At 38.6% G+C, this 72,089-nt stretch overlaps 2 protein-coding genes across 2 annotated transcripts; one reads left to right on the forward strand and one right to left on the reverse strand.

Moving 5' to 3' along the window:
• Positions 1-32,321: 32,321 nt before the first annotated feature.
• LOC146683372 (uncharacterized) lies at positions 32,322-36,954 on the forward strand. Its single transcript, XM_085446349.1, has 13 exons — positions 32,322-32,477; positions 32,833-32,870; positions 33,117-33,201; positions 33,301-33,391; positions 33,531-33,619; positions 33,700-33,827; positions 33,922-33,973; positions 34,813-34,910; positions 35,012-35,148; positions 35,232-35,297; positions 35,485-35,531; positions 35,697-35,845; positions 36,564-36,954. The coding sequence occupies exons 2-13, from the start codon at positions 32,846-32,848 to the stop codon at positions 36,884-36,886; spliced, it is 1,290 nt and encodes a 429-aa protein (XP_085302475.1). The 5' UTR covers positions 32,322-32,477; positions 32,833-32,845; the 3' UTR covers positions 36,887-36,954.
• On the reverse strand, positions 36,585-38,670 carry LOC146683373 (uncharacterized). The gene is made up of 4 exons (XM_085445547.1): positions 38,642-38,670; positions 38,477-38,540; positions 38,114-38,221; positions 36,585-37,548 (listed from the first exon to the last, which is right to left on the reverse strand). The coding sequence occupies exons 1-4, from the start codon at positions 38,668-38,670 to the stop codon at positions 37,111-37,113; spliced, it is 639 nt and encodes a 212-aa protein (XP_085301673.1). The 3' UTR covers positions 36,585-37,110.
• Positions 38,671-72,089: the final 33,419 nt, after the last annotated feature.

Raw genomic sequence — 72,089 nt, forward strand, 5'->3', positions numbered from 1 at the left:
ACTCTGCTCATTGCCTTTTTTTATCCCCTGTAACATCTTCTGTCCTTGTCTGGATGATTTCATCTTGTGTTTGACTGAAGCACTAAATCTATTCTAGACTCGTCTCATTTTATACCATTGATGATATTCATACTGAGAGGGGAAAACTGTCTTCTGGTGTTTGTTAGTGTGGTATTTACAAGAATCAATAACTGCCGCCTCACATACAAATATAACATCAACAAATACCTGCAAACTTCAAATTTTAAACTTTACATTTTTTACTGGTACAGCACTGGACCGAGAACTGTGGGAGATTGAAAGGGACACACACAAAGACACAAAGATTTATATTTATGATCCGACCCCATATCTTATTTAAAACATCTCAGTATAATTTCCAAAGTTAATAGGCTGCCCAATCCACACAGTGAATAATTCGCTGTGTGGACTGGGCAGCTAACTGGGCATTATTACATCCCTCTCCTTTGAGTGGCGCTGTCACTTGATGTTCGCTCTCTCTGCAGTAGAGTATCACTTCCTGTTCCATTAGGTTTTTTTCTTCCAAGTCCCTGGTAGTACATTAATATTTAATCAACAAATCAGTTTACTCTACCTTACAGAAACCTGGTCACAGTAGGATGATTATGTTAGTTTAAGTGAATCAAAACCCCCGAGTCATACTCACTATCAGAAGGTCAAGAGGTTGGTGTGGCAGCAATCTTCCAGACCAGCTTATTAATCAACCAAAGATCCAGAAAAAGTTATACTTAATTTTAAAGCCTGAAACTTAGTCTTGTCCAAGCTAGCTGGAAAAAAAAACTGTCTTAATTGTTATCATCTATCGGCCACCTGGATCTTACAAACAATTTCTGTCTGATTTCTCAGACTTTTTATCTGACTTAGTGCTCAGCTTTACATTTACATTTACAATACTAGATTACACAGTTACAGCACTTTCAGAAACACATCTACTGTGATGAAATCTATTCCCCACTGCTAAGTTTATGAATAGAATTCACCCACTGTTATCTTCTTCGATGCCTTGGAATAGCTTATTTGAAGAGTTTCAGTCAGGTTTCAGAGCTCATCAGAGTGCAGAAACAGCTTTAATGAAGGTTACTAACGATCTTCTTATGGCCTCTGACAGTGGACTCATTTCTGTGGTTGTCCTGCTAGACCTCAGTGCAATGTTCAATACTGTTGACCATAATTGTGTGGATGCGTTAAGCATCCACACTATTGAGTTCCTTCTTGATGTTTCCGTACACTTTTCGCCGTGGATCTATTTCCACAATTTTTGTGCTATTTTCACCGTTCAAATTTTAAACTATTCTGCTATTTCTGCTAATGACGACTATGTCTTTTGGTATTTTTCACCATTATACATTTTAAAATATTAAGCTTTTTTCCTTTAATTTCAAATGAATGGGAAACTTCTGCAATTCTGCTAAAATTTGCTTGTTTTTGAAACTTAACTACTTCCTCATATTTTCACCTAGAACAACCATTCAAACTTTAAAATGTTCTCAAATTATTGGGCTATTCAGGTATAAATCAGCTTTTTCAAATCTTTTACCGTTTTACTTTTATGCCTCTTAAAGTTTTGAGTTGCAAAATTGTGATTTTTCACAAAATACATGCGTTGTTATGGTTGCTATGCTCTTGGCTTCCAGTGTGCCACTGAAGGTTTTGCAGTCTTCTCTTCATGTCCAAACAACTGTTTGCTACTTGCTCAATTTTCACTCAACTTCCACAAATTATACATCAAAACGCAGGTATTTTTGCTGGCTTTCAGGAAATGTCACTATCATTGTTGTGGAATTTATAGAATTTTGGCAAATCTCCTCAGACCAACACAAAGTCGCAAAACTCTCCATAGAAAGTCAATGGAGTCAATCTCATTGTAAGATTCAAATTCAATATATTTAGACTGGTTGACTGAATTGGATCTTGTGTGTGTGTCTCTCTGTGCATGTGTGATTCCTTATGTGTACATATTTGTGATTGTGTGGCTGTTATATATTTTTTTGCTGATTTTTTTCATTTAACAAGTATATTTGAGGGACTCTCAGCATGTTCAGCATTTTTTCAGCAGTCCATTTTGCTTTTCCAATTTTTCTGTGTAAGTTATTACTATTGTGCTAAATCATACTATTTGTGCTATTCTATAAGATTTGTGCCAAATATAGTATTTCTGATTAATTATAATTTTTCTACCAAATCATAGTACAGTATTTTTGCTTTTTATGGGATTTGTGCTTAATATAGTATTTCTGCTAAATTATAGTATTTCTTCTTTTTATAGTATTTGTGCTAAAACATAGTATTTCTACTAAATGTAGGAATTATTCTTAATCATACTATTTCTATATATTTCTGCCAGGTCCCCAGGCAGCCAATCCTCTGTGAGGACTGAGACATTCAAATTTTCAAATCAGGGCCTGCACGTCTTCCCAGCCAATCATATATGTGGGCTGAGGCATTCAAATTTGCATATTGGGGCCTTCATGACTTCTAAGCCAGCCAATCAGATCTGAGGGCTGAGGAATTCAAATCAGGGCCTGCACGGCTTCCCAGCCAGCCAATCATATATGTGGGCTGAGGCATTCAAATTTGCATATTGGGGAATTCATGGCTTCTAAGTCAACAAGTCATCCATGTCATATATCTCTAAAAATTCATATTTTAATGATAAATTGTCAACACTTGAAGATTCCCCAATCTCTTCTGAACAAAACGGTGTAAGAATGACCGTTCTAGCCCCTACGGTTAGGAAATTATGGTCATTTGTTTGAGGGGAGTCGTCATTATGAGAAATAGACTGCAAAAATCCTGTGTCTCTCTGTGCTGCGTGTGTAAACAGAAGCACCTGTTTTGGCGGGAAAAAGTGCGCAGGCTCACTGATTGGTGGATTCAAATTCAACAGCTCCCAGGCTGCTTGACTGAGCTAGAAACTTACTTCTCTCACCCAGCGTGTGTGTGTGACAGAGAGAGAGAGAGAGAGAGAGAGACTTTTAATGGGATGATCTCATTGTAAGATTCAAATTCAATATATTTAGACTGGTTGACTGAATTGGATCCTGTGTGTGTGTGTGTCTCTCTGTGCATGTGTGTTTCCTTATATGTACATATTTGTGATTGTGTGGCTGTTATATATTTTTTTGCTGATTTTTTTCATTTAACAAGTATATTTGAGGGACCCTCAGCATGTTCAGCATTTCCAATTTTTCTGTTTAAGTTATTACTATTGTGCTAAATCATACTATTTCTGCTATTTTATAAATTTGTGCTAAATATAGTATTTCTGCCAAATATAGTATTTCTGATTAATTATAGTTTTTCTACCAAATCATATTACAGTATTTTTGCTTTTTATAGGATTTGTGCTTAATATAGTATTTCTGCTTTTTATAGGATTTGTGCTTACAGTTTTTTTCAATCGCTAACAAGCGCCTACCCATACTTCAGATACTTTTTCTAAACTCTTAACACAGACTCACACCTACAAAACACAATTGGCCAAATGGATAATTTTCTTCTCAAAAATACATTTTGTTAAATATATACTAACTCTTCATTTCAAAATAGAACACATCTTTCTCTGCACACACTAACTGTACAAAAACACTATAAATCTGACTCAAAATGAAATTAGTCTGTCAAAGAATAACACTTGTTTTCACTTCACAAGGTACATGCAGTCAATCAAAGTACACCAGGTTTCAAAATACTGGCTATTATTGACATTACAAAAACTGCATAGACTTTTATGTTTCAGTTTCACAGGTATTTGCATGCGAAACATGCAATCCACCATATTGACACCAGAAATGTCTTGGTTGGTAACTGTATGTCCACATGTACAGTAATGTTCACATTCAAAAGCATTCCAGTAAAAAGCAAACAAGTTTTTGTTTCTTTACTGTTTACTACAGGAGGTACAGTAGAAACACAGTATGATAGGACAGAGAAAGTTTTACAGTATTGCTTACAGTGAACAAAATATCCATGAAACACACAAGAGCATTCTGAACAAAAAAACAACAGCAAAAAGCCAAGATCAAAAGGGGGGGAGGGGGAGGGGGGCTAAAAAAAAGGCAAAAACTTTGCATCTAATCTCTGCGATCTTCAGGGTTAGGCCACATTTTTTCATCAACATCACATCTGATGTTATCCAAGTCGATGCACCTGGGATAGAACCGCCTGGTATGTCGGATCCACCCTTGGCAATCGTCAACTGTGATGTCCCTGGAGCCAGCATCCATGGCTTCGAGGAGGGACATCTGGTCATGTGGCTGATGGTCATAAACCTTCCACCTCCATGCAGAAAAGAACTCCTCTATGGGGTTGAGGAAAGGTGAATAGGGTGGAAGGAAGAGACTTACCAGTCTTGGGTGGACTTCAAACCATGTTGTTATTGCTTGCGAGTGATGGAAAGCCACATTGTCCCAGGTAATTACAAAGGTCCTCATGTTTTCACCCTCCTGACCTTGCTCTGGAACCAGGCGCTGGTGGAGATCATTGAGAAAGGCAAGCAAGCGCTCTGTATTATAGGGTCCAACCTGACATTTGTGAAGGAGTAATCCTGCATTTGCAATTGCTGCACACATGGTAATGTTTGCCCCTCTCTGTCCTGGCACATCAACTGTGGCCCTTTTTCCAATTACATTCCGTCCACGTCGACGCCTTTTGGCCAGATTGAATCCTGCCTCATCGATGTATATGAATTCATGAGGGGCCTGGTTGGCCTCCAATTCCATAACTCTCTGAAACAAAGTTTATGTAAGTCATGTTAGTACTGTATACCATACTGTACTGTAACCTAGTATTGTGTAGGTTACCTACTTGCAAAGTGCAAAGCTTATAGAACTGGACATTGGATTGAATATACACTGTACCTGGACATATTGTCGTCGTAGCTCCTTGACCCTCTCACTGTTCCTCTCAAAGGGAACAGTGTAGAGCTGCTTCATCCGCACTCTATGTTTGGACAATGTCCGCGAAATGGTTGTGAGGCTGATTCTATCGATATTGTCGAATATCTCATGGTCCGCCACAATTCTGGTTTGTATTTCACGCAGTTTTATTGCATTATTTGCAGTAACCATTTCCACAATGGCAAGCTCCTGATCATTACTGAGGAGCTTTCCTCTTCCCCCAGAGGGTGGAAGACGTTGCATTCTTTAGAAAGACAAAAAATTCAACATATGCATTACTGTATGACCATATTGACATGTCAAGTGAGAATAGAAACAATCCATGTAAAATGCAATACTTACCTGTTGGTTTGTTGAAAGATGCGTATAATGGAGGCAACCGTTGACCGCCTCAAATTGGGCTGCACTCTTTCACCAGCCTCTCTTAGTGAAAGACCATGGTTGATTACATGGTCAATGATAGTGGCACGAATTTCATCACTGACTACTGTTCTTGCAGCCCTTGGAATGCCACCACCACGCATTCTTACACCTCTACCTTGCCCTCTCCTTGGGCCTGCTCTTCTCCCTGGGCCCCTTGCTCTTACTCTTCCTCGACCAGACATTACAGTGTTTGTCTTTTTTTTGTTTCCAAAAACATCACTCCTCAAGGTCTTGCCTTATAAACCCCACTGAGTCTAAGCCAGAATGGAAGAAGCTGTCGTTGGCCCAATTTACCCAACATAAATCAGCTGTGTGTCAATTATTCAATTGTTTGTTTATTATCAGCTGATATATATTTTTGATATTGATATTGTTTTTGTACTGATATCATTGCAGAAGCAGAGGTTTTTATACTGTATCTACGGTTTGGAATATTGTTTTTGCTATTGTGGGATGTTGTGTGTTAACATTCGTAAATACTACAAAAACAGTCCATAATTTTGTTGGGAGGTATAGCTTGTCTGTTAAGAAAATGTAAGCATTGTGGAAATGTGTTCACTGACTGCATATTGGGTGAACACGACATGAAATGTAAGAATGGTATGGCCACAACAGACCGATGCTGTGCTAATTGTGTTTAGAGTTTTGCAAATGTGACAACTGTTTGGACAAACGCTTGTTAGCGACTGGAAAAAACTGTAATATAGTATTTCTGCTAAATGTAGTATTTATGCTTAATCATACTATTTCTATATATTTCTGAAAGGTGAGGACTCAGACATTCAAATGCACATATCAGGGCCTGCACGGCTTCCCAGCCAGCCAATCATATCTGAGGTCTGCCGTTTCTTCTCTCGTCATATCTCGGATGTACAGAGAGCAATGAAAATCGCAGTCAAAGTACACCAAAGTCCGCTGATTCACCCAGTACAAGAATTATGCTTCTAGTCCACCTAGTTTTTGAGTTACACGACGTTTTGTAACTCCAAAAAACGGCGTTTTTCACCTCTCACCGCGATCTAATTCTGACTGCTCATCACCCTGTTTTTCAAGGCACCGCTCTCTTTCCCAGTGGCGCAGTTGGTAATGACACAGGTCTGCAAACCAAAGGTCGTGGGTTCGATTCTACCTTGGTCAACATGTTTTTTTCACTACAAATTATCACAGACCAGTAATTCATATTCATTATTTATTACAATTCAAACTTTTATGATTTTACCAGCTTTTCTAATATGGACCTCACATTCTTGTTAACACTCCATGGCACAAATACTGTTCCCTTTAGGCTCTGTGTATGTTTGTGTGTATCAATATTTCTCCCATTTTAAAGTATTACTCCTCCATAATTGTATTTCTGTTAAATCAAAGTACTTTTACTACATCTTAGTACTTCTGCTCAATCATAGTATTTCTGCTAAAGTATTTCTGACAAATCATGATTTTTGTGCCAAATCATAACATTTGTGTTATGTTAAAGTATTACTACTAAGTGGAGGAATTTCTGTCATGTTACAGTATATGTACTGATTACAGTATTTCTGCTAAATCATACTATTTCTACTATATTATATTTTTCTTTCTAAATACAGCACTTCTGCTATATAATTGTATTTCTGCTATGTTATAATATTTGTGCTGAAACATAGTATTTCTGCCAAATGATAGTATTTGTGCTAAAACATAGTATTAATTTAAAATGACAATATTCATAGTTCATCACAGTGTCTCTGGTAAATCACAGTATTTCTGCTATGTTGTACTATTTTTCTAAATCATAGTGTTTCTGTAATGCTTAAGTATTTTTGGCTAAATATATTCTTTCTGTTATCTTATACTATTTCTCCTAAATTCTTGTATTTTTGAGAAGTTATCATGTTTCTGGTAAGTTACAATATTTCTGCTAAGTTCTGCTATGCTATTGTATTTCTGCCAAGTATTATGTTTCCTCTAAGATATTGCAGTTCTGCTAAGTTATTCCATTTTAGCAAAGTTCCTTTGCTTCTGCAAAGTTTTTACAATTTCTGCAACTTTTCAGCTTTTTCAGCTAGTTTTTGCATACAGCTTCAGCTTTAATGCATCCACACTGCATTTTCGCAGGAAATGCAAATTTTTCTAGTATTCTAGTTGCTACAGTGGTTTGAATCTATGAAATAGACTCAAATTTTCAGAATATGTCCTTCAAAGCACATAATAAATAAATATGTAGGAGTGCTTTCTTCCGTCTGAGCAATATCTCTAAAGTTAGAAAGATTCTGTCTCACAGTGATGCTGAAAAACTAGTTTATGGATTTGTTACTTCTCGGCTGGACTCCTAGCCTGAAACTCCCTGAAAACCCCTCAGCTAATACAAAATGCTGCAGCAAGAGAGCTGACAGGGACTAGAAAGAGAGAGCATACTTCTCCTATATTGTCTTCCCTTCATTGCCTCCCAGAATTGAACTTAAAATCCAGCTCCTCACATAGAAGGTCTTGAATAATCAGGCCCCATTTCATCTTAATGACCTTATAGTACCATATAACCCCATTAGGGCACTTTGATCTTGGACTCTGGGCTTACTTGTGGTTCCTAGAGTATTTAAAGCAGAATAGGGGGCAGAGCCTTCAGCTCTTCTGTGAAACTAGCCTTCATTTGGATTTGGGATACATACACCATCTTCTACTTTAAAGATTGGGCATAAAACTTTCCTTTTTTGCTAAAGCATTTAGTTAGGGCTGGATCAAGTGACCCTGCATCCTACCTTAGTTATGCTGCAATAGCTTTAGTCTGCTGGGGAATTCCCATGATGCATTGAGTATTTCTTCTTCAGTCACCTTATTGACTCACTTTGTGTTAATACACCTCTCTGCATTGAATCATACTTGTTTTTAATCTCTGGCTCTCTTCTACAGCATGTCTTTTTGGCCTGTCTTCCTCCCCTCAATCCAACCGGTAGTGGCAGATGGCCGCTCCTCCTTGAGCCAGGTTCTAGTGGAGGTTTCTTCCTGTTAAAAAGGAGTTTTTCTTTCCCACTGTCGCCAAAATGCTCGCTCATAGGGGGTCATGTGATTATTGGGTTTTTCTCTGTATGTATTATTATAGGGTCTACCTTACAATATAAAGTGCCTTGAGCTAACTGTTGTATTAATTTGGTGCTGTATAAATAAAATTGAACTAAATAAACTACTTGAATACAATGCTAACATAGGGGGGAAAAGGTAAAGATCAGAATAAGCTAAAGGTACAGCATCTGATATGCATCTTTTAGAAACATGGTCCCTGTGTGGCTGAGGCCACTTTGAAGACTTTGTTGGTTTATATTTAATTTAGATAATTAACCATGTTGATGGGGCTCCATTACAAAATTTAATTGTATTTGTATCATTATTCTCAGGTAGCTCATTATTCCTGTTAGATGTTCCACAACAGTATCTGGGTGAGAGTGATGCTACATTTTAGAAGGCCAGTGAGATATATATATATATATATATATATATATATATATATATATATATATAGATATATATATATATATATATAGATATATATAGATAGATATATAGATATATATAGATAGATAGATAGATCTTTTTTCCGTGTGTGTGAAATGAGTCCCTGCCATTTGTCTTAATCCCTCTGCCCTCACCATCTTTCTTTTGACCTGTTTCAACCTTCACATTACTGCCTCCTTCACCCTTTCTTTAACTCGCTCCCTATTTCGTCAAATAGAGGACAGAGGCCGCCTCCTCCAGAGGAATGCCATTTCCTCTGTGGATGTTGCCACTGCTCTAGGCCTTTCTTTTTTCACACCATTTCACTCACAAGTAATTTTTGTCTTTTTCTCTTTCTCTTATCTCCTGAGAGGAAGACAAGGGGAGGAGACCGCCAAACAGGCATGCAGCGGGTTGGAAAGATGGTACATGAGCTTCTCTTCTGAGCACTCATTTACTTGGTACGGCGTTGTTTCATCCTCACGTCCTTGGCTGTCTGACCTGACAGCCCCTCTGTCTTTTGGTTATACTATCCTCCACTCCACGTAAATTGTCAACGGTATGAGCAAAATCAACCAATCTTTTCTTCCCTCACCGTTGTCTCTACATAAACACATCCTGAAAATTCATTGTAGATATTATGGCTGTTGTCAGAGGTGGGAAGTAACGGACAAAAGTATCAGTTCTTTGTTATTGTACTTAAGTAGAATTTTCAGATATCTGTACTTTACTCTAGTAGTTTTATTTTCTGAGTACTTTTTACTTTTACTCCCTACATTGTTAAACAAACATCTATACTTTCTACTTCTCACATTTTCAAAATGGGCTTGTCACTTTTGATTTAACGGATTTGGGGGAGTTATCATTTCTTGTCACTGCAAGCCTCCAAACATCAAACCGATTTGATCCTAAACAGTAACGCATGAATGTCAGTCCTATTCGTCCTAATCATTTATAAAGAGATCATGTGTTCCAAAGTCAGGAGTTAAAAGTGGGACTTTTTTTTTTCCACAACACTGGATAGCATATACTAGTTACTGAAGACGAGTAAACATAAAGGGAGTAACGTGTTGCGGCAGGTAACGTCAAATGCAACATTTCTATCAGCCCAACAAACATCCCCAAGCACAAACGGTGTGTTGCTAGCTAAAGGTCAAGCTGCTGTATTTCACAGGGAGTGAAAAGAAAGCAAGCTAACTTCACTCAGAGATGAGAAAGATAAGAAAGACAAGACGGAAGAGAAAGAAGAGAGGTTAGATTGTAGCAATAATCAACATATATTTTAGCTGATGATGCTTACATTCATTTACTGAATTCCAACCTTCATACCAACTTTATACCATCTAGAAAAAAGACAGCATAAACAGCGTACTCTCAGTATAGAGGATGGAAATCAGCCAGGAGAACTCATGAAACATCTGCAGACTTCTGCTTGAATTAAATTGTGTACATCTACAGAGAGCAGCGGTTCAGCTAATCACTGCTTGTACACTAAGAAAATCTACTAAAGCTCTAAAAAGAAATTATTGTGAGTTGTATTTCCCCACATTGACCCATTGTGTGTGTGTGTGTGTGTGTGTGTGTGTGTGTGTGTGTGTGTGTGTGTGTGTGTGTGTGTATATATATATATATATATATATATATATATATATATATATATATATATATATATATATATAACATCCAGCACGCCCCTGCGGGCGGTTTATCCTTCAAGCTCGGGTCCTCTACCAGAGGCCTGGGAGCTTGAGGGTCCTGCGCAGTATCTTAGCTGTTCCCAGGACTGCGCTCTTCTGGACAGAGATCTCCGCTGTTGTTCCCGGGATCTGCTGGAGCCACTTGCCTAGCTTGGGAGTCACCGCACCTAGTGCTCCGATTACCACGGGGACCACCGTTACCTTCACCCTCCACATCCTCTCGAGCTCTTCTCTGAGCCCTTGGTATTTCTCCAGCTTCTCGTGTTCCTTCTTCCTGATATTGCTGTCATTCGGAACCGCTACATCGATCACTACGGCTGTCTTCTTCTGTTTGTCTACCACCACTATGTCCAGTTGGTTAGCCACCACCATTTTGTCCATCTGTATCTGGAAGTCCCACAGGGTCTTAGCTCGGTCATTCTCCATCACCCTTGGGGGCATCTCCCATTTTGACCTCGGGACTTCCAGGTTATACTCGGCACAGATGTTCCTGTACACTATGATGGCCACTTGGTTATGGCGTTCCATGTATGCCTTGCATGCTAGCATCTTGCATCCTGCTGTTATGTGCTGGATTGTCTCTGGGGCATCTTTACACAGCCTGCACCTGGGGTCTTGCCTGGTGTGATAGAACCCAGCCTCTATGGATCTTGTACTCAGAGCTTGTTCTTGTGCTGCCATGATTTGTGCCTCTGTGCTGTCTTTCAGTCCAGCTTTGTCCAGCCACTGCTAGGATTTCTGGATATCAGCCACCTCCTCTATCTGCCGGTGGTACATACCGTGCAGGGGCCTGTCCTTCCATGATGGTTCCTCGTCTCCCTCCTCTTTCTTGGGTTTCTGCTGCCTGAGGTATTCACTGAGCACTCGGTCAGTTGGGGTCATCTTCCCAATGTATTCTTGGATGTTGTCTCATCCTGGACTGTTGTGCTGACACTCACCAGTCCCTGGCCCCCTTCCTTCCACTTAGCGTACAGCCTCAGGGTGCTGGACTTGGGGTGAAACCTTCCATGCATGGTAAGGAGCTTTCTTGTCTTTATGTCAGTGGCTGATATATATATATATATATATATATATATATGTACCGTATTTCCCGGACTACAGAGCGCACCTGAATATTAGCCGCACAAGCTAAAATCAGGGGAAAATCCTTTTTTGTACATACATTAGCCGCACCTGACTAAAAGCCGCAGGTGTTTCAATGTTGACTTATCATATGTAAGAGAATATGCACAAAGCGAATTGTCAGGAAGGAGAAGGCTATTTGGAGACATCACCTTTATTAATATTTTGAAAAACAAGTTATGGGTACATATTTGCACAACTTTTTAGGGTATATGTACAAGTACCGGTAATTACAAGTACAAAACATGTACTGTGCTTCATAAATGAGTAACAAATGTAGTACATAACAATAACCTACAGCACACCAGAAAAATTGATTCGGCCTACCTTTTAGGCTCAGGTGCAGTGACACGGCTTCAACAAGAAGAAAAGTCAGTCATTCACCACCAACTTTCTCTTCTTCCTGCGCACTAAAACCACCAAAGTCCTCTCCTCCTCCAATTTTTTAGCACTAGTATTTCTACTTCTACTTAAGTACAGAATGCCTGTACTTTTGCCAACTCTGGCTGTTGTGGTAATTAGTAATAAAAAGGTGACACATGCCAAGAGTTTATGTTACCTGCAACCATCCAGCAACATCAGCCATGTGAAATTGAGCAAGGAAAGGGGAGTAAATTACTTACATAATTAAGATTAAGGTAAATGCACCCTTAGGAAGTTGCTTGATCAACCGCTCAATGTAATATCCTTTGTGATATCATATGTGTCTATTTGTCTGTGCAAAAAAAGGGAGAGGAAGATGGAGAAGAAAGAGAGTCCTGCAAAGAGGGTCGGCTGTTTCCAGCATTCTAAGTTTGAAGGATATTGAGGTCATGGAGTTTCTGCCTGAGAAAAGACAGCTTTTCATTATGTGGCAAGTGGGAGGTCAGGGCAGGTCATCTTACTCCTACTCCCACACACCCTCTTTCTCACACACACAGAGCTGGTCAGTGGTAGGCAGAATCCCCAGAGGCCCACAGCCTTTATCTCATTAAGTTTAATCAACAGGCGATCAATGAGTGCTGCATAATAACTGATGATATCATATAACTAATGGATATTTAAAACATCTAGGAGCTGTAGTACCTGATCAATGGATGCTTTATGTGTTATGTCTATTTTTACTGCATTTTCACCAGCCTTCATGAAAAAGATTTCCATCACTTTATTTTGTATACACAATATACTAGGAATGATATTTCATATTTACACGACATGAAGAGAAACAGTATAATTATTGGGTTATTCTGGCTTTTTTAAAGATATATGTGAGCTCCTAATGTTAACCTATAATTTCACAATTTCCAAATTAGGAAATCCTTCACAACAGCACATCCACTGTGTAATAGCATGAAGCCATGTGCAGTTCCTGCTGTATTAGATTGAAGGTTAAAAATTCAGAAGATTGAAGCATACCTAACTTTGGCTTATTTGTCCTTGTGTTATGCAAGCTTGTCAGAGTCATGTTAGAAAAAAGGAGGCATTGTCAAAAGGAAGAACGTTTCTTTTTTCTTTGTATTGCACATTAGGCTAGTTAGTATGATATTGCAATAATGACATAATTGAGACCCTTAACAAGTTTTTGATTTTAAAATAAGTCACCAAGAACCATTAATGATGTAAGGCCGAGATTCTTCGTCCAATCTTTAGCCAGTTTGGGAGTTATATAGGGACCCATAGTTTTGGTGGGCAGCTAGCAGTAATTCATTATCATTAGCTGGAGTTAATCGCCTGCACATACACTTTGCTCTCCGAATAGATTTTTTGTGAACAGCTAAGGAAAGAGGAAGACGATCAACACTGGAGTTAGTTTTGGATCTTTTAAGTAGTGTTTTTACCTCATCAGCAGTGTGGCAGGATCAGTGAGTGTGTCAGGATAGCTCAATGTACAGTTTTCTAAGAGTCTCTTTAATTTGCATGTAATCCATCCTTGTATGAACTTTATACCCAACATTAAATTTCCCATCACCTTGTGAAATGAATACCTTTCTGAAGCATTTATAGTGTGTCATTTTGTTTAGCTAAATTTTTTTTTTATTAATAACTGTTACTTACTGTTTACTAGTCAGTGCAAGTCATATATATGTGGTTGCTATTCTAACAGCAAGACATAAAGAAAACAAATCAAAGACATAAAGAAATGTAGAGACCTAATCCAAGTGCATCTTTAAATTTTTATGACTTTTCTCACATGTGTTTTGGATTATTTCTTTATTTTTTTACCAACATAAGAGCCGTGCATAAATTTGTCATATGAGGTAACTTTGTGTAGTACGCTTAGCTTTGTGTAGCACCTATCCTTGTTTGTGTGTGGTTTGAGAGCTAAGTCGGGCACTGTGATTGTGATCCACCATGTTGTTGTTGAGCAGAGGAGACAGGTCTGCGCCTGCGGTGTCAAGGGCTAGATGGATGTCAGGAGCGTGGGTTAAAATGTGTTCCTGCCTCCTGTCCTCGGTGCTTTCCACATCACAGTGAGTTGAGCACACAGTCCTGGCCAGGGGGCACCATTACTGCTGCCGTGCACAGGAAAGGTGTAGCAAATGTATCTGGATGTGATCCACAGCAGGACTGCTGACTCAAGACATGATTCCCCTCTCTTTGTCATGTTTCAAGTGCACTTTGATCTTAGCATTTTTTTGGTATAGTTTCCCCCTTTTTCCGTTTAATGAATTTAAAGGTAACACATGGGCAAAAAGATGAGTGAACAATGCGTCACAGAGGGAGAGCTGTTGTGCTTCCTCATTCCACATTCAGAGAGTGAAAAGCCCTGAAGGCACTGGATGCAGTAATTGATGCATTGCATTGGACATTCTAAATTTGTTGTGCTTTTTTAGCCCAGTGCAGATGGAAGATTTTAAGCACTAGACTTGACACCTGTTTTTCATTACTGCTCCACAGATGCAATCACATCTTATTTCTTTTAGATTTGAATAAACAGCAGTCAATGTCTTTTGCAGGCTGCCACATGTTAGACAGAGTGTTACTGTAACTTATGTGTATTTTCCATACGTAAATGGAATACTGCTTATTGCTATCTGATAACTACAATAATCTATTTTGCACAAAGAAAACTAGGAAGGCTTCTGTTGCTTTGATATCTTCATGTGAAATCAAAGCAATAGAAATCTAATTGTTTCTCATCAAAATGTAAAAAAGCGATTGTGAAATTGTGTGTGCGCATAAAACTATCGCCAACACATTTACCCTAAAATGCTTTGTGAAATATTAATATAAAACCCATTAATAGTAGCCTAATTTTTCTGACATTATCATTTAGGCAATAAGTAGAAGTATAAGTAGAATAAGTAGAAGTCACTGGAGTTGAAGGAAAAGACCCTAAAGCAGCTTCAGTTTCACTGACTGTGAAATTGAAACAGCAGAATTAAAAAAAAAAAAAAAAAAAAAAGTAGAGGAATGAAAAGATATGGTTTGAAGGTCTGGGACTTCGTATTTGAAACAAAAGAAAGAAATGAGCAGTAGAGGGTCACTGATGCAGCTAATCATGTCATTTTGGGGAACAAAAAGAATTAAAGAAATGGTATATAGCCAAAAAGGCAATAAAGCACACAGGGGCTGAAGGAGGGGGCAAGTGCATATTGGGACTATGGCCACCATCCTTCAAGACAGTGAGAGGGAACCTTTACAAACAAGACTGCAAGATGAAGTGATTTTTTTAAAGGTTTTAACCATATGATATACTGAATAGCACAATGAAGAAAAAATATCATCCTGCACTTATGTCTCATTCTTGTATTTAAAATCTTTCTGGGGTTTTTTTGTGTTGGTTTTAAATGTATTTCTTTTATTTATTTATTTTGCATCTGTTCAGTTGTAGTTTGTCTTTAAATGACAAAATATGACACTTGGAAAATGTTCTGTAGGATTAACAACTGTCTGCCTAGCAGAGCTGCAATGTGTTTTCTCAAGCACATCAGAGAGTTGGGAAAGGGGGCAGGCACTTGAAAATGAAAGAACTTTAATTCCGATGATTGCGGTATTTAAATACTGACAACATACTGTACCGAACACAAATAAACAACGGTGTCTGCCTGAGCCTTAGAGGAAACCAAGCGATGCAAAAAATGGCTTCTCCTTGTCCTTGACTTTTGCAATAAAAGCCAAGACATACGCACAGTAATACTGACTTTTATACAGTTTCTCTCTTTCTGTTTTAGAACTAGAGAACCACTAGAGTAGGTGACTCATATGCTGTGACATTAATGACGAGCCTCGAGTTTGAGTCTGCTCTCAGGCCTTTTACACTGCAACTCCCTTGGTCTTTCTCCCAGCTTTCCTGTCTTCTTTCCATTGTTTTATTGCAATAAAGGCTAAAAAGCACCAAAAGATATACTAAAAAAGAAAGGCCCTACAGTGGGGGAAATAATTACTTGATCCCCCGCTGAATTTATACGTTTGTTCATTTCTTTATAAGTGAGCAGTCTCTTATTTTTATGCTAGTTTCATTTTAATGGAAAGAGAGACTATTCGCCAAAAAATCCAGAATAAAAATGCACTGACATATATTACAATGAGTCAATAAGCCAATCAGTCAGTCTCAAATTTCAAATTTTTATTTGTCACGTACACAGTCATACACAGTACGATATGTAGTGAAATGCTTGGACAACTGCTCGTGACCTAAAGAAAACAAAAAAGGAAAAGGCTATGAATAAGATAGGAAATAAATATGAAAAATTAAAAAGGGTAAATTAAACTAGGAAGGAATAAAATATAAATTAAGGTTAAAAATGAAATAACTGTACAACACAAATTAGAATGAAGGTTAAATTTAACTGGGAAAGAATAAGATAAAATATATAAATTAAAGTTGAAAATAAAATAACTGTACAACAAAATACACAATATAGAACTATATAAGAATGTATGAAGAAATATAAATAAATATATACACAATAACAGCAGCTGTACAAGTATTAACTGGAAATGAAGAATATAATGTCCAGTGTTGTGCAATCCACATTATGTCTCGCACATGTACCCCTGATCTGAACTCATTTTGTGTATAACATACAACAGTCCATAGAATTAATTTCTTCCATTCTAACCACCACCATAGAGCTGTCAAAGGATGTTAGGGACAAGACTATAGACCTTCATAAGGCTGGGATGAAGTACAAAAACATCAGCAAGAAACTTGATGAGAAGATGACAACAGCTGGTGCAGTTATTCAGAAATAGAAGAAATGACCATGATTTGCCTTTGGTCAGGAGTCCCATGGAAGTGTGTGGCTGATCATGAGATGATCATGAGAAAGGTAGTGGATCAGCCCAAAGCTACAAAGGAGGAGCTTTTTAATGATCTGAAGACAGCTAGGACCACAGTCACCAAGAACACCATTGGTAACACACTATGCTATAAAGGACCAAAATCTTAAAGCACCTGCAAGGTCCCCCTGGTCAAGAAGGCACTTGCACAGGCTCATGAACATCTAAGTGATTCAGAGAAGGTGTGGGTGGTCAGTGATGTGGTCAAATGAAACCAAAATCAAGCTTCTGGCATCATCTCAAACCATCGTGTTTAGAAGAAGAGAACTGCTAAGTATGATCCAAAGAACACCATGTACATCATCAAGCATGGAGGTGGAAAAATTATGCTTTCAGCTGTTTTTTGCTATTGGTACGGGGCAACTTCACTGCATTGAGGGTCAAATGGATAGGGCCATGTACTGTAAAACCTTAGGCAAGATACTCCTTCCCTCAGCCAGAACACTGTAGATGGGTTATCTAACATGACAGTGACCCAAACATACCACCAAGGCAACAAAGTAGTTAAAGAAGAAGTACACTAAGGTAGGCTAGTGGCCTAACCAGTCTCCAGACCTCAATCCTCTGGAAATTATGTGGAAGGAGCTGAAACTTCGACTAGGCAAGTGGCAGCCAATCACCTTAAATGATTTAGAGAGTTTGTATAAAGAGGAGTGAGCCAAAGTCCCTCCTGATATGTGCAAACCTGGTCACCAGCTACAAGAGGGGGTTTTCAACACCCATCCTATGTATATAAGTCAAAGTCAGGCACTCTGTTCTATTACAGGATAACTGGCCTTGAGGACCGTCTTCACCACTTGTCTGTCCTAATGGCCCCAAAATCCTTCTTTACCATCTCCCTGTATTATGCTTATTTGTGTCTTCAGTCATGTGAAGGTCAGAAACCTGAGCTGTAGGCAAAACATTACAAAGTAACTTACCTGAATACAGGAAAAAAATCTAATTTGTCTGAGGGGTAAAAACGCTCACAGTGGAAGGATAACCTTGGAATTGATTATATGACCTGCAAGGGCTGTGGTTGCCCTGTTCTCCTTGGAAGAAAGTAAACACGATAAAATATTCTACAACTTAAATCTGAGTCTGCTGAGAGTGCTTCTGCATTGAGGAACTTCATCTCATTGTGAATTCCATTAACGCACCACATGATGTCTGTACTCTTGTATTTGTAGATGGACTTCTTGCTGATAAATAAATGAATGCAGCAGAAGCATGTTGAAGAAATTTACGACTGATGATAAGATTTAAATAAAGATTTAAAGTCTCATCTTTGCTTTCACCAATCAGAATTTTCTTTTTTTTCCCTGTTTATTAAATGCATACATTCTTGATTTGAGAAGAATGTCTAATCAGAGATGGGCAGTAACGCGTAATCTGATTACTTTTTTCAAGTAACGAGTAAAGTAAGGGATTACTATTGCAAAATCGGTAATTAGATTACCGTTACTTTCCCATAGGAACGCTGCGTTACTGCGTTACTAAAACCATGATTTTTTTTGCGAGAATGTCTCATGACAGTGACGTAAGCGAGTGCGCCGTTGGTGACAACAGCTGTGTGCAGATCAACAATGGATCATATATCGATTGTGGGAGAGAGTATGAACGTGCAGCGTTTAAAGCGTGGAAGTACTGACCTTACTTTGAGTTTGATTCCATAAAAAGTGACAAAAACATTAGCGTCCGTTGTGCGTGGGAAGAAAACTTTTTACAGCGAAAAAACCCCCTAAACTTCCAAGCAAGCACCGAGTGAGCTACCACGTAATGGGAAACTCACAGAGAAACTCGCGGATTCTTCAACTGACCGCGGCACACCTGCACCAGGGTAAACCTCCGCCTACCCTAGTCCTGCTTTACAGGTGAAAATAGAGCAACAGGACCACTGAGTCTTTGACTTTATTTATTTTCTGCTGTGTTTTACTTGCATCTATTTGAAAGATTGAGTGTAAACACAAAAAATATTTTATTTTATGTGCTAGAATGTGCAGAAAATAGGTTTAAATGTTAAACAAATTTATTCAAGTCAGAGAATGTTGCATATAATTAAATTTTTGCTTGATGCATAAAGTTAAAAGATTAAAACTGATAAAACAAGTTAAAAAAAAGAGACTTTTCCATTTGATTACATTTTGTATGATGGATTATGCAGAAAAAGTAGAATTGGGCTGAAAGATCTATCGCTTTATCACCTCTTCAGGTTGTAAATCGTGTTTTTAAAAAGTAACTAAGTAACTAAGTAATTAATTACTTTTGAAAATAAGTAATCAGTAAAGTAACGGGATTACTTTTTGGGGGAAGTAATCAGTAATTAGTTACTGATTACTTTTTTCAAGTAACTTGACCAACACTGTGTCTAATACATGGTGCTAAAACATTAGAAGATAACATTTTCCCCAAGTACAAACAAGTTAGGGAAAAAGTAAAAATTAAAAAAAAAAGAAAAATTAGCCCTAATGTTTATTTAATGGTAGTTTTATCACATGATGTAATCATAAAATAGTCACTAAATATATTTTATTAGTGAATAAATATTGGGTTGCACGCTGATAACCAAAATGGTCCCTACTTCTACTAAATTCAGCCATGCTGTATCATTCACACTAGTAGCTGGGCTTTGATAAATAATTTAGTTGCTTTGTGACGCAACCAAAACTGCTTATGATTTCTTCTTGATGTCAACATCACTTGTGCTAAATCCAAAGTATTTTAAAACCACAAAGGATGAGCCATGTTGAAGGATGAGCTCATCAGATTCTGCTGTGGCAGACATTTTCATTGTATATCTGTCTTTGAATGTACAGTTCCTCTTCCAGGCTAGTCTAGGACATGAATTTGCGTGGTGCAGGGAACAGCTATGATTAACACATGCAGGCTTGTGGTCTGACGCTGATTTAGGAACAGCTTGCTTTGCCTTCGCTTCCGTCTTAGATGGTGGAACTCGCTTTTAAATTATCACTCAGTCACACTGATTTAATGATTAGAATCCAAAATCACGATAAGATTAATAATTGAGCCTAATATAAATTATTTTTTAAGTTAAAAAAATATAATAACATTTGTGCATTTCGGCAATAAAATGCATATGCAAAAACCAAGAAAAGAAAAGAAAATACTAAGATAAATATAGCATACCTTTTAAATTACACTGCTATAATTGAGAACATATTATACAAATATCATGCAAAAGTCTTTTTAATACACCGGAGCGAAGACATAGATAAGTAGCTGTTAGGTGTTTTGTGTATTTATTTCTTCTTAAATGTTGCTGCAGGTTGCTGTGAAGGGTTCTTCTTCTTTAGATTTTTGTACTATTTAACATCTTCCACAGTATTGTCAATATCAGTGACTGTCACGTCCCCTCAAAAGGCCACTACTGTGTGTGTCATGGTACTTTATTTCACAGGTGTCATGGCATTGGCAGGTTAATAATTGCTTTAAAAAAAAAAAATATATATATATACACACACACACACACACACACACACACACACACACACACACACACACACACACACACAAGTATTATTGTTGGAGCTTGAGCCTGGCTGGTGTGAAATTTTGTGAAAATGCATAACAAAGAGTGGAACAGGTACCGTAGGCTTATTTGTCAATTGGGAAATGATTATGTTAATAATTAGAGCCCCCTCAGAAAACAATAGATTGTCTTTACAGAAAAATAAAGGGAAGAAAGGGGATACAGGTGCATCTACTGTGCACTGTTAACATATTTTATCTGTTTTATTCCAAAAATGTGTACTAAAGATGTACATAGCAGGCTCACGTGAATGTGTAAAAGTGCATTCTTTGGAATGGCCAGTAGGGGATTGTTGTGTTTGCAAAATAAATCGCATTTTATTAAAGTCTAGGGGCAAATTACCTCCTACCTTACATGATTCATAACCTCAGTAAACACCTTCCTGATGGGCCTATGGTCTCAATTGCTAGTTTAAGTCTTCTTTAGTGCAAAATAGTGAGAATTTTATAATTTGCGGTCTTGTGCAGGGGCGGAGCGTGGGGGTGGCTTACTGGGCTTAAGCCCGGGTTGTTTTGTCAGAAGCCCGGGGTCTTTTGGAGTGTAATTTTTTCATAGTTAGATGCCTGGCTGACAACTGTATAAAACAAAAAGTACACACAATATTCGAAGCACATAGTGCACACTGTGGGAATTTACGACTGTGCGTGAATCCCCCCTGATATTGGTATGATCCGAGCTCAGTCACTAAGCGACTGAGAGAGGGGGTGGGGCAGCTGCTGCCAGCAGTGAGTGCGCTGTTGGAGAAACGGAGCCAGCCATACTAAGGAGAGCTTAAGTTTGACCAGGTACCAAAGCAAATCATTCGTACTGTACAAATAATGTAAATATGACGGTGCATCATGAAAGATTGATATCAAACTGATCACTTGACCAATATTACGTTACTCGCTCTTCAAGTGAATCAACAAATGGCGAAATGAAAAGCCGAACAAATGCTATTTTTTTAAGAGAGTCTTAGCTTACGTGTGTTTATTTCATATTTTCAGTTCTTACCCTCCCCGACTAAATCGGTTTCAGTTATGTACTGAAATATAAGAATGGACATTAGAGGCTTCTTTCAAAGAAAAAACTCAGGTAAATGTTATTTTATATATTATGCTTTGTATGTTGTTCAGTATATTTCTATGCAAAACAAGAGGGGTTTCAGTACACAGCAGGATATTCACATTTGTAACCAGATATTTACATACACTTTAGGGAGAAAACATAAAATATTTTTACTGTACAACATCAATTTAGAGTAAACTTTTGTTTTAGATAAATATTGAAATATATTTTGAATTAGTTAAATGTCAGAATAAAGAGAGAGAGAGATCTATTTTTATCACTTTCATCAAATTTAGGAGTACATATACACTAAGTTTATTGTTAATTAATAAGAAACTCCAGACGATTCCATTCTGAGCTGAAGAAGCTTCTGATAGGTTCGTAGAGTCCATGTGAGTAAAGTGGTGGCACAGCTGTGGATGCATATAAGGCAAAACACAGAGCCTGTTTCTTTGAAATGGGAAAACCAAGCGATATCAACCAAAACACCAGAAAAAGAATTGTGGAGCTCCATAAGTGTGGCTCAATTTTGAATACAATTTGGTGCCATTTACAATTAAGAAATACAGATAGTTTCTCTCTTTACTCTTAAAGTTAACAAATGTGTTTTTTATATTTATCAATCAAAAAAAATAAACATTTAGTCTGATTTGATGTTGCAATTAAAAAAGTGTTTGTGTTTTGATCTGAAGAGTTTGTAAATATCTGGTTTCACCTGTATATTTGATGATTGTCAGCACACAGAGGGAGAGAGAGGAACAGAGAGGGAGATGGAGAATGAGGACAGAACAGAGATGGAACAAGAGCAGGTGAGACACACATGTTAGTCAAATGGTCGTTTGCCAAAAGTACCACCGTATCATAGGTACTCATGTATCTCGTACCTAGTGTTTCTTTTTAGGTTTGTTATTTTTCAAATTCTATATTTATTAAGTTTTGCAGGCTTGTTTGCACAACAAGGCTAAATAATTATATAAACTTTTCTCAATCTAAATAGTGGACTTTGGTAGAATTAAACAAGTGTAGTGCAGGTCTATGATGATTTTTAGTGCTACTATCATCTAGTTCTGATTGTGGTTCTGTCTTGGTTAAATCCCAAGTACTCCTGATTTTGAACTGTTGTAGTCCTGTTTTAATTCTGGATCAGTTCTGGGTCTGGTTGAATTGGGGTTTAGTCCTCATGTCTTGATACAGCCCTGACCTTGTTCTGCCTTGCTGCTTAATTAAAAAACTAGTTTAAGGTGTCCTGCACATGTGATATATATTTTTCCCTATAAGAAGACATTCTTTTTTGAACAAAACTCAAAACAGAGCCTATTAATCTTTCACTCATTTCTAACCCCCCCCCCCAAAAAAAAAAAAAAAAAAAAAATCCCACATGCATACTACCCTTTTGGGCTAAGCCCCGGGTGTTTCAAATGTCTGGCTCCGCCTCTGGTCTTGTGTAGAGTAAAACAGGCAGTGTATATTTTAAGAAGTGGCTTTTTTTTCACAGTAGAGTCCACACTGTACTAATGACAAAGTGTCTAAAAGAAAAAAATAGATTGTGGTGGCCAAATTACTAAAGCTTCCAAACAAGACTTTGCCAAGCAACGTTATAGAATGTTATGATGGTTATTTTGGTCTTTTATTAAAAATCTATAGCTTCAAAACAAAAGCCATAACAGCCAAAACGAATGTCACAGCTATATAATTACAAGAATCCTTCTTGTAAATTTCATTTCATTTGTGTTTGTGCAATAAAACAAAACTAGTGCAATGGGAAAGTAATGCAATAAAACTAGTAGCACTTGACAAAGAAGACCAAGTAAACTTTAGCTCCCCTAAAGCGTTGGATCCTTGTAATAGTCTGCTCGACATGTTCTACCAGTCAGAGGTCAGTACACTGTTCTCTGCAGCATGAGCTGGGTAGAAAACATCAAGACAGTCACTGCAGGAAAGATTAATAATCCTGGTGAGGAAAAAGCATGGTTGTCTTGTGAAGGCTGAACACCCCGGAGGCAAGAGCAGATGGGGATATCAGGGTTAAAGTGAACTCCATCCTGGACAATACCTCCCAACTGTCTGCCCTGTGAGGAAGTGGGTGGCTGAAGACACCCCTGAGGTGTTACATTGAGTGCTTTAGGCTCTTCTTGTGGTCATAGCGATTACATTGCTCAATGCATCATGCTCAAATGACTCATATTTTACCCTACTGGGAGGAGATTGACTGGAATGCTGGGATGCGCTGGAGTGTGGTTATCATCTCTATCAACAATTGATGTTCATACATATTATCTGCTCAGGAGTCACTGTTAGTGATGATGTTACCTGTTCTCTGTTTTATGGGACGCAACAGCTCATAAAAGGCACATTACATTCATATGGTACATTGCTATTTTCATCTGATGATTGATTAGATTACACAGATCTGCAATTTATCACACTCTGAAGGGTTATTAAAATGTGAGGCAGACCATTTATGATGAACATTTACTGAAAAATATTCAGCTTTACTTTTTTTGTCAGCAATTTCCACAGTGACATGCATGCTATGACAGAAACTGGTTGATTTGGGATGTGATTTGAGCTCATTATGAGCTCAGTCTAAGATACCCACCAGTCCTGCAGGCAGTTTGTTAAATTTGCATGGCCTACTGATTTGAATGTTCCCATATAGTCAAAAAGAGTTTAAATCAAGTACTTTTGTTGTTCAAATGTGGTCATTAGGCTTTATTAAATCGACCTCCTTTGATGGGCCTATGTTGCTTGCTTTTTTGTGGCATCATTTTCAAATTGAAATGAATACCTCAAAGTGAAAACTTCATGCAAAGATACGCGAACACTATCTAACTGTAATCAATGTTTAATTCGATTTTGATTGATTTAATATCGGTCAATGTTGCAATAACAAGTGAACAGTTATGTGTGGAGGACAAGACTTTTCTGTGAAAATAACTTTTCCATTTACTTAAGTAGGCCTTTGGATTGCAGAGGGAAGTTAGAGTACCTGGATAGAACCCATGGGCATAGGGAGAAGTGACAAACTCTACCCATTATGGTCCCTTCCTTGCGTCCTTCCAGGACTTCATTTAAACTGAGGTTTGTAAGTTATCTACAACAAGTGGGACATAGGTAGCAAACTTTAAAGTTTCAGTTACACAACATTAAAGCTGGTAGTAAGGCAATTTCTTAATCCCTGAAAGAGGCTTGATTTTAAGTTGTTTTTTTGTTGTTTGCTTTGGTTATACAAACAGTTTTACCCATTAGTTTATTGTAAACATTTATGATATTGTGCAAAAGGCTTGAGCCTTCGTATTTCTTTGTATTTTGCTTCTAAAATGAATAATGTTGAAGCATATATTTTACAGTGGCCTTGAGCAATCGTTGTCCAAGATTTTCTTTCTGTCCAAGAGTTTTTCTTTAGATATTAACTGCTTTTTACTCATTTTCCACTTTGCCTTTGCATGTCACAAAAAACACACTTTTTTCATTTCTTTAGCTGAATGTATGAATAATTCTAAAGATAACACATTTTGACAGACAAAAAATAATATTTTTTTATAAGCACAATGTTGCCTAAAGCCTGCAGCAATAGGAAAAGTCGTGGACAAAGAAGAGGAGGAATTGGAGAGGAGGCAAAAAAAGAACTGTCTACAGCAGATGAACAGTATGTGAAAGTTATGTCCTTCAGGGAAAAACAGACCTGACATGGGACCTGGGAGATGCATCTGGTCATTCAGTTTATCATCTGTCATAGTCTCAGTGGAAGGCTGCCAAGGAAGAGACACGTGGAGAAAAGGCTGAGCCAAATTACACAACTAGACTTAAAAAAAAGAGTGACAATGGGTGCTATAGCGTAATGAATCCAAATTAAAAAAAAAAAAAAAAGGTCAAAATTCTGATTGTGATCAGTCAGAATAGAGATACAACAGTGAGTGGCTATAGCTATCTGTAAAACATGGTGCAGGCTCTTTCATGGTTTGGGTTTGCATTTCAGTCATTGGTGTTGGGTATATTGTCAAAATTGATGGCATTATAAACACAGAAAAGTACCATCAGATTTTCATCCACCATGCGATCTGGAAAGTGTCTTATTGGCAATGGCTGTCCATATCTGCACAGAAAAACACACAATGAGAACACTATCAGCCATGGGCTGGCCTCCCCACAGCCCACCTCAACATCATGGAGCAGTGTGTTCTGTTTTCTCTGAAGATGATCCCAAACGCCAGCCCAGACTACTTGAAGAAATTACAGGAATTTCAGAATGTGTTGAAGAATATCAGTGGTGATACCAAATACTGACTTTCAAGTTTGCTATAATTCTAGAATAGAATATTTTAGAATATGTTTGCACATTTTTCAATAAATCATTAGACTTATTTCCCAGTTCCTAATAAAATGTAAAGAAATAAGGGGTGGCTCATGACTTTTGCTCATCATGTAAGCTTGTCTGGACTTAAATTTCGTAAATCAGGGGACATGACAGAACATTTAAGCAGTGGTGCATAAAGTATTTATGTACAGTATACTTCTAAAAATAGTTGAATTCTGATGATACTATATTTCCTCCATACAACACAGAGTCCCCACACCTCACAGAAATGTTAGTAACATTTTTAATTTCTACTGTCAATCTGCAGCTGGTTACAGAGATTAAAACATTAAAAGTCCAACTTCAAATTTCCCCACACAGTCTATAAACAGTCTCAATAATGCTGAAGATGGCGTTGTGGTGGGACAGAGAGGATTAAAATGGTATAGACTGCAAACTGTTTGATATGGAGCAATATGGTGTGATTAAAAAACAAAACAAAAAACAACTTAGTGTTTTTTTCTGTTTGCATGGGAGCTAAAAGCTTCTTTAAGTAGATGCTGCATTCAAGTGTTTTAAGAAATGTGACAGTAAGAGTACTTCAGTTAGTTTTTCCACTAAGTTTACAGACCTTTTCTCCCATTAAAACCCATAATCTGCCTCACTTCTTACTGAGCTGCAATCTTAAGAACTTGTTATTAATACTACATAAATAATTGAATATAGAGACAGATTGTATAAACAGCTATCAAAGTGAAGTGGGAAGAATTTGAGGTCATTCTATTTAGCAGCTTTTCTGAGTAACATTTTTTTGCATGCTGTTAAGTTAATACTCTAGTTTTTAATAACACCTGAAAAAAAGAGTTAATATTTCAATACAAACAAACATGAAGAAAAATGTGGCCTTAAAATGTTTGCTTGTTTTTTTTTGGGCACTTCATAAAATCGTCACTTCAGTGCAGTAGTAGCTGTTTGATCTTATAGCAACCCTGCAAATCCCCCATTAATGTGGCTCTTGTGGCCTATGATGAATGTTAACTTTGGGCTTTACACAACCAAACATGAATCATTACATGAATTATTTAAATGTTTGTTTGCCAGTCTGACTGAAAGTACACACAGAAATTAGCCATCTGGAACAGCTATTTTGCTAAATGCATCAGGGATCACCATCCGTGACAAGTTGCTGGTTGACCACACACACAGCTTTTCGTGCTGAGCTGCAGTGAAGGGACTGAGGATTTGTCTCTGTTAGGTTGGTTTTAGTGCCGTAACTTCATGGAATGGTGGAATCAGAGCCGCTGAATGGAAGAGTCACGTCATCGCCTTTCACTCCAGTGGACCATTTTTTTGCAGCAATGGTGGATCATTGAGTTTTGCATTAGATCCAGAAGTTTTCAACATATGCTAGCCACGCTATAAAGATATATCAGCACACATTTCAACTGCCCGGAACTTTCTGAAGGCTACATGACCCACGTGACAACACTGAATTCTAACACCTGCTGAGACAACTCTGACTTACACTGTTAGACTTTTCATCGCCACTTTACGGTAACATACTGGCGTCACTGTTGCCAGCGTCATACCGTGACGCCGTGTTACAGTAGCTTACCGTTCTGCAGGATGATACCGTTTTTTGCTGGTGTGGTATAATACTCTTGGACAAATTATGGTAACGCACCGTAGCCTTTTTTACGGTATCTCACTGGCGACAGTGACGCCAGTGAGATACCGTTATGTCGTAAATTACGTCAACATAGTAACATCATACTGTGATTGGTATACTACCGTTTATTCACGGTATGTCACTGTAAGCCCGCTGCAAGGTAATAAACTGCAATATATTAACCAGTAACTTACTGTCATCACGCATCATCAGTACCAAAAATATTCATCTCTGCTAGAGGATACCGTGTCCCAACAGGCGGTCATTTACTGTTTAACAGGTCGCAATTTACCGTAATTTCAGTTAACAGTAACATACTGTAAGAGACTGGAGGGTTCCAAAAAAATTGGATGGATGGATAGATAGACACACACACACAAAATATAATTCATGTGCTTTACACCACTTTATTTCAATTCTGATTTTTCCCTGCTGAAATACACATTTCCAAAATCAAAAACTGAAAAGAACTGAAAACATTTTCATTGAGGAAGCAATCCATTATTTTCTCAGATGGTTGTACAAACAGTAACGATATTATGTCATATCCATATCATGGCAGACAACATATGTTCAAGTGTTGGGTTTTCTTAGTTATATTTTGTAGGGTCTTAAACCTACAGTGTGAAGTGCCTTGGCATTCATTTTGTTGGCACCATACAAATAAACTGAATTGTAATGAATATAATATCAAGCCCCACACTTCTGCCTTTATATACACTTTGTCCAAAATACTGGCTCACACCACCAAATCAATGCACAAAACAGGGTCCACAAGGACATGGATGAGCGTGTGTGGTGTGAAGGAACTTGACTGACCTGCACTAAACCCTGATCTTGCTTTGTGGACTGAGTTCATTGATTTGTAGGGTGAGCCAATACATGTGACAATTAAAGTGTAAGTAGCTGAAATAATTTTTAACAAACAGGTAAAAGAAGGAAAAAAAATCAAAACTGTTGCACTCAAAAAACCTATTGGACAGAGACAGCGTCTTGCAAGATGGCAAGAGAGCTTGTCTTCATTGTTGTTCGTCTTGTGTAAATGTCCAGAAAGCATGAGCCATGGATCATCTGTGGAGACACAGGTAACAACACATTGGACACTTAAATTATACAAGAAATTCACTAAAAATGGCAAAAACAGTTACCTAATTTGAAGTTCTCCACTCAAATTCAGTGAGCCGCTGGAGGAAAGTTGTGACATGAGGGTTAATGTGAACAACCTTTCACTTCACAGTGGTCCCAGGGCAACATGTTGTCATTATGCAACATAAAATAATTTCAATACTTCACTTCTTCACACTGTCTAGATAGTCATAAAGCAAATAGCTATGTACAGTTAATTATTAATGGCCTTATGTACATAAGTCCATTTTAACATATTATAATTGTACAAAATTGGGAATTATTCTGCACATTAAACACAATAGTCAGCCCAATTAAATTACCGGAGATGAATCAACTGTATGGTTATTTTGGAGTTTATAGTTTGTGCTGCTCTTAAACTTTACAGTATTGACTTCAGTATATCTGCTGTTGGTGTAGCTAGACTATATGTTGATCAGTAATATGTAATGTGAAATTTTATATTGTTACTTTGCTGGATTCACTGAGACACATGTCCAACAACCTTGGTTTATAAAGGAAATTACAGAAATTTGAGCTAACAAAACAGAGACTGGATACCTGTGTCCACGAAAAGCTCCTGTGCCAAACAGAAATTTTAATATGGTCTAATCAGCTCTATTTCATAAATGACTTCTTACCAAGCATAATCAGCCTTGGGGTGCTTGGCAGGCTTTTAACTTGCAAACTGAACAATATAAATTTGCATGCACTGAAGCCACAAAATTTAGAAATACACATAGTTGCAAGAAGTTCAGTGACCAATTACCTTTTCTAAATGACATATGCAATGCAAAAAATAAGAGTATTGTCAATAGGGACCAATTCCCAGTTTTTACATGATCAAAATTATTCACAAAAGGCTTCAATAAACAGAAAATGTGTGCCGACAAGAGAGCAGTGCACAAAAATGAAAAGATATTTGAGCTCAGTGCTTTAATGGGTTTAACATGACTCAGTCAGCACTCCGCACCGGTAGTACAAGCACACCTGAAAACACTGACCAGCTAACAGCTTTAAGCATTTGGGCGCAACCTCGGTAGTTCACCGATTCACCTGTTGCAAACATCCAAGTTTCTATATCAAGTCTCATAAATCCATCGGCTATTACCAAACTAGTCTTTTGAGTCTCCACATTCATAGATATTGACATTTTGTCTTAGCATTTGAATGAAAATATCCTGGTAGGGTAGCTTAAAAGTCAAAACAAACAGTAATAGGAACGCATTTTGAACTTCTCTCGAATAAGTGAAAAAAACACTTACCTTCAGACTGATTAGCTGGTTCCGATCCAACTTTAATGTGTCCCATGTCAGTCGGTTTTAGGGAAAAAGTGTTAAGTGGTTTCATTTAATTTTGAGATACTCCCGCATGGATGAGCAATTTGGAGTCTAGCAGAGTTATCACAAATAGCATATGATCTTCAGATATAATCCAATCAACCTTGCATTTAACCCGACTGAACATCCAGTTACCTCTGACAACTTCTAGTTGCACATGTTAACGGTCTCATCATCACTCTGTGCTGCAGCGAACTGGATCTGTGGCACAGAATAGTTGATGGCCATGTTGTTCTCCTGCTTTGCAGCTTTGTTTGAGTCTGAATTGCGGCTTAAACGTGCAAAACTAAGAGAAGCAGATCAATATTTTCTTCTTGTTGTTATTTAATGGTGGTTGGCAACCAGCGAAAGAAGCATTAACCACTCGAGCAATATTTTCTATCCCCATTGTTGTTTAGAAAGTGAATACCCGACGTGTGCGTCACATGTCACGTTGTACGTCAGGTGAAGGTGTGGTGTCGGCTATCGCACCTGTCGCATTAAAAAGCTTTAAAAACGTAACAATCGCTTTAAAAACACAACCCAACGCGCTAAACTGTGATAATGTGTTACATTATCACGTATATCAGGACATCTCTTCTGAACCAAGACGAAGTGGTGCTACAAAGGAATTATTTCTTTAGGACAGTGCATTTAATAGCAGTCTGGCCTGCAACAAAATGCACCGCTAAAAATACAATTTTCTGCTTGTCCCAGAATTTATTAATTTTGAGAGTGAAGTTGTAGGACTGATGCTGGTTAGTGGTGTAGGTTTCATGGATGTGACACCTTAACTTGTGTAAAATGACGACCAGAGCATATTATTAGGTTAGTTCACTGTAGTTAGGCAGAGGTGTCTTAAAAAGTACTACCTTATACAAAACAAATGAAGGTCCAGTATAAGAAAGAATAAGAAGAGAAAAAAGTGCTAAATGAAGTCATTTTTAAACATTACTCCAAATGTAGCCATTAGTTTTTGTTGCTGGCCATACAAAAAATAAGTATACTTCAATTATATTTCCCAAGTATACCTTACCTAGTACGTATACTAATAATGCTTCTTGGGATTATATTGGCCCCCATTTTACTACATAACAGTATTCTTGAAATTAACTTTTAAATGTACTTTTTGTTCACCATAATTGTACTAGCATAATGTCATAATGTCTACAAGAGTATAATTAAAATATACTCGACTCTATCACAATACTAACCTTACAAGTATACTATTAATTAATAGTATTAATAATGTTTCACATTGTTTGAATAAACAAATACATTTATTAATATATGAGGTTCTATTCAGTTCAAGGAATTAAATTTTAGTGTGGCTGCAACTTACACCTTAAGTTAAAAATTGTGCTGTATATTGTAGTTTATATGTTATACTACTTTCACAGTGAATCACATTTTATAGTAATACACTCTGAATGAGGATTTAAGTAATTACTCTTAGATCTACAGTAGAAAACAACAGAAATCCGGATGGTGTAATAGTATAATCTCAGTAACATCACCAATTTTTACATTTGCTGTATTTTACAGCTGTTTCCATGAGTATGGTGAGTTACTGTAAAAATAATGTAATCTCATGGAATTTTATCACAATTACATGCAAATTACAGTATTAAACTGCTAACATCCTTTAGAGTTTTTTACTGTTGATTTTGCAGTACTAAGCTATGGAAATTACTGCAAAGGCTAACAGTGTACTTAAGGGCTCTGGGTGGAATAACAATCACTAGCCAGTTATCCTGAATAACATGTGAATAGTATAATTGACCTTAACCCAAATCTAACATTGATTATAATGTGCAGAACTGACAGCAGAAAACTGACTGAACATTCCACTCATATGCAATCTTGTGCTGTCACGTTGTACTAAATAACTCCTTTCATATATCTGTAACCATCTGAGTATGGTAGAAGGAAAGAATTGAATAATGGGAAGTTTTGTTTTGCATTTTTGAAATGTTGTAAAAAGTTGTGTTACATTTATAGTTTTAGTATCTTTGAATGAATGATTGAATACTCCTCAGGTATCAGAAAAAAAATTGTCAGGTATCAGAAAAAAAATTGTCAGGTGTCAGAAAAAAAATTGTCAGGTGTCAGAAAAAAAAATGTCAGGTATCAGAAAAAAAATTGTCAGGTGTCAGAAAAAAAATTGTCAGGTGTCAGAAAAAAAGTTGTCAGGTGTCAGAAAAAAAATTGTCAGGTGTCAGTTGTCAAAAAAAAAAAAAGTCAGGTATCAGAAAAAAAATTGTCAGGTGTCAGAAAAAAAATTGTCAGGTGTCAGAAAAAAAATGTCAGGTATCAGAAAAAAAATTGTCAGGTGTCAGACAAAAAAGTTGTCAGGTGTCAGAAAAAAAATTGTCAGGTGTCAGAAAAAAAATTGTCAGGTGTCAGTTGTCAAAAAAAAAAATTGTCAGGTATCTGAACACAAGGTACCAGAGAGAAAATCTTCCTGCAGGTGGCGCTGTTGTCATGTCCCACCCGAATTGATTTCCAAATATGTCATCAACGTGTGACCGTGGGAGAGCGTAAGGTCATTGACCTCACCGGAGTTTTACCGTGGTTCAGGCTCCTAACGACACAAGGTAAGTTTAACTTTTTCTCCCTTTTGTTCATATTTTTGCCACAGTTGTGTTATATTAAGTTGCAGTTATGTTGTGAAAGTTACATATCAGAGACGGAAAGCCAGTTTTGTACGAAACCAAATCAGTACTATTTTTGTCTGGCTAATTCATTCTAGCTAGCGACAGTGGTGAAACGTGATTCAAATTTAAACTGTTCAGTAATTGTTTTGTATACATTTCAGCAAATGGACAAGCTGAAAGCTCACGAGCAGCCTGCATCCTTTCTGTCGCTCTTTTTCTTTATTTCTCTTTTCTATATTGCTACTGTCGGGATATTTTTTGATCCCGATATGTTTTTTTCTGTTGTTGTTTTTAGACTTTGCTGCAATATGTCATCTGACGATGATGAAAGGAGTATCCGACTCTGGCTGGTTCCCAATGACTAAAGTACAACTTATTTATTAACTACTGTTCACCTCTTTCATATCAAAGAAGTGTATTTTTTTGCTACACATGTTTTATTTGTGGGCACTGAATAGACGATGCTTTTAGTGTAATTGCCACATAAAAAGATTTAGTACTTTACTGGTTAATTACTTATGTTCAGTGTAAGAGGTGGGTGATCAATTAGACTGTTGTTGTTACACTTAACCTTTCAAGATATGATGATAATAACATTGTTCAACAAAGGCTTAAAACAAAAGGAAATCAGCTGTGCACTGAATTCATATGGGCATAAAATAAGGTAAGTCTGCATTTCAACAGTTTCTGTGACAACTCTCTAAAATGACAAAACATGCAGTTTGCATTTAATATAATGTAAGTCTGTGTTGTCTTTTAACAGTGAGAGGCATCTGAGACGAGTTTTAAAACTTCTAGGGTTGAAGCGAAGATGCCCCCAACGACCTTTTACTGAAATCCACAAAGCTGTGGAGGTAAGCGTTAAAACATCAGTGCAAAAAATATATATTTTCCTGAAGTCTGTGTCATGAGCTATTGTAGAAACAATAAATGTTATTTTCTGTAGTGATTAAAAAAAAAAAACATTCAATTGTCTGTTTGTTTGTTTTTTAGAGTGAGATGAAACAGTGGTCTCCTGAACAAGGAATCAGGGCAATGGTAAAGCGGGTAAGGGATGTCAGAGGAGTGCGGCCTTGTTACAGGTTGGTTAAATAGTGTGTATATGATCAAGTGTTCTCTTGTTTTACTGTTGAGCTCAGAGTAAAATCTATTGTTACTGTAGAGACGATGTTGCTAATATAATGAGGTATATGGATGCAAGTGGTCTTCAGAGGAGATCTCCTGGAAAGAAGAAAATTCCCCGTCGGAATTACATCAGCCGTGGTCCAAATGACACACGGCACATTGATGGTATTTATTTTATCTTTTCAATTAACCTTCCAAACATGTTTTGATGGTACTTCTGTTGAAACAAATTGTAATTATTATTTGTTGTTTCATATAGGCAATGATAAACTGAAGTTCTTTGGAATGTGGATACATTTGGGGATTGATGGGTAGGTTTGAATATGGCATTCGCTACTTAATTTATTATATTCAGTGATAGTACAAAGTTGCTTCAAGATAAGGATGTGCGGTAAACTGAGGTGTTATCTCTCCTGAGTAGTCTAGGGCAGGGATGGGCAAGTCCAGGCCTCGAGGGCCGGTGTCCTGCAGGTTTTAGATGTGTCCTTGATCCACAGCTGATTCAAATGGCTAAATTACCCTCACAACATGTTTTGTAGTTCTCCAGAGGCCTGGTAATGAACTAATCATTTTATTCAAGTGTGTTTACCCAGGGTGATATCTAAAACATGCAGGACACTGGCCCTCGAGGTCTGGATTTGGCCAAGCCTGGTCTAAGGGACCAAGATAAAGTATGAATAGTGAAGGAGGATTCAAGATGGCGGTTTTTAAAAGGCTTATTTCCTGCTAGTCTTAAAGTTCCATTTCAGACTGGCAGTTAATTTCAGGGAGGGCCAAGACCAACACAACAAACAAAACATCCCTGATATAAAGTAAACAGAATTTAACTCCAAAGAAAATAAAATGTACAATTTACGATAACCTACCTAACCAACACATAAACAGGAGAATACAAGGGATTACAAAACAAAAGGCAGCTCTCCCCTCGCGTCAGTCTGAACACAGTCAAGAGTCACATTCAATTCCAAAGGCATGTAAGCCTACACAACTATGGCAGTCAAAATGGCCGGAGGAACCAGAAACAACGCCTAGACATAATACAATGGAAAACCAGCATACTCTTGGGGAATGTAACAAAAACCAAACATAGTGCCAAAACATGATTAAATCATATGTACAAGTGGCCACTTTTCTGTTTCTTTCTTTTCAGATTTTCCAGGAAGGTTCTATGGCTAAAGGTGGGCACATCCAACCGCAAGCAAAACTTTGTGGCCAGATACTTCTTTGAGGCTGTTCAAGAACAGGGTGGTATGCAATATACTAAAAAATGGGGGGTTAAAAAAGATTACATTTTGTTAATAAATTTATTTTTTCATCATTCACTAATTATCTTCAGTTTGTGTCTTTAGGCTGTCCTCAAATGATTCGGGGGGACAGAGGAAAGGAGAACCTTGTTGTGGGTCAAATGCAGATGGCATTTCACATGCGAGATCTTGGGAATCAGGCATGGAGGTGCTTCAGAATGGGGACATCAGTGCACAACCAGGTATGTCTTTAAGCTGGTAAATGACTATTTCTAAAGTAACAACCTGACAACAAAACTGATAATGTCATGTTTCTGTTGTTTAGAGAGCTGAATGTTTCAACAGTATTTTAAAGCGGACATGGATTAAGAAATGGCTGACAACATTTGAGGTAAAGCAAATCTTTCACCTGTAAAACCTATTAACAAAGAGTAGCCATCCAAATTTCGTTAAACATACGATGGATTAGTTTATCTGAAAACACAAGGCCAGAATCTGTGTTTATGTACATCTGTACCTTTTCACTAATGAAATTCTCACCTTCACAACTTATGTCTTTTTCAAAACAACATGCGTAGGCCATGATGGAGTCTGGGATCCTTGAACTGGACAATCCTGTGCACATGTAAGTCAATATTTTTAGACATGAAAAATAATCAAGCAGCAGTATGAAAGTATGTGGTCTAGGAATGCCTTTGTTTTTTGAGTACTGATTAAAATTTAGCTTTTACTTATTCTACCTCAAAGAAGCAGATGAACATATTAATTTTTTAATTCTCCTTTTTCATAGCAACTGCTTGCAGTACTCACACTTGCCACTGCTTCAAAGAGACTTAAAAACGGAGCAAACAGTTTGGAACACCCATGACATCCGCAAGCAACGCAATGCACCTGGTCCATTTGGGAAACCCGACCTTCTGTTTACCTCACCACCTCCTGGTATGTCATTTGAAAGCCTGTGGGGTTTTATTTTTTTGTTTGTTTTTTAACTTTCATTAGTTTACTTTTACTTTGATATAGCACTCTTCACAGGATAAAAACCACAAAGTGGCTTCACAATAATATAAAACAGATAAACATAAAACAGCACAATCGAACATACAGAATAAATGCAATCAAGGAAACGTAATGATGGAGGCAGAGCATTCCATGACCTGGGAGCCACCGCTTTGGAAGATCTCTTGCCTCTGGTCTTCTGGTGGGACTACTAACAGCCATTGATTAGATGATCACAGGCTGGGAGAGGGAGCGTGGGGTTCTATAAGATCAGAAATTAAGGCAGGAGCTTCACGATTCGGAGCATTGAAATTCATTACTAAAATTTTTAAATGAATTTTCTAAAATATACTGGAAGCCAGTGTAATGAGCGTAAAACTGTTATAATGTGCTTTCTCTTTTGTGTCTTCCGAAGAAGCCTACTTGTAGTACAATAAGAGATTTCTGAATTTCTACTGTCAATACTAAAATGGCTTCATATTGACACCTTTAACTAAAAATTTATCTAAATGTTTGAGTGATATTTCCATCTTTAAGTTTCTGTAATAACATCTGTAAACACTGACTGCTTCTTATACAGGTTCTAGAACAGCTTTGTCATTATTCATTTATTTTTAACATTCAAAGTGAACATCTTTTCAATATTGTCTTTCATTCGCAGGATATGGCAATGTGCTGCACATTGTTGACCCAGACCTTTTAGACTATGCCAAGCAATTAATCTGTGAGAGGGAAGAGCCTTCACTGGTAGCAAACCAGGAATTCAGAGACATGTGCCAGAACATTTTAGAAAACAGCCAGTTTCCCTGCACACCTGATGGTTGCCTTGCTGCATACCTCATGCTAGTCCAAGAGCTCACAACTGCCATGAACAGAAATGCAGTTCCTACACTTTCTACGTTTGCCGAGGCAAATGACATATACATCTTTCTGAAGAGAGAGAGGATGGAAGGTGCACCAGTAAACATTTCCAATGACCAATAAAATCATACAACAGTGTTTGTTAACATTTATTTATCCTTGTTTAGAATCAACAGGTAATTTGAAAACTGTCTGACCAACAAAATGTACAATAAAATGTTGAAATACAATTGACAAGGTGCCATCTTTCATAATGATTCAGTGTTTCATTTACCACAACTTTTGTTAACAATAATGTAGAACATAATTCACATTGAAAGACTTTTGAACTGCAGACTGTAGCAACATTACCACTTGTAGCCATATCGGCTCGTAAGATCAAGGCCTGACTTGAGAAACTTAACAACATCAGATGCGGAAGGCCTTGAGTCTGGGTCATAGCTCACCAAACCACCAAGAAAACTGTTTTTGTCACTGAGATGTGATAGGGCATGTGGTGGGGTTTTGGTGGCCATTAGTGCAGCCAGTTCTCTTTGTTTTTTAACCATCCACGGAGCGGAACCCGTCAGGATCTCCAGATATGTGGCTCCGAGGGACCACATGTCTGTCTGGAACGAGGCCTCTTCAAACATCAGTATGCATTCAGGGGCCATGTAAAGATATGTGCCACCAGCTGGACCAGTAGCCTGGGCAGTGAACTTACTCCCTTGACGAAGCATCACAGTGTCTCTTATGTTTGCCATGCCCCAGTCTGTCAGGACTGCCTTCTTAGAAGGGTGGTGAACCTATAAGGTATACATATGAGAACTTACCAGGTTGTCTAAAATTTCACAAATGTTATCAAAAATGTCATTCCAAAGACCACAGCTCATAATTGGGGGGAAAAAAAAAACCCTCAAAGCTTTTAGCACCCAGATCACCCAATCACTGCAGATTTATTCTGAGATTGTTTATTATACCCAACATTAAAATTAACAGATTGGTTAATGATCCAACCCGGTTTTATAGTCCTGTGCATTTTTTAATCCCCATTCCACTTAAGCAAGTGGTACAGACTAATAAAATAATAGAAACTTTCAGTTTGTAAAGCCTAAACTTACAACATGTTTGGGAATTTTGTAGGTGTGCAAGAACCAACATATTAAAGAAAAATTGGACTATTAAAGAAACAATGTAAGGCTTCTTACTTTAAAAAAAAAATCCTTTATATGAATATGCCAGAAAAGTTTCTCATTGTTCAAATGTAGTGTTTAATAGACTGAAGAGAATAAAGTTAAATAAATAATATACTATTTTTATTTTGATCTTCAAAAACAAAGTGGAGAAAAAGAAAAATACAATATGGCTTACCATGACATTTGCTGGCTTTATATCCTGGTGAATGATTCTCTGTGCATGGATGTACTCTACTGCCATGGATAAGTCCAGTGATATGAAACCGGCATCATCCCCTTCAAGCTATCAAGACAATATATAATATTAATAAAACAATGCATAGCCAGGTGTGACAATCTAACATGTCTACCACTGGAAATGTATTACTTCAAATAGGATTAGTATTCAAATGCAACTGCTCGTGAGCTTTCAGCTTGTCCATTTGCTGAAATGTATACAAAACAATTACTGAACAGTTTAAATTTGAATCACGTTTCACCACTGTCGCTAGCTAGAATGAATTAGCCAGACAAAAATAGTACTGATTTGGTTTCGTACAAAACTGGCTTTCCGTCTCTGATATGTAACTTTCACAACATAACTGCAACTTAATATAACACAACTGTGGCAAAAATATGAACAAAAGGGAGAAAAAGTTAAACTTACCTTGTGTCGTTAGGAGCCTGAACCACGGTAAAACTCCGGTGAGGTCAATGACCTTACGCTCTCCCACGGTCACACGTTGATGACATATTTGGAAATCAATTCGGGTGGGACATGACAACAGCGCCACCTGCAGGAAGATTTTCTCTCTGGTACCTTGTGTTCTGATACCTGACAATTTTTTTTTTGACAACTGACACCTGACAATTTTTTTTCTGACACCTGACAATTTTTTTTCTGACACCTGACAACTTTTTTGTCTGACACCTGACAATTTTTTTTCTGATACCTGACATTTTTTTTCTGACACCTGACAATTTTTTTTCTGACACCTGACAATTTTTTTTCTGATACCTGACTTTTTTTTTTTTTGACAACTGACACCTGACAATTTTTTTTCTGACACCTGACAACTTTTTTTCTGACACCTGACAATTTTTTTTCTGACACCTGACAACTTTTTTGTCTGACACCTGACAATTTTTTTTCTGATACCTGACATTTTTTTTTCTGACACCTGACAATTTTTTTTCTGACACCTGACAATTTTTTTTCTGATACCTGACAATTTTTTTTCTGATACCTGACTTTTTTTTTTTTTTGACAACTGACACCTGACAACTTTTTTTCTGACACCTGACAATTTTTTTTCTGATACCTGACTTTTTTTTTTTTTTGACAACTGACACCTGACAATTTTTTTTCTGACACCTGACAACTTTTTTGTCTGACACCTGACAATTTTTTTTCTGATACCTGACATTTTTTTTTCTGACACCTGACAATTTTTTTTCTGACACCTGACAATTTTTTTTCTGACACCTGACAATTTTTTTTCTGATACCTGACTTTTTTTTTTTTTTGACAACTGACACCTGACAAATTTTTTTCTGACACCTGACAATTTTTTTTCTGATACCTGACAATTTTTTTTTTGACAACTGACACCTGACAATTTTTTGTCTGATACCTGACTTTTTTTTTTTTTGACAACTGACACCTGACAATTTTTTGTCTGATACCTGACGATGTCCTAAAATGTACACCGTACTCCTGGAGTGCAGTTAGTTTTCCGTGAACTTCAATTGTCATTTTGAGTATCAAAGTACTAAAAGTATACACTGTTGCAGAGATGTAACTGTGAATTAGTGCTCTTGTTGCCTCCAAAATGTATAGTTCTATCAGTCACAACAGATGTGTGAGCTGTATACTGTTTTTTGTGTGTACAATATACGTGTGTGTGTGTGTGTCTGTGTGTTTGTTTATGCATGAGTGAGTCATGGTGACAGGGTTGCTCGTGAGGCAGGCGCTCTGGCACTATGACAGAATGAGGTCGCCACACTACAGAATGACACGCTCACCATGTCAGCCTCTCTTTCGCGTACACACACACCTCACCATGTCCCTGAATAAGTCAGCTTGGATAATAGTGATGCCTTTGGCTGTGAAACTTTGCCCCTCTCTCAAACATACACATAAACAAAGAAGAGAGAGTTTGCATAGGTGCACAAAACAATGATATGGTTACGCAGGAGTCCTAGCTGAGTCACGGTTTAGAAAGTCCTTTTTAGGTATTTTTGTTTCTTTAAAACTGTTACCACATTATGTGCCATGTCAGAAGAGTTTCTTCTCTGAAGAAAGGACAGTAAAGGAGAAGTCCCATTTCCCACGTTTGGCGTAGTGTGTTGCATCATGGGAATGATCAGAAGAGGCAGGATGAGTCTGAGATTATTCAGACTGCTTGGCTGAAACTACATCTATTGTATTACTCTTATTTAACACAGTCGTGCTCTACAGGTGGGCTGATAGTGGTGGTGGTGTGTCATTTCTGGAACGACTACAACGCATATTGATCACAGTTAATTGAAAAGCAAAAGGGAGGGTGAATATGTGGGGGAGGGAGTAACGGCAACAGCCAGTGCTGGAAATAAAGCTGTAATTGTGCGAGTGTCAAGCATACAGGAGGAACAGAACGGAGCTTACCTCAAGCACTAAATTAACAAAGGATAACCTTAAGGTGTTAGTGGTGTCTCAGGTATTAGTCATCGGTTATTTCAGCAGAAACCACCTCATTTCCATTTCAAGATAACTCTTTGTGGATATCAAAAAGAATTAAATAGAATAAATATAACAGTTTATTAGCGATGAAATCAATTTATAGATCAAAATGTATTCTAAAGTTTTGTCTCATCAAAGTTGCCACTTTTGGCTGTCATAACAGCTGAACACACCCTTGGCATTCGTCATACAACAGAAATCAAATAGTTTTCATAAAGTTCTTCCCATATCTGTTACAGAAGTTGCCATCCTTTTTGTATAAAGTTGGGGTCGGCTTCATCCTCTGTGGCCCCTCTGCTTTGGGGTGTGCCACAGGGATCTATTCTTGGGCCATTATTGTTTTCACTGTACCTTTTGCCTCTTGGCGTGATTTTACAAAAACATAAAGTGTCATTCCATTTATATGCAGATAACTTCCAGCTTTATTTACCTTTTAGTCATTCTGATAGTCTCCCAAGTCGACCACTGCTTGACTGCCTTAGTGATGTTAAAGCATGGATGGCAAAAAACTTTTTAAATTTTAATGATCGGAAGACGGAAGTGATCTTATTTGGCCCAAATCGTTTTTCTCACTCTCCAGATGTTGATCTTGCAGCTTTGACTTCCCATTTAAAGAGTTCGATCACAAATCTCAGAGTAAAAATTGATTCTGCACTTACCGTTGATAGTCACGTAAACAGGGTGGCAAAATCAGCATTCTATCACGTCAGATGTTTGATGAAGGTTAAGCCCTTTCTTTACAAGTGTGACTTGGAAAGTGTTATTCATGCCTTTATCACTTCACGCTTAGATTATTGCAATTCTCTTTTAATAAGGGTTGGGCAGGGCACTTTGTCACGCTTGCAACTAGTGCAAAATGCCGCGGCACGATTTTTAACTGGCAGAAGGAAATTCAACCACATCACTCCCTACATTGGCTTCCAATTGATTTTAGGATCCGTTTTAAAGTCCTTTTATTGGTGTTTAAATCTCTAAATGGTCTGGAACCTACTTATTTGTCCAACTTGTTGAAGCTCCATGTCCCCACTCGTTCCCTTTGGTCAGCTGAGCAGTTGCTGCTTTCGGTCCCAAAGTCATAGCTGAAACTTAGAGGAGACCGAGCGTTCTCTGTTGCAGCGCCGATGCTTTGGAATAACCATCCTCTCAATATTAGACAGGCTACATCAGTGCCAGTTATCATTAAGTCCTTATTAAAAACCAATTTTTATTCCCTGGCTTTTAACTCTGTGGATAACTGACATTTTATTAATTTTATTGCTATGTCTGATTTTGGCTATTTTATTACTATATTTATATTTGTATTGTACAGCACTTTGGTCTACCGGGTGTGTTTTTAAAGTGCTATATAAATAAATGATAATGATTAATGTGTGGCACTTATAGATTGCTTTGCTTTCACTCTTCCATCCAGTTCATCCGAAACCAGCTCGATGGGGTTTAAGTCTGGAGACTGTGCCGGCCACTCCATGTTTTCAAGCTTGCCATCTTGTTTTTTCTTTCCTGAGGTAGTTCTGGCATAGCTTGGACTTATGTTTTGAGCCATTTTCTTGCTGTAGGATGAACCCCAGACCAACTAGTCACATACCAGAGGGTATTACATGGTGCTGCAGAATCCTATGGCAGCCGTTTTGGTTCAGGGTGCCTCTCGCTCTGTACAAGTCACCGATCCAGCAAAACAGCCCCAGACCATTACACTTCCTCATACAATTTTGACAGTTGAGGCCACAAACTGTACAACAACACCGTACAAAGATCCTGCGTGATGAAGCGAAGATTTAACCCTTGTATGGTGTTCGGGTCTGTGAGACCCGTTTTCAGTTTTTCTCAAAAGAAAAATGAAACAATTAATTATTTTTTCAACCTGAAATTCATTGGCTTTGGCTTATTTTCTGTGAAGAACATAAATCTGAACAAATTTTCAATGGCCTCATACTGTACCTCCCCCCACGCATTTACATTACATACAAGGTGTTCGGGTCCACTGGACCCAGGTCTAATAAAAGTGTTGAAAGTGCAGGTCCTGTGTTCCCACACTCTGTCTTCCTCCTTTCTGGTGCTGCTGATAGTGTTTTCTTCCCCTCCTGCTCCGCACAAAGTTGCAACATTGTTGAAAATTCAACTATCAACACCGTCTGCTCTGACATTCCCACACATTTTACCCTCTTTCTTGAGGGATCCAAATTTTATTTTCTCATACCCTGTCCCTCCTGCAAATTAGGGGCATAATACTATAAATAAGACTTTGCCAGTGTGGTTCTTTATCACAACTGATCAAGATGGCAAAAGATTATCTGCTGCGAGGGCCATCCAATTGATTTTGGAAGAGAGAGGGGCTTTGGATGATGATGTTGACAAAGAGGTTTCAGAATATTTCACATTTCTGAAAATTCAGAGTCTGACAGTGACTTTGAAGAAGAGGATGAGGTTGAGCACCATTTAGTAACAAAACGAAGACGAGTACCCCATCAGCAGCCAGCTCCAGGACCAGAACAAGCCCACCAGACAGCAAGTGAAGAAATATGGATGTCAATAACTGGTGAAATTGAATGGTCTTCTTGCCCAAGAAATGAGCCACCCTACAGAGCTGTTACTGTGATAAGCCAAGGCCAACACGGCTGACAGTTATTCATGTGCAGGACATCAAGTCTTCATTTGAGCTTTTCATCGCAGATTCCATCCAGAAAATTATTCTGGTCTGGTTTGCAGACCGATACCGATACGTAATATCGGATCGGTCCATCTCTAGTTTGCAGTAATCTAGAATGAAGGTGTGTTTTTGGAGAGAGGTGGAAGGAGATGGACCAAATTGATCTACAGGCCTACTTTGGGGTTCTTATCTTTGCAGGAGTTTTCAGGTCCAAAGGGGAATCCACAGAATCTTGTGGGATGCAGAAACCGGCACGAACCTTTCCATGCATCAATGTCTCTGGAAAACTTCAACAAAATTTCCAGGATTATCCATTTTGATAACCGAGATGACAGACCAGCTCAACGGCAGAGAGACAAGCTAGCTGCCATCAGGACAGTGTGGGATAAGTGGGTGCACCACCTCCCCCTGTTTTACAACCCTGGGCCCAATGTCACCATTGATGAGCGGCTGATGTCATTTAGTTGTGACACATGTTGCTTCACGTGTAAATGTGTTGTGTCTTTCCACTCACTTCACTTGATTATAACTGATTTATTTTTTTATAACATTTTATAAAAAAAAACAAAAAACGAGAAGCACATTAATTCATAAATGTGATCTAACAAAGGTAAAGGGAAAAAATTAACCCTGTTTGCTGTTCATATGGCTTGTAATTGGGATGAAGTAAACATCTGTTGAGTAATTTAACATAAAATTGTTTGATAGAGTTAATTTGGAAAGCCAAAACTCTAGCGGGTCCACCAGACCCATGAACACTGGCTGAGTAACAAAAATATGAACACCACACAAGGGTTAAAATTTTGATTCATCAGTCCAAAATACCAGTCTTCAGTAGTTCAATGGTGGTGTTTCATGGCCCAGGCAAGCCTCTTTGTCTTATTCTGATGTCTTACCAATGACTTTCTTGCTGCAACTAGTCCTGTTAAACCTGTAGCTCAAAGTCTTCTCTGTTCACAGTCGAACCTGAGACTTGCTTACTATGACCACTTTTAAGCTCTGCTTGAAGCAGTTTTCCTGTGAGCTGCCTATGACACAAGCTGTTAACTCTCAGAAACTTGTCCTCTGATTCAGTTGTGGCTTTGGGTCTTCCAGACCTCTTCCTGTCAGAGTTTGACCCAGTTTCTGAGTGCCTTTTGATGGTTAAGTCAACTGCACTCACTGACACCTTGACTTTCCTTGCAATTTCCCTGTAGGGAAGACATACATTTTTAAGTGTTATCATGGTCCGTCTCTCTTCCTGTTAGTTGCCTTTTTCTCGCCATTTTTGTATCAACACACTACTTTCTGCAGTACAATACTGTTCAACTGATGGTCACGAGGGTATGGTACCAGGGTGTGTTCCAACACTGCTTTCATGCAGACAGAGAGGGTTATAAGTAATGCAGAAAAGCTGGAACACCTGTAGTAATTAGTAGCAACAGCTTTCAAGACTTGATCAATCTCCATTGCTGCAGAACATCTTTAAATTGTTAACTCATTTTGTGTTCCCTGAAAAAGGCATTTTTTTGTGTAAGTCTGAAATGTACATTATTTTTCAGTTTTGGGTGACCTTACCTTTTTTTTGGCAGTTCACCAATTACCTTTGTACCCTTTCAAGCTATTCATTGGACTTGAACGACTTGAATTACAATAAATAACTGAAAACATTTGGGTTTTCTTAAACTGGAAGTGTAATTTTAAACATAAGAATGACTTTTATTACTTGTGTAAAATTCTCTTCCAGTCAGTACCAGACTACCTTCACTCCACTGACAGTCATACATACATAGTGCCTCCACCACGTTTGACATATAATGTGGCATGTGTTGTATTATGAGATGTTTCTCTCCTACACATTTTCCTCTTCCTACTATTCTGATACAAATTGTTTAATCTATCCAAAGAATTATTATTATTATTCAGAACTTTGAAGGTGCTTAAGATACTTTCTGGTACAGTAGTGACAATTAAACCATCCCCTCTATTTCTTTTCATAAAGGGTCTCTTGGTATTGGAAATATGATACTTCTACCCCCTTATGTTTTGTCTGACTTGTTAGAGCTGGTCAGTGTATTCATTGATTCAAGAATGAACCAACTTGTTGATTTAGCCACCACCAAAGGCTTTAGGTCTCCAAAAAACCATGGTGAGAGCCATTATCCACAAATGGAAAAAGAGCACAAAGACTTGCCTCACATTTACCAAAAAACATCTGGATAATCTCCAAGACTTTTGGTACAGTACCGTATTCTTTGAACTATCCATCCATTCGCTTCCGCTTATCCTTTTCAGGGTCGTGGGGGGGGCGCTGGAGCCTATCCCAGCTGTCATAGGGCGAAAGGCGGGGTACACCCTGGACAGGTCGCCAGTCTGTTGCAGGGCCAACACACAGGGACAGACAACCATTCGCGCTCACATTCACACCTAGTGACAATTTGGATTATCCAATTAACCTATCCCCACAAGCTGCATGTCTTTGGACGGTGGGAGAAAGCCAGAGTACCCGGAGGGAACCCACGCAAACACGGGGAGAACATGCAAACTCCACACAGAAAGACTCCGGCCTGATATTGCAATTGAACTCAGGTCCTTCTTGCTGTGCGGCAACAGTGCTAACCACCATGCCACCGTGCTGCCTATTCTTTGGACTAACAAGAAAAAAACATCCTAAAAAAAACATTATACCAGCAGTCAAACATAGTAGTGATAGTGTTCTTTTGGACCTGGAAGAATTGCCATAATTGATGGAACCATGAATTCCGCTCTTTATCAAAATATCCTGAAGGAAAAAGTCAAGCCATCAGTTCATGCTCTGAAGCTTGCACTCGGGTTATGTAAGAAGACACTGGCATGACCTTAAGCAAATTGTTCACTCTCAAAAACCCTCCAACACGGCCAAATTAAAATAACTTTGCAATGAAGTGATGTGATGTGAAACACTGATTGCCAGTTATCAAAAACATATTGCAGTTTCTCTAATGTAATGGATTTTTTTTTTTTAATCATTTTTATTCAGTTAATGGGGTGACTAGATTCTTTGATGTGGCCTAGAAGCCACAACACAAAAACTGCACAAATTTAAAAGACAAAACAGCTCTTTGGCCTTAAATGAGAGGAACTTTGATTTGATTTTACTGCAGTGTTTGCCAGTACTATTGCTGGCAACTTGCTGACAGAAGTACATTACTTTTCTGGCATCATAACCCGACTACTCTCTAAAAGTATCACAAGAAGCACTTCAAATTTATAGTTTTACAAAGTCGTAGTTTATCTTCTTGGAAGAGTGTTCCTGATTTATCATCAACTGTTCAAGTTTTGTTTGGACTTTGTTGCCCTTGCAGTGTTCTCTGGTCATTTTCTTTTGATTTTGTTATTGTGCTGTGCTGCTCTTTAGGCCTTTGTAGTACTGTTATCAAAGGGGCTCAGAGATTGAACCGTGTTCTGCTGAATAAAATATTTAGCAGCTGATCTTCTGCAAATACTCAAGCAAAAGAGATAGAAAGGAGAACTCTGCTCTTGTACTTCTGTTCGTATCTTATTTTCTCATTTGTGTGTGTGTGTGTGTGTGTGTGTGTGTGTGTATAGGTGTGTGTATAGGTGTGTGTTTCTGTGTGGCAAAGTTTGAAGTTCCCTTTAGGTCGCTTCCTATCTCTCTTCTTGGCTTGCATAGCCCTGCAGCTCTGCAGAATGGAGTTGTGCCCTGATTATTTTTACTTGTAGCATCTCTGCACTTCTGCACACTGTCAGAGTAATGCATAGACCTTATCTTCCACAGATACCTCTCTGCATATGAACTTAGCCTTGGGCAGACTACAAAAGGATAACAGTACAGATTTGGGCACAGGGGAGAGAAATGGTAAGTGGAGAAGGAGGGAAGGAAGAAGGAAAGAAGAAGTGCAAAGGATTAGTTCACCTGAACAGCTGATAAGACCCAAAATGGCTGGAAAACTTTTGCTTATAATTTAATAACAACATTTGTTTCTCTTGTCTCTTGGGTTTTGCATTTCATTATAGAGATAGGATAAAGTATTGAAAAGTAATGGGATGAATTTTAATGAAATGTTTGAGGATTTTTGTTTTTTAAAAATCTTTAATGCACCGATATAGAGGGCACAAAGAAACCCGGCCATGGGGGTGGGGAGGTTCACTGTACTCTTAGTATCTGTCCAAAGCTTATGTAAATGGAAAGGGCTGAGTCAAGAAGAGCATCCAATGTAAAATCTTGGCCAAATCAAATATTTGGATCATAACAAATGAGATTTCCATACCAGATAAGTTTGGGCCTGAGATAACAATGACCATCTCTCATGCTGTTCCCCAACAGAGTACAACTGTGCTGCTGTTGGCAAAGGCAACTGAAGAAAAAACTGATAAGACCTCTTAGGAAGCAGCAAAAGCCAAGCCAAAGTTTGGAGGTAATAGTAGTGACTTTAAATGTAGCGAGTATGGTTGGTAAAGGGAGAGAATTGGCTGATATGACGAACGGAAGCAGGTCAGATATATTTTGTGTGCAGGAGACCATGTAGAAGGGAAGCAAGGCCAGGAGCATTAGAGTTGAATTCAAGCTGTTCTACCGTTGATAGGAAAACATATGGAGTAGGGGTAATCTTGAAGAAGGAATGTGTAAATAGTGTTGTGGAGGTGAAGATAGTGTCAGACAGGACCACGAGTTTGAAGCTGGAAATCGAAGGTGTGATGTTGAATGTTCCCCACAGGTTGAATGTCAGAGGAGAAAGAATCAATAGAGAGTGTGCCCAGGTGAGAGAGATTGATTGGACTTTAATGGTATCTAGGTCAAAGAAAGAAACAGAGATGATGAGGAGGTGTTGGGTAGGTATGGTGTCAAGGAGAGGAATGCAGAAGGACTGCTGGTAATGGATTTTGAGAAAAGGATGGAAATGGCTGTAGTGAACATGTGTACCAAGAAGAAGGTGGAACATGTACATATAAGAGTGGAGGAAGGTCCAATTGGAAAGCAATTGGAGACGGCGAGGTCGAGTCGTAAGAATGTACTCAGGCAGCATCAGCTAGTCTGTAGGATGACGCTGGAAACCAAGAAGAGGAAGCAAGTGAAGGCAGAGCCAAGTATTACATGGATAAAGTTGAAGAAGGAAGATGGAATTCAGGTAGGAGTTGAGACAAATTCTGGTTGGTAGGGAAGTATTCTCAGATGACTTTGAAAATATAATTGTAGTGTGCTGACTAAAATGGCCAAACTTTGCTGGGGAAAGCGTACAATAAAAGTTAAGAGAGGAAATGTTTGGCTGCATGAGTAATAGAGAAGTATGTGAGGGGTGCAGGACATGTATAAGGACAGCAAAATAGAGTTGAGGTGTGTGGTAGAAGTGACAGATGGGTTTGAGATGGGTGTTCAACTATATCAGAGATCAGCTCTGCCCCCTCTTGTTTGTAATGGTGATAGACAGGTTGACAAATGGGGTCAGGCAGGAGAATCCATGGATATGATGTTTGCAGATGACATTGTGATCTGTAGTATTGTGGGAAGCAAGTGGAAGAGAGTCTGGAGAGGTAGAGGTATGTTTTAGAGAGAGGAATCAAAGTCAGTAGAAAGTTTCATTTGCACACAGAATACATTTGTGTAAATGAAGTTAAAAAAATCAGTTTGGACATATTAAAACGGATGGAGGACAAGGAGCACGTGATCATGGTTAGAGGCTATTCTAATGTGTTTGTAAATTAAAAGTATAAAAATATTGATAAATCACTGATTTGTCCAAACCTTCCTATGCACAGATTTGTGCATATGCACTGTTAGAAAATGATGCCTGGTGACTATCAACTGGAAAGAGAGCCTAGACTACACAGAAACAATTCATAGTACAAAAACAGCAGTGTCTTTATCTCATTCCAAAACACTAGTGTCCACGGACAAATTGCAACAACCCCACATAACCGAGTTTACTGAATCCCTCAAAAGGGGGTGGGTGGGAGTTTGCATATTATTTTTTATGGTATGAATTCTATATTCATTCACACTATCATAGCACCTCAGGTAAAAATATTCTGTGATTTATGCACAACAGTGCATTCATGTGAACCGTACCTTTCTTGTTGTCTCTCTGAGGCACAGAGTGCCCATTCACACACAGACACACACATACTGCCAGGGATAATCACAGTTCTCTGTGCCAGCTCTTGCCCTGGGATATGGCTGCTACACTCCTCAGATTTTTTAGATAATTGAACAAATTATGTGTGCCTTAATGTCATGTTCTGGGGTAAGTGTGGCTCCTAGCATTAAATACTTGCCCCTTTGTCTATTATTAATTGTGAAACTTGTTGTTATTCAATGTTGTTTTGCTGTGAAGGCATCATTAGTCACAAAATAGATCTCCTGTAGGCTACACTTGCTACCAGTCAGCCAGTTGGCAACAGCAGAAAAACACCAGTAAGAATGAATGTAGGGAGGGTGTATGGTAAACATGTCTGTGCTAGAGACAACGTGCACAGCAGCTGATGTGAAAGTGGCTTTTGAAAATAATGATTTCCCAAATAGAATTGCTTTCAAGATTGGCGCATCTTGCCAAACAGAGGTTTAAAAAAATAAACCTCAATGCTGAACTTTTGAATTAAGCACTTGATGTGCAGCAACTGATTTTCGCAGCTGTTACCATTTTAACATCTACCAGTTAATGTTAAAGAAAGTACATCTTAAAGTAATGGAAATGCCATGTATTTTCATTTTTGGATATTCACATATAACAATAGGTATAACAAATTAAAAATTGGAGTCAAGTTAAACTGTGACTGTAGTGTAGTGTAGTGCCAAAATTGTGTATTAGTCTATCAAGTAGATGTTCAGTTAAAAGAAGCAGGCAGGGGCTCAGGCTTTAAACCATGTCTGACTTACTGAGAGTCCTTTATAAGAAATCCAGAGAATTACAAAAGTCATTAAGCCTTATCATGGCTCAAACATTTGTGTAAAACTGCATCTGATCCAACTGGGCCTGTGAGCATATCATTTAGCGCTGCAGTTAATCGACTCTGACATTGACAGGCATGTTACATATTGATTGACTGATTTATTGATCATTTATTTTGAGCATATGTTTACATATATACACGATAGAGCATGTAGGAAGGAAAATATTGTCTTCTGGTACAACAGGTGCTCGAAAAGGAGTGGGAAGAAGTTATACACATATTCACATATTCATAGATCAGTCATGTAGTCGGGCAGCTTCTTCCTGAGTAATATGTTTTCTAACAATTGTGGAGCAGGGAAATTATTTTACTGCTATTGTTAAATAATCATCATTATTACCATTGCATTAATAATATAATCTGCAGCATGGATATTGCATTCAGAGGTTTAAACAGTGTCTCTTTCAGAAAGACTGAGTTGCAGGCTGACAGGAAGTTGTTTGCAGAAGTGAAAGCAGACAGTTATTTTGAGGAGCAGGCCAGACGAGGCCATTTGAATTACTAGGTTATTCAAAATGATCATTGCTGTAACAGAGTAACAGATAGCTTTAAGAAGGCCTTAAGATGCTTATGCACACAGTTATTATGTTTAGTAGAGGTTCTTGATTAAAACATTTATTTAGTAGATGATATATCCATAGTTTCAGTTCGATTATTACATATACGAGAGTGGTTTCTGTCTCTCTGTCTGGTGAGGGGTCAGGAGCTAGTCGCGAGGTGAAATAGGGTGCAATTGTGGTTAGCACACACACACACACACACTCAGTTAGAGAATCATTTATAGGTGAAAGTTTAATTATGTTTTGCTGATGTTGCAAAGAGCAGTTTGTCGCAGAACTGCTGCTGAGGTGTCAAGATGACAAGCGAGCATCCGGCAGTGACAGGATGCACCTGTTATGAAGATGGAAGACGATGTTCTTTTTAAACTGTGTTAAAAGGTCATTGTGGTTTTGATTTGACGTATGTATATATCCTGTCTGTGACGCATGAAGGGGCGTCAGTAAATCAAACCCTGATGCTTTAAAAATCTGTGTATGCTCTGATTAAGTCGAAGATCAATTGCTGTCTGCGTACAGAGTTGTCTTCCCACACGTGTGTGTTCATTAAAATCATTGTTTGACCAAGATCCTCTGGACCAATGGTGGTTTGTACTCTCCTTCCTCAATTTTGAACCTTAACACAATGATAACTTATCACATTGGACATATCTATATTGAAAACATCTCTTGTAGCTTAATGCTGCCCTCATCCCTGTACAGCAGGTACATTGATTTCAATTTTGGGAGATTTCACGTTGCTTGTGCTTAGACCCTAACCCATTCCACAATTTAACCCCACACGCAGACACACAGAAATTTTTCCAAGTAGTTCTCACCATGTGCACTTTAATATTCAAATTGTAGCCCCCATCTCTCTCGCTGAAAATGACTACGTAATTGCCCATATGAAAAACATCTATATAAATCTTATAAAGTTTGTATCTGTCTTGTGTGAAACTTGTATGAAAAGCATACAAGAGTGAAAACAGATATAAGATCCCTTGAAAAATTATATAAATGAAACTTGTATGTTTTGGATACTTACTAAAACAATATATGTAAGTAATGAGAAAGTGGCCACTTTCACGAGTAAATCATATAAGCCTTATGTGATTAACTATATGAAGCAAGCCAAATCTTATGCAAGTCTTTTATAAGTTTTTTCTATTTCTTTTCCATATTGGTGACCCGATAGCTTGCAAACAACTTTTTGAAATGCACCTTTTCTACTTCAACATACTGCTAAACACTCAATGCAAAATGTTAGTTATGAAATCTAAACTAAATATAAGTTTTGCTTTCAGGTTTTGCATTTATTGAAAAATTGCACTCAGGGGTCAATCAGGGATGTTGTAATACTGTTGTATACTTTTCTGCCATCAGGGGCCTGTTCTTCGTACCGCGCTAAGTGAGTTAGCTGGATGAGATTGTTGACGATTTCGCGTGATCCTGGATCGTTCGGTTCCCCGAAGCCCATCCGGGACTTGCTGTCATAGCAACAGAGCCGTAAGCGTAAACCTGCTGGGGAGCAGGTTTACTTTATGTAAACAGGATTAGATCGCGGCCACGCAGGTATGTCCGCGTCATTCATACGAAAGCAACAGCGATATTCCACCACTGTTTCACCATAAATAAATAACATCAATGTAACTAAAGATAATGCAGCACTTGATCCATTTATTGATTTCACACAGATAGATACAGGTCATTCCCTAAAAAAGGGAAATGTACTATTAATATTCTATTACATGTATGTGATTATTACAGATGTAATTCATATTTCAGAGTAGTAATTGTAAATTACTTCGTGTAATCAAGATGAGAGACCACGGCTATAAAAGCGAAGGTGGATTTGGGAAGTCTGTCGCAGTCATATCCTGTCCGTTTACGCGAGCAACACATTGCGGAAGGTGCAAGATTGATAAGGAGAGTCCTCAGAATTCAGCGTATATTGCGGGACAGACAGGATCCTTTAGCTCAGCGCGACAGTGTGCTCATAGAGAGATATCGATTTTCCCGTGAGGGTATTATTCACTTAACCAACTTGTTGACGAGGGGGTGCAGGACCACCACCTGTCTTTTTTTTTTGCTCTGCCCTTTTCTTGGTTGCTGTTATGAACAAACAAACAGAGTATTCCAGGGTCTCTTTCCAAGAGACGACAAGCAATATAAGTGATAAATATTACCATTCTGTAGAATATTCTTATATTTCACTTTTACTTGTTCCCATGTTCTAGTGGGTCCTGTTGTGGCTCTAATGTGAAAGGGGATATAATATAACATATTATAATATAATATAATGTAATATAATATTGGATAATATGGTGTGATATGATAAATCTACCCTACCGCCTACTGGTGTTGGCCAGAGGGGCCGATGGCGCAATATGGCAGCCTGGCTTCTGTCAGTCTGCCCCAGGGCAGCTGTGGCTACAACTGTAGCTGCCTCCACCAGTGTGTGAATGTGAGAGTGAATGAATAGTGGCATTGTAAAGCGCTTTGGGTGCCTTGAAAAGCGCTATATAAATCCACTCCATTATTATTGTTATTATTGAATTACTTACGAGTTTGATTTGTCAGCAACTTTCTGCCAGCCCTCTCTCCTTGCTTTTGCAGCCTTTGCAGTGTTCCCTTGCGTTTTAATTAAACTCTGAAACTCCTGAAATCCCTCACTCAAGAGTTCTTGCTCTGCTGCCGAAAAATACCGAGCGCGCTCCTTCGACATTTTCGCCGACCAATCAAAGGGTTGCCGATCAATGTTTCTACTATCGATGCGTAGCCCCTGTTGGGCCACCCAGTGATCTCACATTACTTCATCCAGCTATACTAATCGTCAACAACAGGTGTGTTCGGGGAACCGGAATAGCGAGCTCAGATTGAGCGCGATGATTTGGTCTTGGATGTTTCATTTGATCTTGGATGTAGTAAGCGACGTACGAAGCACAGGGCCCTGGTCTTCGGATAGTTATCTAGTTTAGGTTAAACTCGCATCTTGGGTAACTCATCTGTGGCATGTTGTTATTTACTTCAAACTTTTTCACAACAGAAGTTGTTAGCTTTAAAATAACCAGCTTTTAAATGTTAAATAATGCACATTAGCTTGCACTGATGATTTTGGTTTGTACATTTGTAAAGATTTAAAGGCCTTATTCTCATTTTAAACAGTATAACAAAGAGGCTGCTGCAGTAATGCTCAATAATGAAGCAGAATTTAACACTGTAGAAAATACTTAAGCATTAAAAAGTAATGGGTTCCATTAGGTATGGCCAGTGGATAAAAAACGTTTATTGAACTTTAAAAATTCATGTAAAATCACAGGGGCACCTCATAGGAACTGCATTATTTAAAACGTGTCAGTAGCTGAGCAGAAGTCCAATAAGTGGAGAACAAATGTGATTGGTAGCCTCCCGCCATTACATCTATGGTTAAAAAAAATAAAACATTTAATTAACTCCACAGAAAGTGTATGGAAGGATTCTATGGAAGGCGTTGAGGTGTAATGGATTGGGAATGAGTCCAGTTTTCAGGAACCTGCACACATTCTGTCAGTTTTGAAGCTCAAGGTATGATCTATATGAATCATCACTGTTTCAGGGATTTGAAGCAACCTGCAAATCCAAATGCAGAAGACCAAAGTAGAATGCAGCGGGACTGTCTCTAGTCTCTGAAAGACTGTTTTGGGGGCTTTGATGTCAGATTGCCAATTGCTGCTGCAGTTTTTTTGCTTTTGTTTTACTTCTGTGCCAACTCTTTAGGCACTATAGCCAGGCAATTCAAATATGGGCAGACATTCTACATTAAACTGATATTGGTATCTTATGTAAGTGGCCATACAAACTGACAATCTGTCTATGCCCAGATTTGTTTATAGTTTCAAGTTTTCAACTTTTTTTTAAATCTCAATTTTAATTAAATATACAAAAATCAAAACAAGAGAAACCCATAAAGGCTGTAAAAAGGCAGTTTTTTACAGCCTTTGGCTATAAATTGGTTTTGGTCGCTAGAGCCAGGAAGAGCAATTTTAGTTTTTTCTGCTGGTAAATGGGAAAAGGGGCAGCCAAGAACAGAAAATCTTTAAAACGTGAATTTATTTAAAAAAACAAAAACAACCCAAACTATTAAATATTTTGAAATCTGAAGAAAGAGAGAAAAAAAGAAAGAAAGAGAAAAGAAATGTCATAATAAATTACAACTTTTTGCTTTTACTTTGTAAGTCTATGTCAAGTATGTAGGTGTCTTTTTCTTTGGAAAAAGACCCTGTTCTCAGGATTTTGTGAAATGTTAAATCTGTGCCTCACATTCCCTGGCAGTGATTTTCACATTTGGTCTAATAGCTTAAAATCAGATTCTAAATTTTATGTGTAACTCTATTACATCATATGGCAGAATGTCACTACCGAATTCTAAATACCTGAAAAAAGAAAAATTACACAGCAGGTTTTTATCAACTGCTAAAAAAATCAATATTTATGGAAAATTACATAAACTACAACTAATATCTGATTTAAACAGAAAAAACATGATACAAGAAGAAGAAAGAAAACATTGGATTTGACTGAATTTGTTTAAAAGTTCAACTCCAAAAAACAGCAGAAGCTGCTTTAGTTTTAGTTTTCACTTATCCTTTAAAGAAAAATCAAGGATATGTTACTATAAAGGCAAACATCTCTCAACAGACTGAGTGATCAAAACAACATAGTTCAAAACAACACTTTTCAATTTGCTTCTTCACTACTTCACCAGTTACAATCACCGCACTACAGTTGAGGATGACAGAGTCAACAACGAAATCCTTCTCACTGTGCAAAGAGTTCTTCCCCCAGGCTAAGTGTTAAATGCTTTAGACCTTAAAACCCCTTAAAGGGCTCATGTAAGAACTCCAGTGGGCATTATGCCAATACTTTCAATCATCACTTAGGACCCACTCTCTGGACGCCATTAGATGATGAATTCCAATTTTCAATTTCAAGCATTGCTGTTTTGGTGGCTTGTGTCCAGAGGGAAGTGTTTCTTGTGCAAACAGCAGCCAGGATAGCAGATTGTGTAATTGTCTACGTCCGCTATTCACGAGGATGGGGGTGGCTTGGGTCTTTGTGGCTTTTTTTTTTAATTAGAAAACTATAAAACATGTATAAATATCACAAATTTGCAAGAGAATAGTTGTTTCTCCTCATTTGATACGCCAATAACTCAGCAACATAAAACAAAGACGGCGTAAAGTATGGTGTGGATTAAAATCGGTTTGCTATATTTTGACTTCAACTTTCCGTAACAGTGTCCTTTCTCATGGTTTCAGTGCTTTATAAGAAAGCACATATTATGCATATTAGTTTGAATTCAGTGGGAGATAATGAATTTTTCTCTGCGCATGCTCCCTTGATACAAATCTCTCCCTTCTTTTCTATTTTGTGAAGACAGAGCAAGCGATCACTAAGGAAAAATCACACGAGGGCTGAGGGCTGATTGTGCTATTCAATGGAAGCGTTATTACAATCAGTCCATGGCTGGCAATGCAGACAAATTACTGATAGGGAGTCTCAAAGAGAAGGAGAAAAACCAAAGAAAGGAAACCGAAGGAGATGATATCAGTCTATCACAAATCCTGCCACCACCATTGAGAACTTTTAATTTGTTCAAACTGTCATGGCTGACTACATTTTGAAACCTTTGTTTGTCATCAGATGAAGTGAAATGCATTTGGATTTCTTGTGATACCCAATATATGTGGGAAAATGATTTACTTTTTTCCCCTCAGTGTGTTATTGACTTAATGGTGTATCATAGCAGTTAGTTGAGGGGATGTATACAGAGCTGGACTCTATGTGTGTGTGAGTGTGTGTGAATGGCATTGAGAGGCGAGGGGAGAAATTGGACTGTCTGGCAGTATTATAGCAGCTATCAAACCCTGCTGCTGCAGCAGTGCTCATAATCAGAGCCAGGGAGGCAAATTGACTGCTGAATAGATTTTGAGTTTTGCCTCTTGTTGAAATGCCCTGTCAAAACTGAATAGAATCCTGGCTGGAGGCTTGCGACATTGCATTTTTTTCTTGTGGAAATTATTCACTTATAATAGGGTGGATGACCTTTGACATTGTAGGGATGTGTCATTCAGCTAATGGCCTCATCCTGAGTCATACATTCACGCGCAAGAGAGAAGAGGTGGGCTGAATTCATTCCCTCATTTGACATAAACCACTGTAAGCGGGATACTGCTATTAATTCATATTTGTCTTAACAATTGGAAACATGACTCTTGTTGAAGTGAGAATTGGGTACGAGCCTGCCCAACACCATGAAATCACTGACAGCAGCCCTAAGGGTTCTCTGTTAATTAAATCACCCACCTGCATACGGAAGAAAGTGGCCACATATGTTTATGCTAATGCACACAGCATATAGCAAAAGGTCTAATAAACCCTGGCATCCCTGCGAATTGGCAAAATGAGTTCTGTGCTTGGAATAGCACTGCCTTGTGAAACCAAGTAAATCTAAATCAAAGAACGTGTTAGTCACCTATGGGCTTCTTCCAAATCACGTCAGAGGGTTTTTTCACAGTCCAACGTATTAGATAGATGCTTCAACCTGCACTGCCACTTGTTCTCAAAGACCCGACTGAGCCACTTAACTGGCCTGTCGTTTAATATTGAATTTGGCAGTTAAAAAAAAAAAGAAGTTAAAATTAGAATGTTCCTGAGTGGCCCTAATTTCCCCGGATGACAGTGTTGGTTTTCTACTTTGGTGGGCACTGCTGTTTAGACAAGGGAGACTACCTGCCATGGGACATTGTGGGTAATAACGCATTGGCATTGCACCAACTTAAAGTAGATCTGACAGCAAGGGCACAGAGAGCCATTACTGCCTGTCTAGAGGATTTATGGGCTATTTAGGTAAATGTGATGGGTGCTTATCGTGGCAAAATTATTACTGTCAGAAAAACTTGAAAGAAAAACAAAATATTTCCCATTGATACAAAAAGGGTTGTACTTTATGCTTTTCATGTAGTTAGTAAAGCAGAGGTTATGTAGAACACACATTTAGAAAACAAATACAAAAATTCAAGGTCTGTATCTTGTAAACTCTTTTGTTATTATAAACTTTAAAAGAATGGGACACATTTAATCTGAAAAGAAAATCATCTAAACCTAGAAGCCCAAAACACTTTAAAAAATCATGACAAAGGACTGTTTAATGAAGGGCATTACATTAGAAATTCCTCTCGCCGGAGACTTCACGTAAGATAAACACATGAAATGAAAAGTTTGAAACTGAAACATTAGCTAAGGACTGGAAATCAGTGTGTGCTCGAGGTCAAACTGTGGCTAACTACCTCAGATTAAAACATCACAGTTATTTAAATTGCTTAAGTTGTTATGATAAAGCATTATACCAGGAATTTACACTAAATGCAAAAGGAAAACCATTTTGCTATATTTTAGCAGTGCAGAAAGATTAAAGCACTTTGGGAAGAGGTCAGGGTGACATGACAAAATAATTTAAAAAGTACTGGCTGACAAATGTGTTGTCTATATTTGCTCCAAAATGATTCTCTCTCTTGCAGGTGATTGTCAGAATATTACATGTGAATTTAACAATTTTACTGTCCCACCAGTTTTTCCAAGTTTTGGCAAATCCACTTCAACTTACATGATTCAGCTGTCAGTAAAGTGTATTTTTATGTTTACTTGTAGGTTTTCACTGTCATGAACCGTAGTTCAGCACACAAGCTGGACCCAGAAGCAGAGACAACATGCCAAGGTGCACGCAAAATAAACTTTATTTTAACTAAGGGTGTCCCGGAAGGGTCAAAGGAAAACACGCCAGGTAACTAGAAAACCAAGGGACCGGGAAATAACTGAGGAACGCCGTAATCGGGACTGTGGGAGGCTGCAACAGAAAGAGGAAGAGGGTTACTGGGGAACGGAGAAATAACAGCATACGTGGGTAGAGAATTAATCTTACGGTCCAGATGGGGCCGTGGGAACCAGAGGGAGGGGTGAGGGTCTGCGGGGAAGCTCCAGGTGAATAGAGGAGACGAGTGCCGGTAGTGATCCAAAAACTCCAGGCGGGCAGGAAGACAGGCAGGAGAGGGCTCCAAACACGCCGAGCTGTTACCTAAGCGCACAAGGAAAGGGTTAGCGTTTGTTCCAGCAAAAGAGAATTTCGCAACCGCCTTCATGTGGAAGCATGTTACCGCTGAGAGGCGACTAACGGACTGGCGTGGAGCACACCCGTGGGCGTGGAGCACACCCGTGGGCGTGGGCATCCCATCAGCTCCTTGGACACCGGGCCGCGGACCATGACAGTTACTTCTTACCTCTTCCCTCTGTAACTAGTTACATCACATGTATTTGTTTTTGGTCACATTTACTTTGTGTGGAATTATAGTACACCCATTCATACTGACATGACTAATTTTACTGATTTCATACATCAGACTGTTATTAGTGTTTTGTTATTGTTTTTAAATAAATATTTGTAAATTGTTCTCTTGTGTCCTTTCCCATTTTTTGTCATAGCCCATGAGCCAGGTTGTGACAAAATCTGGGCTGTTTAGAGATGGTTTTGTGATATTTTGTTGATTTGGTTAATATTTGAATTTTGCACAGCACTGTTCTGTCTGTTTTGGTTGGTGTTTAAATTTTTTGTAAATTTTACAATTATTTTATAAGTGTCGTGCTACCGTTGAACCTGTCAACCTGTTATTTTTTATTGATCACAGTAAACAAAAGTGCAACACCTGTTTCGGTTCATAGTCTGGAATTTGTTGTAGCACCTCCATTTTGGTGTGCTTTTGTTTAGTGTCACACAGGTTTGAACCTCTCTGATCACATAAGTTGTTCAAGAGGGAAAGGACGGGACAAGACCAATCTGACTTGAGTGAGTTTTTTTCTCTCTTTGGTGGTTGTGTTTGGAGAAGATTTGGTGATTTTGCTTGAAATAATTGGGAGTTTTGGGCTCAATCTTGGTGCGTTTCTGAGTTGAGCATAGTTTTTTTTCTCCTTTTCATGCATATTGTTTTTCTAAAGCAGTGTGAACGTTTCCCCAGTAGGTTTAGTGATGTTCCTCTTTAGGATCAGTGTGAAGGGCACTGTTGCGTTACAGCCAACTGTGGTTAAAGCTTTGCTTGGGAGTACATCTGTGGATATCAGTAGAGTTGCTGGTGTCTCTTGCCCCCTAGTCCATTGGGCTCTGGTACATCGATACCCACCACAAGTGCTGTATGACAATTAGGGAGGAGATTTGCAATAGATTAGTTATGGGAAGTTGCAGTTATTTATATGTGTACATGAGAATCTGTCTGTTTTAAGAAGTGCAACTTAAAACATTTACTGCTTATCCATCAGAGGAGTTGTTGGAAAAATGCACCAAGGAGCAGTTGTTGACATTTGTTGAGCATTATTCTGTTCCTGTGACAGATAAACATCTCAAAGAACCGATCAAAGCGTCTTTGAAATTAAAGTTATTGGAAATGGGTCTTATTAAGGCTGGCCAAGAAGGGTTTTCGTCTGTGTTTCATCCAATTCCAGAGGAAGTGCTTCACTTCAGTTTTCTGGACTAACTTTTGAGCAACAAGAAGAGCTCCTTTTAATTCAATTGGAAACATGAATTGGAAGTTAAAAAGCAAATTGAAGTTGAGATGATTCGTCAGGAAACAGAAAACAACAAGGCTGGACATTTCTCGTTTGTCCTTGGAAAAATAGGATGCTGATTTAGTGGGAAATTGTCCACTGTGCATCCTTTGGACAATAATGTTTAGTTCCTCAATTTAACAAAAAGGACACAGATTCTTTTTTTATTTTTTTTATTTAAGTGTGTTTCTAAAGCAAGAGACTGGTTGGATGCAGAGTGTGCGCTGTTGCTTCAGTGTGCCCTCAATGGTAAGTCAAAGGTGATCTTTGAACTTTAACGATAGCTCTATTTTACGCCAAAATAAAGACAGCTGTGCTTAAAGCTCATGAGGTCATTCCGGATGCATACAGGCAGAGGTTCAGAACATAAAAGAAAAGAGATAAACAAAGGGAAAAGAACATATGTTTGAGTTTGCCTGAGACTTAATAAGTAATTTTAAACGGTGGCTAGGCGCACTTGAAATTTCCACATTTAATCACTTGTGTTAGTTAATGATTTTGGAGCAGTTTAAAAACATGTTGTGGTTCAAGTAGCAACATATATCACTGACAAAAAAGACACAACTGGTACTGAAACTGCTGTGTCAGCAGATGAGTTTGCGCTGTTCCATAAGAGTGATTATCGGGAGCGCAAACTAACAGCGGAGAGGAGAGGTTCTAGTTTGTTTTGGTTTTTTTTGGTTAATCACATACGACCAAGTAAGGTTGACTGGTTTAAATTAGATCCCAGGCACTGACAGAAGTCTGATTAAAATGGATGTCTGCAATTACTGTCATGAAGGGGGTCACTGGAAGGCAGAATGTCCTGGGTTGCAGGCTAAAACCAAAGGAATTAAATCTGCACCTGTTACATTTGGTGAATGCAAAAAGCCTAATAATGATTTGTCCATTCCTGCTGTTTTGGATGACTATATCCCTTTTATTAGGGATGGTTTTGTTTCCTTGGCAGAAGGTGAGGATAAAGTCCCAGATAAAATTCTAAGGGACACAGCAGCTGATGACTCAGGTTTTGACACTTTCTAATGGTGTTTTTGTGGGACTGTTATGGATTGCAACATGAGTAAAAAGTGTAAAAATGTTTAATGTTGGTGTTTATTATAGAAAATATTTTTAAGAGAAACCATAACCGGCCATGCTATCTCAATGAGAAATCATGTTACACTTCTTTGTTGCTGTTAGCCCTATATCTTTATATTGAGGATGTGGATCTTTAAAAAAGATTTATATATATATTTCTTAATTGTAGTGCAGTTACACTAGAGTAAAAATAGGATATCAACCTCCTTGCAAATAGAAAAATCTGTGATTTTCCAGTTATTGCATTCAACTTTTTTCCATTTGGTGACAAATTGTGACAACTGGCTGATTGATCATACAATGCCCTGAGCATCTGGGCTACCACTTTCAGTGACAAGGCAACTCTACAGTTATGCTTAATGGGAAGCAAACAGATTGTAAGCTTGTTGCAGGATATCTCAGTCAGTCTGCGACTCGTCTCTTTTGATGAGTCTTTTAAATGACTCTTCAGGTATTACATCACCATTTGTGGAATAATTTCTGTTTCAAATTTTTGAGATTCTGTTTGGACTCTGAATGTTAGTAGTCGCATGGATTTCTGTGGATGTACATAGCAACAGATTTGAAACAGTTTACAAAAGATATGCAATTTTCACTGATTTATCACAGTTAATTGCTGTGTTATCACAAACAGATTGTATGTAATTGCCAACTTTACCCCATTCAACTACCAACTGATAACAGACTGGCTCTATCTTGTTGCCATTTTATCTCTGACACACCAAAGTTGCTTTCAGACTTGGTCCCAGTTTGTAGCAAACATTTCATTACCAATGAGATTACAAGCTCATTGCACCTGTTCCAGTCTCCAAAAGCTAAAGAAAGGATTAAGGAAATCAATTTTCTTGAAAAGGAAGTAAGTATTAAATGCTACTTAAATAATAGTGAACAGTATATTTTTTATGGGGACTACCCAAGGTAAGATGCATTCAAAATAAGATACACTATCCATGGTCAGGGTAATGAAAGCATATATCATCTATGCAGTCCAACAATGTGCCTTAGCTGAACAGATGTATCTTATTTTGTTTTTGTGGTCTTTCAAAATCTTGGTGAGCAAAGGACATTTTTTCCGCCTTAGGAAAAGACAATGTAACCCCTATAGACATGGTTACTAGTATTTTCTTGTTTTTACCTGGTATTATTATTTCCGACACCCCTTGAACACACTTTGATTTTCCGTAGTTCAGTGAATGCAACAAAAGCACGTTGCTGCATTAAGCTAGGCAAAACAGAGCAAGACACCGAGAGCAAATAACAAGCTACACAGTGAGTCTTTTGGTATAAAATAAGTGTTATAAAGTATTTTCAACAGTCTCTAACTTAAAGTTATGTACTTTTCAGAGGCCTTTATGTGTTTTACTCTCGACCAAAACCAGGCAGAGCGTGTATTTGTTTCTTGGGAATTCCGGTGAGTTACTAGAGATGATAAGTTAGCAGGAAAACTTATGCTAATTTTACATGTGGTAAACACTGCAACAGTGCGAATTCCGTATTGTCTAAAAAAAGCTAAAACCAGTCGGAGTACTTGAATCGTGTGTGAAATGGAATGTCGTATTTTATTTTATTGTCTATTTGATTGGGCATCTTCACAAATGTGCAAAACTAATGCAGGATGCACTTTTCTTTTAGCCATAAATGTTGTCCAGTGCCTTTCCTGCACTTTGTCATTTCAGTTATAGGTTAATACATGTAAATAAGTTATTTAAAACTAGTTACGTTACAAACATTTCATGATGTGAGTACATATGCCTTAAAAAGGGGTATTTAAATACAATTGATTGTAATGCTGTAAAGCAATACAAATGGAATTCATAGAGACAGAACAATGTTAAAACGACAGTGTACTTGATTTTGAAAACTTTATGAGATCTCATTTTATTTAGAAAAACTGTTAAGAACTATTTTGTTTATTGCTCTGTACTGTATGTGCAGACTGGTTTTTTGTGATCCTGGATCTGAAGTGGTTCTGGATATGGATGGCGAGCCAGACCCTGTGAAAACTCTTGGCGAATCCAAAAGCAGTGTGGCCAGCTGTTCTGGATGCAGGAGTAGAGCTACAGTCTGAATTACTTCGAATCGCAGGATTTCAGATAAGCAAGAGCAAAAACTGCTTACTTCATACGGATTGTTTCTCTGGGAAACTATTGAACTCCCAATATCCTGCTCATCAGGAGTCAGGTCTAAAGAGACTATTTATTTTTTTTTATTTTGTTGTTATTTTCAAAAGAGCGCTCTTCTCTGTTGATTTTCTGTTAATTTTCTATGCTGTTTACATTGGATTATTGCACCACTGTAACATTGTAATAAATCTGCCGGCTGTTCAACACTCAATTCTCTCAAATTTATTTTACTCCTCTCGAATCTAGTCTATAAGTTTAACCCTACTATACTAAGCAGGTGTTCCATAAAAGTGGCGAGCCAGCCAGGAGGAGTTAGGCTATTTAATGCCTTTAATCCAATCATTGGCACACAGTTGGCAGTTTTATGACAATTTTTGCACATTTTTCCACTGAAGTAACATGGATGTCATTGAACGTGAACGTATCAAGGTACCAAATGCTGTACTAATCAGTGGGTTTTCTGGTACAGAGACTGATGAAGAAGTTGTTAAGTTTTTGCAACACTATGGTTCTATTGCACGAACAGTGAAAATTGCTAGTTCTGACCCTGACTTTAAAGATACAGTTATAGTTGAGTTTGAGTATGGCACAGCCATTGAGTCGATTCAGGGTGAACTACCCTGTCACAGAACAACATCTGACCCAAATGTAGTTCACAGCATCCAACTCTTATCCCCAATTTACAGTGCTAAGCTAACGGCTAGTACTACAGAGTCTTACCTTTCTAATTTAAAGGGTATTGCTAAGGTGAGTGGGGTAGATTATGAGAAAATGCTACTTAGTGAACTTAACAAACTTCAGGCCTCTGCTGGGGAAAGGGAGGGTACAGCCCCCTCTAAGGTCATTTCAGTAGATGACCCAGTCCCTTTAATACCTGGTTCTGTTTTGAGACGACCAAGCAGTGAAACTATCCCACCCACTCTGACCACTGACACCATCAATCCTTCCCTTACTGACAGACCAGCTCCTATTTTGAACCCTGAACACTTGACCACACCTGAAGTCCAGAGGGTCATTGTGGAGCACATTGTCAAAAGTACTGATATGTCCCAATCCTATCCAAGCTCTGTAAAATTCAGGTCCTTTTCTGGAAAAACTCCATGCCCTAATACGGAGGTTGACTATGACACATGGCGAAGTCATGTTGAGTTTTATCTTGCAGATTCTTCTGTTCCTGAAAGACAAGTAGTACGGAAGATCATTGACAGCCTCTTACTGCCAGCTGCAAACATTGTTAAACAATTGGGTCCCTTGTCCAGCCTCAAAGACTTTTTGAGCTTGCTTGATTCTGCATATGGAACTGTAGATGACGTTGATGAGCTGTTCGCAAAATTCTTGAGTACAAACCAAAATGCTGGCGAAAAACCTTCAGCCTATGTGCACAGGCTGCAGACTACCCTTGACAAAGTTGTAAAAGGGGGAGGAGTCCCAGTTAGTGATTTCGATCAGCAGCTTTTGAAGCAGTTCTGTAGGGGATGCTGGGATGATAACCTAATCGCTAGCCTCCATCTAGAGCAAAAGAAATCCAGTCCACCCTCCTTTTCTGAGCTGCTTTTACTCTTGCGAACAGAGGAAGATAAGCAGGCAGCCAAGTCAACTCGCATGAAGCAGCACTTGGGAATTTCAAAAGTAAAGGTGCAGTCCAATCCTTTAAATGTTTACCCAACCACTGAGTTTCAAGCTGCTGCTGCTACTGACAGCTCCGCTCAAGCATCTGCCAAGAAACTGCAAAAACAAATTGCTCAACTGCAAGAACAGTTAAGTTCCTTAAAAGCTTCAATGGAAACCATGGTTGCAAAGAAACCTCAGGCAAAGTTCCCAAAAGCTGTAAAGAAACAGCAGCTAAAGGAGGCACAAACACAGAACTCTCCGTTGAAAAATGAAGGCTTTGGCAAAAACAAAAAGCCTCGCCCATGGTTCTGCTTTAACTGTGGCGAGGATGGCCATATAGCTCCCTCTTGTGACAATGAGCCGAATCCCAGTACTGTTGAAGCCAAGCGGAAAGAGCTAAGGGTAAAACAAAAAGCTTGGGAAGACCAATGTGACTCTGATTTAAACTAGTTCCTGTTTCAGTTGAGGGACAAACTGGAACTAGAAGCGACAAAAGTCCCACTCAAAACCGCCCAACAAAAAAGTGTTGTGCACAAACAAGTATGCGTCATTCCAGCTTTCCAAAGGGCTTAATTGGCAAGAAGTGCACAGCTAATGTCAACATAGCTGGAGTGAGTTGCAATTCTTTGTTAGACTCTGGGTCGCAAGTAACGACTATTTCACACTCATTTTACCAGAGACATTTGTCTGATCTTCCCATCCAGCCAATCAGTGACTTAGATGTTGAGGGTGCAAATGGACAAGTTGTACCTTATCTAGGGTATGTAGAAGTTCCAATTGGCTTTCCAAAGGAGTTTGTTGAGTCTGAGCCCCAAATTTCTACATTAGCTCTCATTGTCCCTGATTTACGTTCCAGCACAGACTTACCAGTTTTAATTGGTACAAATGCCCTTGATGTTTTATATGAGGAACACTGTAGGGATACTCCTATTTCATCAGCTGTCTATGGCTATAGTCAGATTTTAAAAATCCTTGAACATAGACATGAAACAAAAAGCACAGGAAAGCTTGGACTAATGACACTGAGGGGCAACACACCTTACGTAATACCAGCTCATGAAAGGGTTTGCCTAGAGAGTTACGCCCACCTAAATTCACCAACCACTGACAGATGGGCAGTTGTAGAGCAGCCAACTTCCTCAGCCCTTCCGGGAGGAATCTTTGTCGATTGCTGCCTTATCACAGTGCCACGTCAAAGTCCTTACAAGCATCCTATTTGGATCAGAAACGAAACCGATCATGACATCATCCTTCCTGGCAACTGCGTTCTTGCTGAACTACACATTGCAGACCAAGTCCTTGAAACTCAAACCACGTCGAGTGCAAACTCTGCAGGCTGTTGCAGCCTGTCTGCAGACTCATGTTCATTACCCAGTGACCAGTTGACCTTTGATTATGGCGATTCACCTCTGCCCAAGGAATGGGAAAGTCGGGTCACGCAGAGTCTTAGTGCCTACCGTGACGTTTTTGCATGCCACGATCTCGACTTTGGCCATGCCACTAAAGTTAAGCATAAGATCAAGCTTAAAGACGAAACGCCTATAAAACAGAGATCGCGGCCCATTCATCCAAATGACTACGAAGCAGTCAGGAAACACCTTAAAATGCTTCTCGATGCTGGGGTAATAAGACAGTCAGAATCTCCCTTCTCATTCCCCATCGTTGTAGTCAAGAAAAAGAATGGTGAGGTACGCCTCTGTGTGGATTACCGCAAGCTTAATGTGCAAACGGTAAAAGATGCTTACGCGTTGCCAAACCTCGAAGAGACCTTCTCCGCCCTATCTGGTTCAAACTGGTTTTCTGTCATGGACTTGAAGTCAGGCTATTACCAGATAGAGATGGAGGAGGAGGATAAAGCCAAAACAGCCTTCGTATGCCCACTGGGGTTTTATGAGTTCAATCGAATGCCCCAAGGCATCACAAATGCTCCCAGCACCTTTCAGAGGTTAATGGAGAGGTGTATGGGAGACATTAATCTCAAGGAGGTACTCGTCTTCCTAGACGATTTGATTGTTTTCTCAGACTCCCTCGAGCAACATGAACAGAGGCTAAAGCATGTTTTGGACCGTCTTCGTGAATATGGCTTAAAGTTGTCCCTGAAAAAATGTCGCTTTTTCCAGACATCAGTTAAATATTTGGGCCATATTGTCTCCAAAAATGGTGTGCAGACTGATCCTGAAAAGGTTGCTGCTATCAAGACCTGGCCAGTGCCACAAAACTTGAAACAGCTGAAGTCATTTTTAGGGTTCACAGGCTATTATCGTCGATTTGTTAAGGACTATTCAAAGATAGTCCGGCCCTTAAACGATCTCACATGTGGCTATCCACCTCTCAGAAAAGGCCAGAAACAAACAGGCACTTCTAAATATCTCAATCCTCGAGAACCCTTTGCAGACAGATGGACACCTGTTTGTCAGTCAGCCTTTGAATGCATTAAGGAGAAGTTAACATCATCCCCTGTATTGGGGTTTGCAGATCCAAAGCTCCAATATGCTCTGCACACTGACGCTAGTACCACGGGCCTGGGTGCCGCTCTTTATCAGGAGCAGGATGGTAAAATGCGCGTCATTGCCTATGCTAGTAGGGGATTGACACCAAGCGAGACCAGATATCCAGCTCATAAGCTAGAATTTCTAGCTCTGAAATGGTCCATTGTCGAAAAATTCCATGATTACCTTTACGGTAACGAGTTCATCGTTGTAACGGATAACAACCCGCTTACATATATTCTGACCACGGCAAAACTTGACGCAGCGAGTTATCGCTGGTTAGCAGCGTTGTCTACCTTCAACTTCCAAATCAAATACAGAGCTGGGAAGGCTAACCAGGATGCCGACGGCCTATCACGGAGGCCTCATCAAACTCTGGCTGCAGATAGTGTGACATTGGAAGAGGAAAACAGGATTCAACAACTCACCTCACGCCTTCTCGGATCCCTTCCAAGCTCTAACAGTGTATGCCCTGACACTGTAGCAGCTATATGTAATAAGCATCTTCTCAATGAGAACAGTGAGAACTCACCTTGTGTCATTCTGGTTGAGTCCTTGGCTATGAGTGCTGATGCCATTCCTGATGCATACAGTGATGCTGAAACATCTGGTCAAGTAGCTGCTCCCTTGTTTTCTGAGCATGAGCTTAAAGAACACCAAAGATCTGACCCAAGCATAAACCACGTCATTCAGTTACTAGAATCTGGTGCTGATGTTCCATGCGAAAACAGGTCTGAAACATTTGACATAAAACTGATGCTCAGAGAATGGAAACGTTTTGAAATGAGAAATGGCCTTCTGTATAGGAAACGACAGTGTGACTCAGTTACAACTTACCAGCTTGTACTCCCTGTCTCTCTTAGGTCTACTGTTCTCAAGCTGCTCCATGATGATATGGGTCATATGGGGTGGGAGAGGACTCATGATCTAGTGAGGGCAAGATTTTATTGGCCTAAGATGGGTGCTGATATTGAGACTAAAATAAAGAACTGTGGTCGTTGTGTTAGAAGGAAGTCCTTGCCTGGAAAAGCAGCACCACTGGTTAACATCAAAACCACACGCCCAATGGAATTGGTGTGTATGGACTTTCTTTCTATTGAACCCGACAGTAAGAGTACCAAAGACGTGTTGGTCATCACAGATCATTTCACGAAATATGCAGTGGCCTTGCCCACCCGAGACCAAAAGGCAACCACTGTGGCCAAAAATCTTTGGGAAAACTTTTTAGTTCACTATGGGTTCCCCGAACGCCTCCATAGTGACCAGGGGAGGGATTTTGAGTCACATGTTATTAGGGAATTGTGCTCAACCACAGGCATTAAAAAAGTAAGGACCAGTCCTTATCACCCGAGAGGTAACCCCGTTGAGCGATTCAATCGCACCCTGCTTGGTATGCTGGGCACTCTGAAGGATGAGCAAAAGATTCATTGGCGTGATTTTGTCAAGCCTCTTACCCACGCCTACAACTGTTCAAAGAGTGAGGTTAACGGGTTTAGCCCTTACGAGCTAATGTTTGGTCGAAAACCCAAGCTACCAGTCGACCTTGCCTTTGGGTTGCCAGTTACAGGGGACTCACCAACATCCCATTCCCAGTATGTGCGCAATCTGAAAGCTAGGCTTGAGGAAAGTTACCAGATTGCACTCGAAAACTCCAAGAGAGTTGCTGAGCGAAACAAGAACAGGTTTGATAAAAAAGTCAGAGAGTCCACACTTCAAGCTGGGGACAGAGTCTTAGTCAAGAACGTTCGTTTGCGCAGTAAACACAAACTTGGCGATAAATGGGAACACATGGTGTACCGTGTTGTTAAGAAACTGGAAAATGTTCCTGTGTATGTGGTCCAACCGGAGAAGGGTGGTGGTCCGAGCAGGACTCTTCATCGAGACCTTTTACTTGCATGTGGTGATCTCTCAGACATTGAGGATGAGGTTGAGACAAAGCCCAAACCTCCACGTCGACCTAAGACTCGGCAGAGCCCTTCTGAACCTAAAGATACAGAAATGTCAGAGTCTGAGGAGGAGTATGAATGCATTTCAAGTCATCCCTCAATCCAAACCAAGACGTTTATCAGAATTTGTGACCAAACTCAAAACCATTCCCATGTGCAAAATGAGACAACAAGCTCCGAAATTCAAAATGATCCATGTACGCTCGAAAGTGACAACTCTTTGCTTCAACTAATAGAGACAATCTCGGACGAGAATGACCATGGACAGGGAAATCAAACTGAACCTGAATTGCTGAATGAGGAATCTCACTCCAACATCATGGGAGAGAATCATATTGTCCAAGTTCAAGGAGAACCAGATGTTGAGATAGAAAACATAGAGCAGAGTGAAAATATCACTGACCAACATGCTGAACAAACACCTGAAATAACTCCTGAAACACCTCAAGTGAGAAAATCTGAGAGATTAAAGCGACCCCCAGGACGGTTTCATTACCCCCAGTTGGGTCAACCCCTTATATCCTTTGCACAACGATTTCTGGATAACTTTAACCAAGCTCTTGAGTCGTTTAGTAGCTATGAAAACACTCAAATCTATGATGTTTAGATACATTTTAAGTACATGAAGGGACTCATGTTTATTCAAAGGGGGAGGGTGTAACCCCTATAGACATGGTTACTAGTATTTTCTTGTTTTTACCTGGTATTATTATTTCCGACACCCCTTGAACACACTTTGATTTTCCGTAGTTCAGTGAATGCAACAAAAGCACGTTGCTGCATTAAGCTAGGCAAAACAGAGCAAGACACCGAGAGCAAATAACAAGCTACACAGTGAGTCTTTTGGTATAAAATAAGTGTTATAAAGTATTTTCAACAGTCTCTAACTTAAAGTTATGTACTTTTCAGAGGCCTTTATGTGTTTTACTCTCGACCAAAACCAGGCAGAGCGTGTATTTGTTTCTTGGGAATTCCGGTGAGTTACTAGAGATGATAAGTTAGCAGGAAAACTTATGCTAATTTTACATGTGGTAAACACTGCAACAGTGCGAATTCCGTATTGTCTAAAAAAAGCTAAAACCAGTCGGAGTACTTGAATCGTGTGTGAAATGGAATGTCGTATTTTATTTTATTGTCTATTTGATTGGGCATCTTCACAAATGTGCAAAACTAATGCAGGATGCACTTTTCTTTTAGCCATAAATGTTGTCCAGTGCCTTTCCTGCACTTTGTCATTTCAGTTATAGGTTAATACATGTAAATAAGTTATTTAAAACTAGTTACGTTACAAACATTTCATGATGTGAGTACATATGCCTTAAAAAGGGGTATTTAAATACAATTGATTGTAATGCTGTAAAGCAATACAAATGGAATTCATAGAGACAGAACAATGTTAAAACGACAGTGTACTTGATTTTGAAAACTTTATGAGATCTCATTTTATTTAGAAAAACTGTTAAGAACTATTTTGTTTATTGCTCTGTACTGTATGTGCAGACTGGTTTTTTGTGATCCTGGATCTGAAGTGGTTCTGGATATGGATGGCGAGCCAGACCCTGTGAAAACTCTTGGCGAATCCAAAAGCAGTGTGGCCAGCTGTTCTGGATGCAGGAGTAGAGCTACAGTCTGAATTACTTCGAATCGCAGGATTTCAGATAAGCAAGAGCAAAAACTGCTTACTTCATACGGATTGTTTCTCTGGGAAACTATTGAACTCCCAATATCCTGCTCATCAGGAGTCAGGTCTAAAGAGACTACTTATTTTATTTTATTTTGTTGTTATTTTCAAAAGAGCGCTCTTCTCTGTTGATTTTCTGTTAATTTTCTATGCTGTTTACATTGGATTATTGCACCACTGTAACATTGTAATAAATCTGCCGGCTGTTCAACACTCAATTCTCTCAAATTTATTTTACTCCTCTCGAATCTAGTCTATAAGTTTAACCCTACTATACTAAGCAGGTGTTACAACAATAAAGTCATATTCTATTCCCAGGCCAATGCCTTGCAGACTCCAAATGCAACCTTTATGCTACTACCGGTTCACCACTCTCATCACTACTCTGCTTCAATTTTTGTCCATATTTCAGCCTCATCAGATGATTTCTGCAGTCATTTTAGTAAATATGAAGACATTATGATACAGACAGAGCTGCCAGCCACTATATGTTCTCCCATTCTGCAATCTTCACAAAGCTTTCTGCACTACATCCATGCTCTAGTGCTTCTTCTGTCCCTTAATCGCTGGTCCTTAGCGGGACCACTGAATGTCATTACCGGCTCCTCTGAGCTGCTGACAGACACATGCTGGGGCCCAGGAATGGCACAAGCTCCCCAAAAATCTCATTACCACCGAGTCACATACATAGCTGAGAGAATGAAACAGGATGTCCACTCTCACACCATCTTCATTACATACCCCGCTGTGTCACTGAGAAAGCAAACTGTTTGAAGACAA

This window comes from Copadichromis virginalis, linkage group LG22, assembly GCF_057382275.1.
Source record: "Copadichromis virginalis isolate Kocher_CV1m ecotype Utaka linkage group LG22, C_Virginalis_male_GT1.1, whole genome shotgun sequence".
NCBI lineage: Eukaryota > Metazoa > Chordata > Actinopteri > Cichliformes > Cichlidae > Copadichromis > Copadichromis virginalis.

Excerpts from the sequence above, each read along its gene's own strand:
- LOC146683373 (XM_085445547.1), bottom strand. The coding sequence starts at position 38,670 with ATGTCATCAACGTGTGACCGTGGGAGAGC. Across the intron at positions 38,541-38,641 it reads ACGTGTGACCGTGGGAGAGC|TTGTGTTATATTAAGTTGCA; the intron begins GTAAGGTCATTG and ends TTTTTGCCACAG. Across the intron at positions 37,549-38,113 it reads TAAAGCCAGCAAATGTCATG|GTTCACCACCCTTCTAAGAA; the intron begins GTAAGCCATATT and ends TATACCTTATAG.
- LOC146683372 (XM_085446349.1), top strand. The coding sequence starts at position 32,846 with ATGTCATCTGACGATGATGAAAGGA. Across the intron at positions 33,202-33,300 it reads TCATATGGGCATAAAATAAG|TGAGAGGCATCTGAGACGAG; the intron begins GTAAGTCTGCAT and ends GTCTTTTAACAG. Across the intron at positions 34,911-35,011 it reads GGCTGTTCAAGAACAGGGTG|GCTGTCCTCAAATGATTCGG; the intron begins GTATGCAATATA and ends TTGTGTCTTTAG.